Consider the following 54,460-nt stretch of genomic DNA (forward strand, 5'->3'; position numbering starts at 1 on the left):
TTGATACATCAAATGTGACTGAGGAGTCAGATGAGGAACAACCATTTAAAGAACTGTCATGGGGAAGAAAAGCTTTTGAGAAGCCACCGGCTGATCATAATAGAGCTGGTGATGAAAATATGCTTTGCCTAGATGAACCACCGACTCCGTACGAATATTTGTCACGCTACATGCCCAAAAGCGTATTTTTGAGCTGTCTGCAACGAACTATGCATAGAAGCTGGAAAACAAGCTGCCAGACAAAGCTTCACTTTTGTCTCATACTACCACCCCGGGGTCTTGATGTCTTCATTTGAGCACACGTTTCTAGATTTTACATCAAACTAAATACACGTTTTTTTATATATTTGGGTTAATTATGCGGCAAAGAAGCCCAGAGATGTGACTAAAATATATAGGTGCAAATAAAATATTCCAGGCTCGAAAGGTGTAAAGACTATGTGTGGTGTTGTAGCTGCTATGAGAAATGCTGTGTCACTCTACGACGATCGTCAAGTTGGTCACTGGTGTGATACGTTTTCAACACACATGGTTTTTTGCTGTTTGATCGCAGTATACCAACCCCTCGCTGACTAGGCTGTGCATTTATTATTATTTTCAGACGCTGGTGACCGGTTTTGTTGGGAGCGAGCCTATGCTTTTACATACGAAATGAATGAACGATTACATGGACCGGCCGGCCGCAATTTCTTCACACAATTGCCTACAGAGGTTGCGTCACGCCTCAAGGAAACGTGGTGCAGCCCAAACAAGTGGCTGACCCACTGCGGAAAGGAATATTTAAAATGCACTCTGCCATCTGTTTAGTTGGCGACCATGATGATGATGGTCTCCAACACAGTGGCGCACACCCGTTTAGGGGAATTCGTGAAGTCTTGGGCGGCGCAGGCAAAATGCATTTTTAAAAAAAGCTTTCGGAATCTAAATAAATAAAAGAAGCAAAGGAGTGTGACTAAACAGTCTGACGGGGATCAATTAGGTTCTGTGCTTGAATTTAAAGAATAATTAAATAAGGCATGCCGATTCAAGGAGATAGAGGAAGAAACGTCTAAAAGAACAATAAGCTTAACAATGCGCTTGACAACGGGAGTCATAAAGGAAATATTTTATGAACAAGCGTGTAGCCCTTCTGGTGTTTTCGCTGCTGATCACTACGTGCGGCTGCGCGTGCGCTGGTTCGTTTGATTCCTCGCCATCGTTCACCACCATTCGCACACAATTCCGTTTAAGTGCCAGACCACTGGTTAATCGCATCGTCATCACTTGAGTGCCGAAGAAGATAGTCAAAAAGTCCGGTCCGGCCCACCAATGTTTCCCTACACAAATCAAAAGCCGCTCCGCAGCGGAAGCTCCGCTGATCGAAATTCGCCGCGAATGCGTCGCATCTACCCTGCGAGGAGCCCACTGGGCCGCGCCCGGGGCTACTCCCCGACAAGCTTCCCTCGGAGACCCCCGGGCAGGGGCTCGGCACGGAGCATCCGCAGCCCCTCCAGAAACCAGGGCGGGTACCGAAGGCCCGGTGAGTGGTGTGCACGCACAAACACTGTTCTTTACGATCGAGGGCAACGCTCGTCACGAAAGCGTTTCTTCCCGGGTGCGACCGTACACCTCTCCAGCTTGGATGTGACACGGTCCTAAGCAGACGGTGGGGAAAAAAAAAACTGCGCAATACGAATGTCTTATTTTCGAACTCCGGTCTCAGGTACGTTCGCGACTTGGTCAAATCCTTGCGTCTGCGCAAGGCTGGCGTCGCTTACTATTGAACAGGCTTCTCTAATTGTGACTATACCACTGGAATGACTGAGAAAGTAAGTCTGACGCGGTCTGACTGAATCTGTACTTTGGATCTGGAGACACGCGCAAAATAAATAGGCGACGTTAGGATCGCTTACCATTGCCTTCTGCCCCTACAGGCGAGGCGGACCTAGGAAATTCAGAAGACTAATTAACTAAAATTTGTTGATCGGCATCAAGCTGTCATATAAACAACTGCCCCCTCGAGGGCAGTTGTCTGTCTGCCTTTCTGTCTGTCTGTCTTCTTACGTCGACTCAGTGTGTCGGAACGGAACGAAAATAAGCGAAAAAAAAAACAATATTTTTGACTCAAACGAAAACATAACCGAAACGTTATTTATTATTTTGTTTGGGAGTGAAACCGAAATATCCTTTATCGCTTTTCGGTTCAATAGGAAAGTCGGCAATCCGAAACAACCGACGTCAGGCAACGACAGCGTTTGCGCGTATCTCAGACAAGGGATAGTGCGAGCGATAGCCGGTCGATCGCTCCACTAATCTAAGCCTACCGCTGTGTACACTAGCAGATTGGCATCGTAGCAAAAACCCAGGGCACGGGCGCTGAACAGCTTATCGTTTCGTTTTCTAGGGTACAACGCTTTGTTACCGAAGTTTTATCGTTTGTTTTGTTGGAACAGCGGTCTCGCATTTCGGCGAGTACACTTGATCACGTGTTGTTTCTCAGGTCATGCACAGTGCCTTGACTCTGAATTATGAATTCTGAGATCATGCTCAGTGCTTTGACGCAAGGCAGTGAGCATAATCTCAGGATTCATGATTCAATTATTGAAAACAATAAATACTATGTTTTTTGTTGCTCTGCATCGAAAATATTTAATGCAAACAAAAACCGTTATAAACCGTTATGGATTATTTTTTAGAGCTATAGCTCCACTACTCCAGGTACAAACCCAGAAAACACCTGATTCCATAAATCTGACCTTCAAGCTCAGCCAAGGTGACACTGGGACTTGCGTTCATGCATGTAATGACAGCAATGAGATAGAATGCTTGTCATGACAGGCATGTCGTGACATATATGGTATGAATGACATGATGACATGAGTGATATGACTTAAATGTCATCACGTGAATGACATGCATGTCATGACATGAATGTCATGAATTGCATGACATGCCATGTACCTCATGACGTGACATTAATGGCAAGACAAGCATGAGCTCATGCCATGTCATTCTTGTCATGTCATGCCCTCATGTCTCGTCACACCTATGCTGATACATATCCAGGTAAAAAAAATTCCGCAGAGACACCGAAGACTGCTTACGTGTCGTAATGCGAAAGCATTATAGTCCCTTTGGTGAAGAAAACGAGTAACAGTGCTGAACAACGGGATGTGACTGAGACTGAGTATGTCCGTCTTAGTCAGGACCCGTCGTTAAGCTCGCTATCTTCCGACATGTACCAACCAGCACAGGTTAGCACGTTATTGCAGTCTCTTCGGTGAGATGTTTTCATTTTGTCCGCTCATTCTACACACTCATGACGTGGTGCCCCCCTCATCCCCATTGGTTGCGTCGTCACGTGCCCGGTCATGTGACTAGGCCGCACCTTCAGTCAGCCAGATGGCTGCGACGTGACGTGTGCAATTACGCATGTACTATAGGCACACATTTAGTCAACCACAACCGTGGAGTGGCGTCGGGGAAGCGTGCTCGTCTCGCACCCCAGTGGCCCGGGCTCGATTCCCGCCCTGGCCGAAATGTACCAAATTTTCTTTACAACGTCATTAATTTACTTCGTTTACATCAACCTCCGTGAGAAATTTGACGTCGATCCGTGCTCTTTGCGCCATCGGCCATTTTTGGTACCATCGTTCGGTCACACCGCAAACGACACCGCCGGATTTTCTCGTAATAAGGCATATAATGCTTTCGCCTTAAAAAGGCGAGGCGAATCCGTTGGTGCTGCCGTACTCCTACAACTCAAAATTCCGCGCTCCTGTCTTTCTTGGCTTGTAGGAAGGTGGTGTCACTGTCGCGGTGCTGTACATATTAATGCGCGAGCTTACACTGGGAGCCGTTATTTATTGCACTCGTCGTCCTACGACAACTGGACCTCACCATCGCCGCAAACCAACGCTACTCGGGTCATCGAGGCTGCGGTCCCGAAATAGGGCGTCCTCGCATGGACGCACCCATACTTTACCTCTTTTAGTTCTCACATTTCCCTCCTCCCTATTCCTCGTCCTCATCAAATTATACCATTGTATAAAGCAATGGAGAATAACTCAGTAACTTGCGATTCGCTGATGATATTGCCTTGCTTAGTAACTCAGGGGACCAATCGCAATGCATGCTCATTGACCTGGAGAGGCAAAGCAGAAGGGTGGGTCTAAAAATTAATCTGCAGAAAAGCAGACGGAATGCGAAGACGCTCGTCCGTGCGATCATTTGGCACACTGAACCTCGTCAATTTATTTTTTTATTTATTTGCGTCGTTAGGAGGAAGCTAGGCAAAACATGGCGAACGCAGAAGCGGTACCACCGATGCCTTTTCCCGTCGTTTCGGTGCCCGGATGCGACCGAGTAGAGCTGCTGCTCCCAATTCTTGTGCCTCGTATCCACAATTACCAGTAATTTCCTCTATGCTGTCCGTGTTGTTATTGTTTGTTGGCTTCTTATATGATTAATAAAAAATCGAGCCCTTCGGTTTTCTTTCTTCTCGTATATATATATATATATATATATATATATATATATATATATATATATATATATATATATATATATATATATATATATATATATATCAAGGAGAAGGGAAGCAGAGCGGCTCGATCACGACCAAATAAAGCCAGCAGGCAATGAAACCAAGTTGACATGTAGAAAATAACGAAGAAAAGGGAAAATGAAAGCGGACCAAAAGATAACTGTCACTCGAGAAGAACGAACCCATAACCTTCCCATTACGTATATATCAGGCACGTACCAGGGAGGGAAGGGGGAGGAGGGAGAAGCGCCCTCCTTCCTCGAAATTAGGCGGCATATCCCCCCCCCTCCCCGCCCACGCCACCACTCCTCACACACATTCCTAAATGGTTGCCAAATCAATGTGGAGACTTGACACCTATTCGGCGGTCAACATTTTTCTGCCTTTTTCACTCCTTTTGGATGGCGGTAGTTATCGGCATCTTCTGGGGTGTGAAGGCCAGTTTTCTCATGGATTCGGTGCCCAGCGATTAACTCGAGATGCGTTCAGTTGTCAGGGGAGGGATTCGGTTGGTGATCAGCTAGTCACCATGCTCGTGGAACGAGTCGCGGCCGGAGAAAACGCCAGTTGCGTTCAACTTTTCCTTTTGCTTCATTATTTCCTCGAGAGACGGCTCGCCACGACGCTGGCAGATCCTCGAAACTATATACCCGTGATATGGGTTAGATAAGGTGGAACGTAAAATCATGCGAAACAGCGCCCATCATCAGAACCTGCTATAACCCTTAAACCTATAAGCAATATGTCTGTCACCCGTCACCTCCCTAATTGTACAGCACTTCTCGTGCAAAATTGGCAACCGGAAACAAGAGTCGCAAGGAGTTGAGAAATTAAGCGATCTACTAGGGGAGAGAGAGAGCCAAGGCAACAGCCAAACCGAAAGGAAAAGTGAAAAATAACAAATTTAACCGTTGTTTGTGCGAGTATTTATGGATCAACTTCTTTTCATTTAAAAAGGAAGTAGAGAAAACGCCGCCAGAAGTGGAGAACAATTCCGTGTGTTTTGAATAACGCTTCTGTAGTTATCGGTCGAGTCGCCTGACGTAGCCACTTCTGTGATGTGCTTATGTGGGTGTTTTTCTAACCTTCCGCGGTGGGCGCACTACATTTACAACCGCAGCTTCCGGTGCTATACGCGGTTGTACGTACGGGACCGGCGGCCCCGCATCGTTACGCAACCACCCATATAATAATACGAGGCGATTTTGGCACTTAACTTGGTAGAACAGTAAACGAGGGATCCAAAAGAACTGTGATTGTTCCGCAAATATATTTCTCTATAATTCTTCCAGAGCCAATTCAAAAAGCGCTACTATAGTCGGATACAACTTAAGTCTGCAGTGAAGCCCAGCCCATGTCCTTATAACCGCCATCCACTGTTCCATCATCATCATCATCATCATCATCATCATCATCATCATCATCATCATCATCATCATCATCTTTTATGTCCACTGCAGGACGAACGCCTGTCCCTGCGACCTCCAATTACCCCTGTCCTGCGCCAACCGATTCCAACTAGCACCCGCAAATTTCCTCATTTCGTCGCACCACCTTAGCCTTCTGCCGTCCTCTATCTGTGCTTCACTTGTCTTGGTACCAATTCTGTCATCCTAATGGTCCAACGGTTATCTAACCTGCGCATTACATGACCTGCCCAGTGCCATTTTTTTCTCTTAATGTCTATTACAATATCGTCTATACCCGTTTGCTTTCTGATCCAAACCGCTCTATTTCTGTCTCTTAAAGTTATGCCTATAGCATTCTTCGTTCCATCGCTCATTGCGCGGTCCTTAACTTGTTGTTCTCAAGCTTCTTTGTCAGTCTCCGCGAGGCTGCAAATAATTCGTACTTCAAACTTTTCCTGTTACCCAAATAGAGCGGTAACCACAAAAACAAAATTATTAGCGCGCATTTTTATACGTTTTTCCTCGCCTATTATAGTGGAAAGGTGAAAGCCTAATTCTTTATTGAACTGAAATAAAATGCTTGCTTCGCTGCAACTATTTATTGTCAAGGTTCACTTCAGATGACAGTGAAGTTTCATGAGTAAAACGGGTTCAGCAGTGAAATGAACTGTACAGCAGACTTTTGAAGAGTGAAATCTTCAGACTCCATACACTGTCCGTGTCTGTTGCACACCTCATTGCTTCCGTCAATGAAAAGACCCTCCAAGAAAAGCAGACGCTCCGACGACGCCATTTTGAAAAGGTCGCATGACGACGATGTTGTTTGCTTTTGTGATTGGCTGGCAGAGTAACACAACCCCGCGCGGTCCGTGTGTATTGGCTGCCAACTGCAGTTCTTTTTTAAGTTGTATTCTACTGTAGTAATCTTTATTTTACACTTTCGCTTGTTTACTTGTTCTTGGCAGTGTTCCTGCGCTTATTTACTGCGCTAGTCCATTTGACGTGGTTGCTTGTTTGCCAAGTAAAGGAGAGGTGTATCTCACAGGTGTACCTGTGAGATAGACGTTATTTCATTTCTCTTTTGAGGGTTTAGCGTCGTTACGGCGAATGGTGGGCGTTACTCACATTCCTACTAGTAAAGGTAACCCCCTCATTTGCATAAAAATGTTACCTTGGTTTACCCGCCCCCCCCAAAAAAAATCCTTGTTACCTGGCGCATATATATATATATATATATATATATATATATATATATATATATATATATATATATGCTTTTTTTTAACCATTCGCATATCTATGTATACCACAACGAGTGCAAGCCCACTGAGCGCGCCACGTTGTCTCGTGCAAGGCGGGAGCCCTCCGTCCCCCACCGAAGCTTCCAAGCGCAGCGGGGCCTCCTCGCCTGCGGTCGCGCCCGTGCACCAGGTCCCGAGACGCACCGACACCGGAGCGGCTGCCGCTGCCAGCGGACCCTCAAAGGCGACGGGGGAAAGCGACGCGGAGTCAGCGGCGGGCTCCCCTGGAACAAGCGGCCAGACGACACCGGCTGCTGCCCAAGACACCCCGACCGGTTCCGACGGCCGTGAGCATGGTACAAAGACCACCGGTGAGACAAGCTGCATCATTTACGTTCAGTCGCGATTCAAATACTGCGTTGTTCCTCGGTATCTTCTTTTCTTTTTTTATGCGAAAGCGTCAAATGACCCATTGAGTGAAAATGCCGGTGTCTGTATTCGGTAGCAGCAAAACGGCGCCTAATGTTCCATTGGCTGCAACGCCACGTCACTAGCGCGCCTCAACAAATTTCTTATTGGCTGGCCCGCCACGTCACAACGGCGCCTAGAGCGGGCAAAAGGGATCACCTGCTAACACAGTAGCGCGCCAGGTGTTGCGTGAGGGGAGAGGACTTCAACGCGACGCCACGTCACCCTCGCTCTCGGAAGCTAGCACGCCGTGCCCGAGCCAGCACCGCAGGCTGCTGCTGTTTGCTGGCTCGGGCAGCACGTACCGCTCAAAAACTCGAAGGACCGCTCAGCGGCTTTTAATTGTACATGAATGCTTTCGCATTCACGACTCATAAGAAACACTTAGGTGTCCTCGGACTTCTTTCTTTTTTTCTTCAAACTTTATTTTATTTTTATTTTTAAATTGTATGCAGCATATATAGTAGAATTTCTCTTGTTTAGGTAGATTACAAGAGGCAGACATAATTTGGATGACATATCGGACAATCGGACAAATACGGACCGAGGGGCCGAATTCATAAAGCTTTTGGTTCGCAAGTCATTTTTGCCATGGCCGACCGCCTTCATGAATAACGTGTCCAGGATCAGCATTGAACAAAATTTTCTATTGGGAACAATTCTAGCGTAAGAGGCTTTGTGAGCACAGGGCCCTGGTCGCGCTGTTGTAACGATGAATTCAATTAGTATGTTTCGCGTGATTAGGGCTGACTTATTTGTAAATAGGTCCAACGTGATTATACAGTTACTTATGCCGAAACAACATACATGTTCCATGGCACTGCCCGGCATCATCGTCGTCGTTGTCGTCGTCGTCGTCGGCGGCGGCAGCAGCAATGGTAGTCGATTTTAATTCCAGTGTAGGCCGAGGGCCTCTCCGAACGATATACGCCTGCAAATTTTCTACTCTTACCACAACACTTTCTCCTCTGATGTGCTCACTGTATTTCTTTTCCCTTGGTACGTATTCGGTTATACATTAACAGATCATCACGTTTGCCTGGTCTAGGCATTGTATGAACTGTTCAATACATATTCAGGTTAACCTCAACTACAACATCAGCTACACCGTTTTGCTATCGATCCACCCCATACTGCTCTATTCCCGTCACTAAACGCTACACCTACAATTTTCCACGCCATCACTCGTTGAGCCGTCCATAGCTTCATCTCAAGTTCAGTTCTAATCAGTCAAACTTTTCAGCCCAGGCATATAAAGGGTGTCCCAGCTAACGTTAGCCAAACATGCATAAAGAAAAAATAATATTAAAAAAACCATGGTACAAAATACAATTATCTACCTACCGGACACCGTAGGTCATATAGCCGTATCTTGCACCATAATTCTTTAACTTTTTTTTGCTCTGAACAAGTTGGCTAACGTTTGCTGGGACACATGGTATACGAGTGTCTCTCGGCATACGAATGACCTAACTCTCTCCTTACCAGTCCCAAAGAAATCAATCAACTTGTTCAACAGTTTTTAGACATGTTGTTAAACATTTCCGTTCGAATTCTTCCACCACCAACGCCATGCACCGTATGAAATGACCACTGCTCTTGAACTATTGGTCAAATTTGACAATTTTCGGCAGATTCGAGAGTCTGGAAAAATAAAACTTCCACTGGAGCTACATATATACATATATAATGACAGCAGCATTGAAGACACAGAAGCATAAGTTTGGCTGTATAATATTCCGATCTGACGCCTTGGCTGTCTTAACGATGTCTCAAACATCGGTGGATACAAATAATGATTGTATGTTATCTTGATAGTTGTGTCCGACTAATAGCAGATGCAACGTTATTTTTCCCAAAGTATGTATTTCATTCCGTCGGGCATGCTATCTATAGCCGGCGTGTTTGCACGGTCAGTATGTAATCGATGGCGCTGGAAGATGGGTTCACGTACAATGTGTAGTTTTTGAATATTCGCAAAAAAAATATTTTGATAGTTTCAGCCGTTTGATACGAAAAGTGACTCACTCAATGCAGCCAAGTGTTAAGTGGTACATAACAAGGCGGCTGGCTCACAACGGCACCTGCTCCAGGACTCAGTCCGTGGACTCCAAGACAAAACAGCTTTTGTTTCCCTTTCTTTCTTTCTTTCTTTCTTTCTTTCTTTCTTTCTTTCTTTCTTTCTTTCTCCCTCTTTCTTTCTTTCATTCTTTCTCTAACTTTCGACTTCTTGCTCAACCTCATTCGATGCCGCGCCCATTCACGAATCAGCCTTCCAGAATATATATGACCTCCGTTTGATAATACCGATGCCTCTTTCTCCATCTGACGACTCGCTATAAATTTCGACCACACCCGAGCAACCAAACCTTCTGTGCGAGAGCAGTATAATAAATGAAGCCCAATTAGTATGCAAATGCTACGTCGCGAGCAAACGTTTGATTTCTTACACGCCACCTCGACGGTGCACGAGACGAGACCGAAGGAAAACCCTCGGCGTTGGTCAGCGCCAAATGAAAGCATTCGACGGCAACACTCGCTGGCCGTTCCGCTCGGACCAGTGAACGCGCAGCAGCCTCCCGACGCCACCGTGCACGTGGTGAACGAGTCGGAATGAGCGCGAAACGTTGGGTTAATTTCTAACAAACCTTTTTCGGTCGGTAATTGTTTAATTTGTACAGTGTCACTTGTTCCCGACCAGACACCTTACACCTTACACACACACACACACACACACACACACACACACACACACACACACACACACACACACATATATATATATATATATATATATATATATATATATATATATATATAAGTGTATTTATATATATATATATATATATATAAAGTGTATTTCCGGCGTAAAAGAAGCCCGATATATACATGAAATTGTTGCAGTGCTGCCAGGTGTAATTGGCAAACACGTGGTCGATAACGGTGTAAAAAGATCCAGGAATGCATCGAGTGTCATATGCGACTATAGCGTACCACATGTCCCAAGTGCACGTATTGGCCTCGAGCTCCACCACTGGAAAAGCTGGCGCCACCGTCGGCGTGACGTGCTAGGAGGGATCACGTGGACATAGCGGCCGCGTCGGCTGCTTCGGGCGCGCCGAAGCGAGCTGAAAACGAGTTTAAATTTTCTACTACGCTGCGGTCCTCATTTAGTGGCAAAATTTTCCCGCTTCGAGTGTCTCCTTTACGATGATTGAAAGCACTACAATAGGCAGTGGCTGCCTTTGAAGGCGCGCAACATGGTAGGCTACTGCTCGGTGCCGCAGGGCCGGACGCACGTAACGGAGGCCGGTGTCAGCCTTATTCACACGTAGCCGCAGGACAAGGAGCTGTGTGAAGCCTGACTCGCGAAACATAAAACCAGCAAACAGTCATCGGCTACAACTCGGGTATGCAGCAAGCACAGACGCGAGGAAGATTTCTGCTACGGCGCCCGGGCTGCGATGTTCTGAAAACGCGCACTGAGTCGCTCGCCCGAGTCCGCTGCCCGACTAATGTCATGACGGTTTGGTCTATGAACTTGTCGATGCTATAGATACTGGCAAGTTCAGTGGAGTGGAAAGGCAGCGGTAAGAAGCACATTTAAAAAAAAGCATGGCATATGGTCATGTTTGTGTTATGAATTAATGCACTGGATTACAAAAAAGGAGCAGCGGGAAATTGCACGCTGAGAGCACCGATAAACATACAGTGCGACGCAACTCGAAAAATAGCATTGAAAAGTCAAGGAAGTTAGAGGAAAAAAAGATTGAATCATCGCAATGGCACATCACAGTCCCCGTAGGCGTCGAAGCCTCTACAGTGAAATTATTTTTGAACAGCTCTGATAGGGCCCACGCAACAATGGTTGCTTGTATACTGCCAATACTCATATTCTGCGGCCTAAAGCTCATGGCACGGTGCGAAAACGCGCGCGCGGAGAAAGCGAAACAGTACGCGGACAAGCATGCAGACGCGCAGTCGGTCGCTGCGAATCTGCGCGATCGCTGCATTGAGGCTTCATTCTATTACGCTCCATTTAGTTATACAAACACTATAAGAACATATTTCACATAGTTTGCTGTCAGCGGTCACCTACATTTCACGCAAGAAGCCGGTTCGGGAGACTCTATCGCGGCGACCGCGCGCAGTGGCGTTCACTGTACGTATTCGGTAAAGAGATAGCGTCTGTGAACGACTGTGTGCTGTCAGTTTGCCCAAGATTATTATTTAGACAGTAAGAAACTTCTCTCGTTTCGAAACTACTTACAGAAATGTCCGGGAGAGCTCGCGCGTGGTGTTTTCAGTGAGCGCTGACAGCAAAACCTATGAGGAGCGCGCCACGTGATCCCTCATACTACGCCAGCGAGGCGCTTCCGATAGATGGCGACTCCGTAACTCCTCGCCGCCAATACCGCACCAACCCCGTACGTCAACTGCACTACGCATGCACTCTGGCTTTATCAGGTTCGGCTTCACCGGCCGACAAGGGGGCTGCTGCACTGCCCACAGATCCGAGCACCTGCAGCTCCAGTCCGGAGGCCGGCCACGGCCACGGCCGAGGGCGCTACGCGGCGTGCGCCAAGCGCCGGCGCATCGTGATCGGCAACCTGGTGGACTTCGAGCGCCGCATCAGCCGGGTGCCGTTCATGCAGACCGCCAGGGCCGCCAGCCTGCCGGTATCGTAAAACGGGGAACCATGTCGTCGCTTTGCCTCTGGCTCGTCGCTGTAAACTGAGAGCGCTAAAAATTGACGTGCCGGAACACCGCAACTCAACGTGCGCACGTTTTTTTTCTTTTTTTAATGCGCGAGCGTTCTATGTGGTTACCTTCCTCGGAAATCTGTCCGTCCGTCCGTCCGTCCGTCCGTCCGCCTGTTTGCAACGCGAGACACGATGCGCTGGATAGGTATACGTAGAGTCATATGGGGGCATAGAATGCCTTACGACTACGCGTGACGGCGAGTACTGAAGAGGTGTTACACGAGTAATTACCGTTAATAAAATACTAATATTAATTACGACGAAATTAGTTAGGCCTAAATACGACTTCCTAAGTTAATGAAGGCTAAGGAATCATTGTGGAAATCACGATGAAATTAAAAAGAAATTAAATTATTGGGCTTTACGCGCCAAAACCGCGATCTGATTACGAGGCACGCCGTAGTGGTCGACTCTGGAACTTTGGACCACCTGGGGTTCTTCAACGTGCACCTAAATCTAAGTACACGGGTGTTTCCGCATTTTGCCCCCATCTAAATGCGATGAAATTAAGCGTAATGACGAATAATCTAGGGTAATTAAATATAGTAAGGCCAATTAAGATACATTGATGTTAAAGTAATTCGCCTAATCAAGATTAATTAAGCGTACTTAAGATAACGTAAGGCTAATTTCACTTGAATTACATTAAATTGACTAAGGCTAAGCAGGATTACTTAAGAAGAATTAAAATTACTTAATCTAACTATGGTAAATTGCGATTACATTGCTTAATATGAATCAAGATTAATAATGGCAATGATTAATATTTAGCATTACATTACTTAACCCTAATTCAGATTAGTTACACGATTAAATTAATTTCATTCAATAAGATTAGTTCCGACTAATTAGGTTTACCAATTCGGTAACTGCAACAGGTGATTGCAATACTTGCAGCACATTGCGTCATCCACGACGAAGGGAGCTGTGGTGTGTGTAACTCGGCCACTCAATCAATCATTCTTTAAGGAAAAAAACAGTCAAAAACACAAAGGACAAGAGGAGAGGTTCACACCACAACGACTGGTGTGAACCAGTCGGTGTGAACCTCTCCTCTTGTCCTTTGTGTTTTTGACTGGTTTTTTTCCTTCAAGTATGTATCAACTGGCCCAGGTTTCAACCATTCTGCAAATCAATCATTCGTTGCACGAGTGCAAGATGAGCGACTGGAAACAATGCTTACGCACTGTCTGACAAGTCCCACTAGGGAGTTTCTCCAGTGATTTCTTGCGCTTTTCGATGTAGCCATGCAGTAACAAAGAGAACAAACATCCCCTCATATGCATCATCGAGTACATAACCGAGGAACGCGCATGTACTCCAAACATCCGACTTTTAATTGATAAGCTACGAGGTTCCTCAACACATGGCAATGAGCTGAGTTTGACGCATTGTGTAAATCCAGTCATGACCGCCCAGTTACTTGAGATTGAAGAAATCTGAAGATATTTGCGAGTATCATTACCATAATTATCCGTGAGAATCCAAAAGTGCGCTTGCGTACGCACACAAGCACACACGTACACACTTTATACAAATAAATGAATGAATAAATGAATTTAAGAAGTTAAATTATGGGGTTTTACGTGCCAAAAACCATGACATCATTATGAGACACGTCGTAGAGAGAGACTCCGGAATAATTTAGACCAGCTGGAGTTCTTTAACGTGCACCTAAATCTAAGGATACGGGTGTTTTCGCATTTCGCCCCCATCGAAATACGGCCGCCGTAGCCGGGATTCGATCCCGCGACTTCGTGCTTAGCAGCCCAACACCATAGTCACTAAGCAACCGCGGCGGGTCAAATAAATAAATAAATAAAATAAATAAATAAATAAATAAATAAGATATAATACGCCTGAAAACCGAACATTTTCAAAATGTTGCAGAAATGTGCTATATATAAATATTCAGTGGCGATGTAGCGGTAGATGCGAGAGAGATGCGTTACCATTACGTCGCACCTCTTTAAGGTCCCGGACCCATGAATTAAACCGTGTTCATCACATTGCCAAATGTTATACAGGAGCTCACTCGGCACACGTCCTGCCTCTTCGAGGAACGATGTGCAACTGACGATGGTCTGAAGCAGACCACCGTATGTTGCAGGTGTCGAAGGTACGTATGTATGTCAAAGGTATAGGAAATTTGATGGCCCTTTTCGATACTGGCTCGAAGTGCACAGCGTTACTTCGACGGCACTCCACCCCTGGACGGAGAGCTCGGGGGAAGCACTCCGCCAGCAGGTGTCGTGGACCTGCAGATCCGTACTGATGCGAGAGAGTTGCCGTCTTTGACGACCTTTCCTGCCGACATGATCTTGAGAGCTGGTTACCTACTGTCAGACGACGCGCAGCTCATAAACGAATGCGTGTCGACAAGATCAGGCTGGTTGGACGAACGTTTGTGGTCGGGAGAGACAATGTAGGTATCACTTGGATGTTTGTGAAGCAACACCGAAAGCACAAGTTCACCCGGTGGATTATAAAGCTATAAGAATATAACTAGAGCGCGCGACACCACCCTGGGATTCTAAATCAAGTTGCTGACGCTCTGTCACGAGCGTCAAAATTGCTGACGCTCAGTCAAGCCCACCTGGCTCCATACTGCAGAAAAAAGACACTGGGTGATGTGGACTAGGACAAACATCTCAGGGCGGCCGCTTATGCAGTCGACACTTGCTTGCATAGTTTCACGCGCGATTGCAGAGTTTCCCTACGAGATTGCTTACGGACAGCTACACAACCTGACAGCGATGCTCGGCTGGGAAACGCCCATCAAAGTCGGCTTACCTATGCCGAGAGAAACGGCCTGCCAGAAGATCAGGGCAGAAGCATGCAAGAGCGTTCAGCCAGCACAAAAGACACAAAAATGCTATTTAGATCGCCAGCATCCTGCGGCACTACGGTATCAGGTCGGCAACGAGGTCTGGGTATAGAAAGGCGCACAGACGCCAGGTCAGAAACTTGAAGGACCCTTCATCATCACCGAACACCTCGGTGACACTTGGCGCGTAGACCACCCAGAAGATGAAGGAGACCACGACCAACGGCGAAAGAACCATTTTGCTGTCTACACATCACGACTTGAGAAGAGGATTCGTCGCGCTCTAGAATGAGAAGACAGTTATGTGTGCTGTGATTCGCACCTGTCTACCATGCAGTGTGGCCGAGTGTAAAGTGTAAAGAAAGAAGCGGAGGAACTGAACTGGATAGGAACACAGAGGAAGGAGAAAGAGGAAGTAGAAGTAAACGAGGTTTTCCAGGGGTCAGGAGGCTTTACTTCTCTCTCACTGTATTAAATAAACCACGTGACCCGCTTCCCACATTTCACACATATAAACTTTTTACAATTCGACACTCCTAATGCTAAAACATTAACAGTCGTGGTCCGGCCAGTTCAGGATCTGGAGCAATTCTTGGAGCAGGAAAAATGGCGTTCCGTAGCAGTTTAGTAGCAGCCACACCAGCATTTTGGAGCAGTTTCAGAGCAGAAAAACTGGTCTTTTTGAAACATTTGGAGTAGTACAGCAGTAATCTGTAGCCATTTGGCGAAGCTTGTTACTACTGTGCAATGAGTAAGTGCTGCCCAAGGGTGAAATAAGACACAAAGCCAACAGCAACCAACTAAGCTTGCTTCCCACGGATGGTATACCATGTACGGTATGTTGCAGGCATAATCATTTGGGTAGGCAAAGAACTTAATTTTGTAAATATATAAATGAAATTTTGTAGCCCTAACGAGAGCAAAGATATGCGCCTAGGCACAAGACAGACATAAAAGTACAAATGAGCTAGAACAGGTTGCGCCATCAGGCACAAGGCAAAAAGTGATGGTAAATATCTTATGTGCATTCCAAATCACAGCTGTGCTTTGACATGCTTTACCACGCTAGACAAAATTTGTATTACGCCCGATAAAAGCGCTAGAAGCTAGACAAGAGACTATGCAACGGCGGTGGAGAACAACGTTTGTACCCTCCCGCACGCTCACTTTTGTTGTGAGGTGGTTTGTCGGCTTCCCGTGTGGCCTCTGCGAATAGATACGAGTCTATTCGGCGAAAAACCGTAACTTTTGTCACCGATATCCGACCCACCTTTCGAAGCACTACCTTTTACTGCTCTCAAGAACTCAAATTGCCACAAGCACGTCCGAAATAGATCTGGAGGCCTGCCGGTGCAATTATTATGCGTATCGGTGCTCGTACTGTGACAGGAGACGGCGGGTGCACGCGTGTAAAATTAAGGAATACTTACTGTGTCCCGTGACAATTGCCTCTTCACACTCCTGGTATGTGAATTAGGAAGGAACAGCGCCAACTAAGACGATCACGAGAGGAAGAACGACACAGCACAAGCACCAGGACACAGGCATTTGTCCTTTGTTGTTCTCCTTCTCGTGATCGTTTTAGTTGGCGCTGTTCCTTCCCAATTCAAGTAGGCACCATCTAGCCTAAATGAATGTTGTCCTCCTAATATGCTTCACCGCAATACTTTGTGTATGCTTCACTGCGTAACACTGCTATACTGAGGTGAAGCTAACGTTCGAAAACCGGCATTTTATTTTTCTATTTTTTTTTATTTACATACCTACTTTGTTCATTGGGCATTACAGTAGGGAGGACAGATAATCAATACATAATACAAGATTGCACACTCTTAAAAGGTTAAACACTTCAGACCATGGGTACAATACTAATCATACATGTGCTACATTCTGAGGGAGCGCATGAGGCAGCACTAAGAACAAGTTTCGCCCAGGTAACAAGATATGCTCATTAACACAGCACGCTGGCTAACATCGCAAAACATAAACATCAAAGGAAGTTTCAAATGGCTAGTGCATTTTTATCTACAAACATATGCCTGGAGAGCAGTGGGGAATGTGACATCAGAAGAAACTTCAATTAGTTCAGGAAGCAGTAGGTTCCATTCGTGTATTGTACGGGGAAAAGAGCAGTTTTGGTATGTTGTTGTGCGCACGCATATTTCTTTTATCTTAAGTAAGTGGTCGCGGCGCCCGGATATGTATGTTGGTGGTTGTAGATAAGTCTCTTTATTTAGTGGTGTGCGATTGAAGACGGTATCTCGAAGGAAAGAGAGGCGGGAAACAACACGGCGTAGTGAAAGATCTTCCAAACATATGTGCCGTTTTATTTCTGTGATGCTGCTTGGAAATGAGTAAATGCCGGTTATGAAACGGGCCGCACGTTTCTGTGTCGCTTCTAAGCTATTGACAAGAATTTGTGTATGCGGGTCCCACACAACAGACGCGTATTCGAGAATCGGGCGAACGTTGCTTAGGTTGCTTAGGGATTATGCAATGCGTCATGCTTTCCAAGCTTCGAAGCCATTGACAAGCATTACAAAGGCGGAGTCGGCGCCAGTGCTAAAAGCGGCGAATTTTTTTAATGAAAAACACGGCACCGAACAGCAAGAAGCTTGGTAGCGAACGTCGAAGTAGCTGGGTATAGCGTTGCCGCGGTGGTGCCTACGGCTGCCAGCGGATCTGCGTGCGAGAGCGCCTCTTCGAGCGGCAAGATAATCAAAATGGTGGTGGTGGTGGCTTCGATCAATGCCGTTTCGGACCTGAGGTCATGGCAAAAAGTCTGGAAAATCGGATGGCGAAAGGTGTTTGCGTCCGAAATTTCAGAATTTCTTATACACTTACTCTATGGGGCACCGTGGCGGTACCACGAAGGCGTCTGAATGATCGGGCATGTCCGAAAAATCGGCCGTCCGGAATGACGGTCGTTGACTGTAGCTGCATAACTCTACTGAAAACATTCCATTTCCGTAAAAACGCGAAAATACCGCACTTTTACGCAGTTGGTGCAAATGGCACTTGAGTGGGCGCAGCGAAAAGCAGACATGTCTAATTGCCTAACGTGTCTAACGTAGGAGGCCTCGTGCAAATTTGGCGATGTCGTATACGACACGATTACAACAGCGCTGACTTGCCAGTTCTTTAGTTCTTTCTGAACGAAAGTGTGTGGCGGAATACATGTAGAAGACAATGTAAACTAATCAAAAATAGCGTGTGAAAGATAGAAAGAACAAGAAAATAAAAAAAACATAAGAACAACAACTGAACAGGTGCGTTATGTATATGTTCCTCCTATCACGGAACTAACATATTCCAAGTTCATAAAATTCACTTTCCTGGTTTCTAAATGAACCGCATATGTTTACTAGGAAACCATATATTCTTCTTTACTGAAAAATACATATCCCTTCCTTCCGAACGGAACAAATACACCGGATGGAAGTCGGCGCTCTCGTCGTCTTTCTCATTGTCACGCTTTCCGCGCGGTCTCGGTCGCACAGTCAAGGAAAAGGGAATCGATCATACTGTGCGAGATGCATGCTATCAGAAACCATTTTACATTGGTTTAAAGAAAAAAAGAATGTTCCGCTCGTCCTGTCCACTCCTTCGTCACGTCCTGTCTCAAGTCATGGTTCCTTTCCTCCTGAAACATCCTGGACCAACCGGCCCAAAGTTCCCCCCTCGTGAACTTATTTTAGATTGGGTCTGGCCACAATTTCTAACAGTTGTTCGAAATGGCAATGTATAGACACCGCGCGCTGCATCGTCGCATCCAGACGGATCACGGGCGCCATGACGTAAAGCTGTTCCAAACTGCTTCTATTCCATTTATGCAATCAGTCACGATTGGTCAAAAAAAAATTTTTATGGCTGCCCCCGCTTTGCCTTTCTGGCACGCGATGTCACAAAACCGCGAAAAGTCACCACGTGAAAGTTGATGCATAATTAGAACGAACAAATGAAAAATAACTATTTGTGATTCCACAACTTTTTTCGGCGTTAGCACTCGGCTATTGGTCAAAAGTTTTCAGGCTGCGCCCACTTCGCCTTGCTGTCACGCGACGTCACAAAACCGCGAAAGTACTTCCGCCTACCGATCGCTCTGGTACTGGTTACTCGGAGCTGTCGGGGAGAACGGGTTTATTTGCGCATAATAGAAAATTTGGTAGTATAACTTTGTTGAGCGCTTTCGGCACGTATATGACATCACTCTGTCAACTCTTCTTCACTGAGGACCCGTTTTAGCGGCATTTTAAACTTTCCGTTGCATGCACGCCGCCGCAATTTTCGACCAGCCACTGCAAGCTAAGCAAGGGGAAGCAGACAAATCCCAGACGCCGACACCACCCTCCTCATCCGGTTATCTACTTTCACTGCGCTAGCTCGGCGCCACCAAAACCCTTTCCTGCTCTGCGTGCTCCTCGCCTCTTGTCAGCCATATAGATAAGAAAAACAATGATATTCGCTTTGAAATCAAACAAAAGTGACCTCCTGTAAAATACGAGATCATTTTATTGGACGGTTCAAACAACTCTGCGGGTCACCACCCAATGTTTACGTCGACGGTTACGTAAGTTTGTCGTCAGGAGATTGGAATAAAAACAGATTGGAGTAGCGTTACGTTATAGGGCCCCATGGTCCGTATTCACAGAAAAGTTCTTACGCAGTAATCGGTCATAAGTGGGAACGCCAGCCAATCATGATATTGGGCATGTTAATAGCGAAGGCAGCCAGCCAATTCAAACAGCACTTACAAAGGAAAAGCTTTGTGAATGCGGCCCCATATGTGCACGTTGTAGGGGATAGAAATATACCGCTGATTTCTGTAACGACTGTCACTGACTATCAAAAATCGATGATTCAAGACAAAGGGATAATTTTACTGACCAAGCTTCGCAGCAGCGCGGATATCAAAATGTGCGCTAGAATGTCCAATACAATCGCTATTTATCAACGTTATCAGTCATTGAATACTCAAAAGATACCGTTTCGCCCGAAATATTGTGCCTTGCTTTCATTTCGAAAAAGAAGTAAAATTTGCAACCAAATGCATTGCTTTCCCAGCTAGCATGCATCCGCCCCGTGGAAAAACGCAACGCAGGATAGCGTTAACTGGAGGAGCGACGCATTTCACGGCATATTTCTTCGAGTCCATATTTTTTTAAACAAGTGCTAAAAAACAGATTCTAGCCTAAGGTACCGTTCGCGTACTGGCTGGCTTCAATTATGCAATTACAACATGCCTCATAAAGACATTAATTAAAATGTGAAATAGTGAAATTTTGTTAATTCTAAGTCTACTGCCAATCAGCGCACTAATTTTCATGTCTGCCAGTGCTATAAGAAACTTTATCAGCAAAAGTTACTATTTTGTTTGTAGACCCCTATTTTTAATATTAAGAGGCATTCGTCGCAGAAGCAAGCGATAGATCAAAGCGGCTTTCCTGCAAGTGAGCTAAATGCAAGCCAGGTAAACCAGCTTTACAGGTGTGACGTTATTTCCGAGCTTGCTTTATTACGCCATACTAGACCAAAGAGCGAGCGGTGGCCTCGGTTATCACATATTCGAAAGGTGAAACGCACCACCTGGTTCTTTGTCGATCATCCACGTGTGGCGCGAAAAATTGGACCATTTAGTAATTACAGTCACATAAAGCTATGGAAAGCATAGGGGGAAAGTCCAACTGTTAATTTAAATTTAAATGTTGAAATAATAAAGAAAACGGGAAATGAAAGTGGGCAAAATGACAACTTGCCGAAGGTGGAAGCCATACCCATACCTTCAGCATCACGCCGCATAGAGCGCTTCACCAATTAAGCTATACCGCGGCGGCCGTCCTCCTGTTCACGTTCTTCATGGCTGTGCGTATCTCAGTACTACGCGTGTACATCTAGCCGTGCACGAATAGTTGTCAGCGTCACTCACGATCACGGCAGCGGATGTGGAACATCCTTCCAACCGCAGGCGTCGCGCATCGTGCGTGGACTTAGAGGCAGGCAAACTGGCCAATAAGCCCTCGTATGCTACCTCACGGCTGCCAAAGTGCTAAGGAAGTTTAAAAAGTCCCGCCCTGTTGTTAAATCAACTTTCATTAATTAAATTGTGGGGTATTTAGTGCCAAAACCACCATATGATTATGAGGCACGCCGTATATAGTGGGGGACTGTGGATTGCGTTTGACCACCTGGGTTTCCTTAACATGCACCCAATGCACGGTATACACGGGCGTTTTTTTGCATTTCGCACCCATCGGAATGCGACCGCCGTGGCTGGGATTGATCCCCCAGAGCAACACCAAAACCACTGCCCCCTACGGTGGGTCCACGCAGTTTTCGCATGCACCTATAGGAAAGCTAAACTGAAAATATGCCCTTTCTCTTTGTCCGCTTCGAACAGATATTCCCAATCACCTGGAGCATTTGTATAGCCCACTTAGACGCGCAACGTAAAACAAGCGACCAACGAATTGCGCCGCCAACTGCAAAGACTAATAAAAATATTTGTCAACTAAATTTTTATCAACCAAATTAGCATACACATTCACATCGCACACTTGAGGTTTACCACTTCCCAAGGCCATTACGTTTGGTAACATTCTCGTTACCTTGACTGAGCGTCAAAGTATCCGTTGCTAGAACCTGCAAGGCCATCGGAGGTCCCCCTCCGCAAAAGTTGCTGCAGCCGAAACGAAACAAGACGTGAATGCGTCGTACTTGTGCGCGTGAGGAACAGGGGATAGTTATAACACGCGTTGAAATTAGCTTCCCTGCTGGTATCTTTACAGAGTTCAATCCCACGTTTCGTGCCTCTGAAGGAAGTAGCCGGAACTCGAAAGAGAGAGAGAGAGAGAACGTTTATTCCTACAACTACGGTGTCTGATAAGCTCATGTCAGCTGCAGTGCGTCAGGATACGGCTCCATGCACTGATGTTAGCGCGTTTTTCCCAAACGTCTCTTCCCGCCCCTCCGCACTCACACACACTTTCGTTTATTTATTTAAGCGCCCCTGTTCCCGTCCCTGTTCTGAGGATAGCATGTCCAAAAAAATAATTGTTGCGCAAACGTAGGCTAAGCGTCTCGTATTCGAACAATTGCTGTCTATGTCTGTGCCGATGTCGCGGCGAAGTCTTCTTGAAAGCGCTGCACCTCGAACCGCCTCCGAATGAAGCGAGGACAGCATTTTACGGGACGACGATGGCAGAACGGCAGGTGCGCAGACGGAGAGTCCAAAGACGCTGTGTAAAGTCCCAGCGTAAGCACGTGCTTTACAAAGGTGCGTGGTGACAGCGAGCAGCAAATCACCCAGCTGGGCATAACTTTCTTTTTTATTACGTTTGAAAAAAAGAAACAGGTTATTAATATTGTTTGATTTTACACTTTGGTCATGACGAGCATGAAAAAAGGCGCAATAATATTCGAGAAATTCATTTACCAGGTCGACGGCATCTTCGTTGAGAAAACTTGGCACTCGTGTTGCCGAGGTGAGGCATGTGGAGCGCTTTTTGTCGACGGATGTGGAAGGACCTGGAAAGAAGTAATAGTGTCAGTGCTAACGTTCGCAGATGTCATTCTGTGCTTAAAATCAGTCGTCTTGTCGGCGTTGGAAGTTAGCCAAATATCGGTACGCCGGTTGGCCTACGGTAAAACGACAAATGAGGCAGTGTAGGTAGACACGGGTCGGGCTTGTATTGAAGTCAGAGAAGCACAGAGCAAGATTAGTTTCGAAGACTCGGTAACATAGGTGAAAATAAATGGGCGGCTAAAGCGCAGAAGTGTCTGTACCTCAAAAGCGCGTTCACAGAATGGAGGAAGCGCTGAAGAAAGTTGGCAACCAGGTGCAGAGTAATTGAAAGTGTAAATAGACAATCAGGGGTCATCAAAAATAAAGTGTGAGAAACAGACACTAAATTGGATGCTGTTATAACTGCAGTGTTCTTATCATTTCTCAGTTGAAGTCTGCAGCTACACGTGCCAATCTGGTTGCCTATCTTATGTTTTCTTACTTCATTTCCCTTCCCCTCCTTCCTTAACCTGTCTTTATATTCCGACGTGCACTGCAAATAAACGCCCATTCTTCAGCTTGTCAGCGTGTGTCTGCCTCGCCTGCGTCAAGCGCAGTGTCCGCCTTTACGATGTAACAGACGCAAAGCGTGGAAACAAAGAATATCATGGAGATTTACAAGGGCTAAAAAGAATTTAGAAATTGAAGATCTGTGCGTTAATACAAAGAGCAGTGCCTTTCTATTTGAGGCCTGAGCAGCTTTCCCAAAGACAAAAACATACCGAAGCAAATAGTCGCAACATGTGGTGGCACGTGTGTGCTGGAGAAAAAATCCGGGTGCAACTCAGCACATCCTAATAAAATGTGAAGCTATTCACTCAGCGAGACCTGCAGGAAACGTCAACCTTCCAGAAGTGCTGGAATTTAAGGTGGCTGGAAGCATTGAACGGTCAGCAGTCGAGATAAACAAGAGAGGTTTAGAGTATTGGTAGAAGAAAAAAAAACGGGGAAGGAATTGATAGGACCGGATTCGTTACAGGCATAGGTAACTATACAAGGTAGATATAGCAATGCCTCCCTGAAATGCCCCCCCCCCCCCTCTGCTAAAATGCCCTTGTAGCGCTGCAGGTACTCGCATGAATAAATGTAGAGGTTAGAAAAAATTAAATTATGGGGTTTAACGTGCCAAAACCACTTTCTGATTATGAGGCACGCCGTAGTGGAGGACTCCGGAAATTTCGACCACCCGGGGTTCTTTAACGTGCACCTAAATCTAAGTACACAGGTGTTTTCGCATTTCGCCCCCATCGAAATGCGGCCGCCGCGGCCGGGATTCGATCCCGCGACCTCCGTGCTCAGCAACCCAATACCATAGTCACTGAGCAACCACGGCGGGTAGAGGTTAGAAGGAAGAGTGAAAAAAATAAGGAGACATACAAAATGCTACACTGATAGATATCTAAAGATTAATTGATTAACTCAAGCAAGCTAGATGATTATTTGTCTTGGCCGCGCTTCGAAGGGGATGCCAATAGATCATCATCGTCAAAATATTTTGAGAGAAAACCACATTAGGAACATTTAACAGTAGAATTTCTTGGCAGAATGAACAACATCAGATATTGCACGATAAATATAGTGAAAGGCTAGTGTGACAAAGCTAGCACAATAAAAGTTTTTTTTGTGCTTGTATAGCCCAAATAAGAAATAAATATATCTGCATGAGAACGAACTGCGGTCAAGAGGGAGAGTGTACAAAACTGCATAGTGATCACGTCAACTTTGATAAACCTAGGTTTGTTGACAAGGAAAATTAGTCTGTGGGATGTACCCCTATTAAGGCGGGTATATCTTGCTGCTGCATCATCATCATCATCAGCCTTGTTACGCCCACTGCAGGGCAAAGGCCTCTCCTATATTTCTCCAACAACCCCGGTCATGTACTAATTGTGGCCATGCCGTCCCTGCAAATTTCTTAATCTCATCCGCCCACCTAACTTTCTGCCGTCCCCTGCTACGCTTCCCTTCCCTTGGAATCCAGTCCGTAACCCTTAATGACCATCGGTTATCTTCCCTCCTCATTACATGTCCTGCCCATGCCCATTTCTTTTTCTTGATTTCAACTAAGATGTCATTAACTCGCGTTTGTTCCCTCACCCAATCTGCTCTTTTCTTATCCCTTAACGTTACACCTATCATTCTTCTTTCCATAGCTCGTTGTGTCGTCCTCAATTTGAGTAGAACCCTTTTCGTAAGCCTCCAGGTTTCTGCCCCGTAGGTGAGTAGTGGTAAGACGCAGCTATTATATACTTTTCTCTTGAGGGATAATGGCAACCTGCTGTTCATGATCTGAGAATGGCTGCCAAACGCACCCCAGCCCATTCTTATTCTTCTGATTATTTCAGTCTCATGATCCGGATCCGCAGTCACTACCTGCCCTAAGTAGATGTATTCCCTTACGACTTCCAGTGCCTCGCTGCCTATTGTAAACTGCTGTTCTCTTCCGAGACTGTTAAACATTACTTTAGTTTTCTGCAGATTAATTTTTAGACCCACTCTTCTGCTTTGCCTCTCCAGGTCAGTGAGCTGCTGCAACCTAGGGCCAAATTCCCGAAGTCTCGAAGCGCGCGAGGAGATATACAGTAATCTGACCTCAATCCCAAGGTTTATAAATGAATAGTTGCTGACAAAAACCAAACGAGTTCTGAAAAAGGCAGGAGCGACCCTGTAGCTGACCTCTCCACTTTAGGTTGCCTTCCAGCAGCCCATCGAATGCTAATGCACTTGATACGTTCAAGAACCCCCGTTATGTTACCGAACAACGGGCTTCCCCGAAAGCAGGGGTTCCCAAACTTTTGGCCTTGTGGAACCCAATCTGCCTTTCCAGTGTGCTCCCCCCCCCCCCCCCCCAACACGCACGCATGCACGCACGCGCACTTTTTCCCCACCGATATACTTATACGCGGGCTCCCGATCATAGCCACGATGAAACAATTGAACGGCTTAAAAATGAGAACAGAAGAAGGGCACAAATTACGACATAATTTAAACAGGGTAATCAATCATTGTGCTCCTTAGTGCCGATATACAGCTCCGTGCCTTTACCGCAGATGTGCCCTGCATCATGTAGTTACAATACGCCGAAGACCATTGTCATACGTTAACAAGTCGACACGCCGTTAGATTCGAAAGTTGCTTTCAGCTTACAGGACACAAAAGTTCAATCACATTCAGAACAAGCTGCGCGCACGAATGAATTGCGTCTAGCGCGGACACTATGGGCCCCCGAATCGCACAGCAATGCGTCTTGAGCGCCGCTGCCGCGATGTTCTTTTTCGCAAGGACTACCGAAGTGTGGATGTGGAGGTTTTAAAACTTAAGCTTTAAAAATCCACCGAAGGAGGAATGGAGTCGGATTCGTTTTGGCCGCTCGGGGAACCATAAAATGCCGTTCGCGGAATCCATGGGTTCCAGGGAACCCAGTTTTGATATCCCTGCCCTGAAACATCACATATGCAAGAAGTTGACGTCCTTTTTGCTTCTTCACTTTCGCAGCTCACGCTGTCTCCCAGGGGGCGGCGACACACAAAGGACCGAGACAACGGCACCCTGATCGCCACCGCCGCAACAATGACCGTGCTGCTCGCGCTGGTCGTGCTGCTCTTTTTCCTTATACCCTCAAAATCTCGCCCACCCGAACAGATTCAAGGACGCGAGGCGTTGTGCCGCACTGTGGGTTGCCGCTACTACGCCGAGATTTTGGCGGGCGCGGTAAACGCCACGATAAGCCCGTGCGACGACTTCGAGGGTTACGCCTGCTCCAGCTGGGCCCCTTTCGCGCACCCTTACAGCTATGGCATGGCTTCCATGAGCAGCGCTATGGGCGCCTGGTACGAGGGCTTCCGCAACATCTTTCTCGACGGGTCCCGTCAGCAGCGGTTCGGCAGGAAGGTGTACGCCGCGTTCGCATCTTGCATGTTGACCACTCCCGAGGACTCGACGAGGGGAATCAGCGAACTGAAGGCTTTCATGGGCCAGCTAAGGATCCCGTGGCCGGACGCACCGCTGGCAGGTGTCGATCCCTTGGGCGTGATCCTGGACTTGTCGCTCAACTGGCGCCTAGACATCTGGCTCAGTGCGGCGCTTCGCCGATGTCCGCACGGCTGTGCGGCGAGCGGCGGCAGGCACATCCTGCTCGATGCCACTAGCTTCTTCACCGTCCGTGTGAACATGCAGCGGGATCTGTCTGCTCTGAAATCTTACATGACGTACTGGAACAGATTTAGTAATGCCTTCTTTGCTCCTGGCTATCCGGACCGCTCCGAGGAGCACATCAACCGGATAGCAATGGTGGAAAGGAACGTCTTTGATCGGTTCCTGCTTGTCGGCAAGAAAATTGCCGTTCAACCGGTGCAATTCGAGCTCGGCAGCATACATCACGTGACGCCGAACATACGGGAATCACGCTGGATTGATCAACTCAGCAGTAATGTGAAAAGTTTGGGCGATTTTCACCGTAATGACAGCGTGACCGTCTGGGACAGAGATCTGCTTTACGCTGTGAATGAAATGTTCGCCAATTACACGAGAGAAGAGCTGCTGGAGCACATATCTTGGACTTTTGTGCAGAACTTTGGCCCACTCGCAGATAGAGAGCTGCTCGTGAAGCAGTATGGAGACAGGAGGACAGCGGCTGCGCACCGGCACATCTTCTGCGCCACGCAGGTTGAAATTGCTTACCAGTGGCTGTTCACGTCAACGTACGCTAAGGACCACTTCACTACCAAAACAAGAAAGGGCATCGACACTCTCCTGGCCAGCGTGACGCAAGCGGCTGTCGATAAGATTTACAGCGTGGTCTGGGCCGATGATGCTTCGAAGCAGGCACTCGTCGATCACGTCCGAAACGTCACGGTGGTGCTATGGCCAGGGAAGAGTTTGTTAACCGACGCATCAATATACAAGTTGGAAGAATTCCTGTTTGTGGACGAAAACAACCTTTTTGTTCAGCAGTGGATTTGGGCCATGAAGAAATGGCGCAGCCTCCGCGATGATCCCACGTACAGTGAAAGTGATAACAGTCCGCGCAACTACGCGCTTCCGTATTTCAAGTACACGCACGTACTCAACAGGGTGTCGATCTCTCTGGCCGCGTTGTCCAGGCCGTGGTACTACGCCGACGGCACCAACGCGATGGCGTACGGCACTGTAGGCTTCTCCTTCGCACGCGAACTGGCGAGGTCCTTCGACCCGTTCACAGTGCCGCTCGACATGCGAGGACAGGCGGCGCTGTTCCGGCCGCCGAATGCTTGGGCGGTGGCGTCGAGGCGCCGCGCTTCGTGCCTCAGCCCCTTCTACGGCACGCCCTTTCCCGAGATACCGGCGTTGGAGTTCGCGTACCAAGCGTTCAAGGAGTCGGTCGCCAGCATAAATGACAGCGAACGGAGGGTCTCGAGCTCGATCAGCGACGAACAGCTGTTCTTCCTCTCCGCCTGTTTCACGATGTGCAACCTCCCCGAGACGATGGACTCTTACCGCTTGCACTGCAACAAGGCGGTGTCGAACTTCGCCCCCTTTGCGCACGCCTTCGGCTGTCGGAATGGAACACAAATGAGTCCTCCCATTAAGTGCTCCTATTTGGACTGCTCGGCGTCAACCTTTTGCTCGCATTTTTAGGTTCTGCCGCCCACCCGCTTTTTTTTTTCTTTTCTTGTGCAACATCCATCGGTGTCGCTCACTTCCGGAGCAAATTACAGATGGATTCACGGCGAGCTCAAGTTGCGTCGATCGTTCCTTGCGCGATTTCGATTAAGTGAATGGTTAGCGTTCGGGCTACATTAGCATTGCCGTGTTTCTGAAGTCGTCGACGAAATCGTTTTTGCACACTCGCAATACTGACAAAGTTCATGCACCTTTTGTTTTCTTTCTCTCGGATGAACCAGGAGGGGCCGCCGCATGTATTATAATTTGCACTTTTTTTGTTCCCTATTTACACACAGTGAGCTTTACAAATGTCGTCAGTCTTCGAGTGCCAACATCTTACTTTTGTGCGCGTGCGTGTGTGCGTGTGCGTGTTGAGCTATCAATTCAGGAGTAACTCAGCTCTATCTTAGTTTCTTTATTCCAGTGGCAGGCATTAATATTTTTCCTCATTTCATGGAAATGCCGTAATGAGCTATTAATTGCGCGAACAAAACCTTTTCCACTGAACTGCACGAAATGTATGCGAATGGGCTGAAGCGAAATGGAATTAGTTAGATATCTATTAATTGGACTTGTTGCAGAAGAAAAACGATCCAGGTGCGTTGTTCACAATGACAGATGACAGAAGCGGGGCACGACCAGGGACGTTCCGTTAAAAAAAAAAAAGAAGGAAACTTTCCCTTGGAAAAAAATAAATATCACCCGAACTTGGGGATAAAAATGAAGGAACTTGTCTCTCTAAGGCCGCGCTATTTATTCTTTCGATTCCATGAATCGTAACTATCGTCGAGCAATACGTTCGCCCTTCTTCGGGAAATTTGCGGTCAATATCTCAGTGTAAAGGTAAAAAAAAAAATCGGAGCCTTTCCGCTATGTGAAGATGGAAGACCAGCGAAGCTGAAGCTGTATTGCTCAAAAGTTCTGTATGCTGGTTATGCTATATTAGTTGAATAAAGGCAAGAACATAACTTCGTTGTTTGTTTCGTCTTTTTTATTATTTATTTATTTTATTTTATTTAGATTTCTAGTTTTTCTTTCTTTATATACATATACACTGATTTGGACACGCATCGTCATGGACTAGCGTTTGCGCAACAGCGTTCATCGCTCCGGCGCATTGTTTTTGCCAATATCATAACTTATTTGTTTGTTTCTTTTTTTTCTTTTCTTTTTCTTCTTTTTTAACACGGATAGGACATTAGGCAATATAATAACAAAAGTTTGGTGGCGCAACCCACCGCCCCGTTCCAAAGGGGACGCTCATAGCATCCATCCATCCATCCATCCATCCATCCATCCGTCCATCCATCCATCCATCCATCCATCCATCCATCCATCCATCCATCCATCCATCCATCCATCCATCCATCCATCCATCCATCCATCCATCCATCCATTCTTTTAAGCTCATGGTGCATGCCTTTTTAATCAAAAGAGAATCTACATAATTTAACTTCACTCATAACTCGTACTCATGCATTGATTTGGCCATTGGCTCTACCTCACTAATTCATGACCTGAAATGGGAGGTAATAAAAAATCCACTAGGGAGTGACTACTTCCCCATAATACTTAACTAGCAACATGACTGTTTACCATGTATGACTCGGTGGAAGCTAGGAACGGCTGACTGGAAACAGCTTAATGAATCAACTTAACACGAGATTTCATCTGTGATCTTAGTATAGATGACGCAGTACGGCATTTTGCAGCTTTTATTATCGACGCAGCAGAAAAATCGATTTCTCAAACAAATGATCGTTCAAGTAAGCGACGTGTTCCATGGCGGAATGAAGCGTGCATACAGGTACGCGTAAGAAGCAAAACAAGACATTGGACATACTGCGTCGATCGCCAACTGCAGAAAATCTCGTAGAATTTAAACACATCAAATCGCAAGAAAGGCAGACGAGGCGACATGTAAGGAGAACGAGCTGGGAGAGATTTCTTTCAAACATAAATTACTACACGCAGCAAGCGAAAGTTTGGAATGGGCTCGGAAGGCTTAACGGGTAGCAAACCCAGCCATTACCCTTCGTCGATGATCAAGTAAATACCTTGAAAGAGCAGGCAGACGCCCTTGGCGAGCACTTTGACGTGGCAAAACCATTGACTGCACCCTCACGTACACGCATGCACTAGGTCACACTAATGTTCCTGTATGGGGAACCAGCGCTGGCCAGGAGGCGCTACGACATTTTTCATGCGTTACTAAAATATGCTGAAACCGTCCGATAGGGAGGCTACGAAGATGGCACGACATATTTAGCGATAAGAAACGTGCGCCTGTACCAATGTTTGTCTAGCCCGATGCGGCCAGCCAAGTTCTGTCCATGGCCATGCGCGCTGCGTAGAGCGCATGCGCTGCTACGTCCTAGCACGTCAGTTCCCTGCCGTTTGAGGAGCCGTGAAAAGTGTGACTCAAGACAATCGGTGAATTTGCTGACACGAAATCACTGCGTGTGCTACTGGAAACTGTGTCTACCGCTCGCTAGGCTGTGTGTTACGGCGCTGCTGTCGGCACGCGAAGCTTCAGCGCTGGTTGCCCATATGCTCCCGCAGGGAGCAGAGTTGCGCATAGCTTTTCCGGTGCCGCTCGCACCGCTATTCGCCGAGCGCTATCACGGGTACAAAAATGACGTCAAATGTTCAACTGCGCCGCTGCGAAGCCAACTTTACGGGCGCGGTGCCGACTCGTTTCTGCCGGTGCCATCGAAATTGCAATCAGTGGACCGTCGAGCGTGCGTTGCACCGATCGGCTCCGTGTTGCAGGTACGGTGTTCAGTAATATTAAGGTAACGACTTTGGTGAAGTGGTACGAAACACATCATTTTGAAACTTGTATTCCACTATGACGGGGTGCAGCGCACCAAACTGCACGAATTGCATGGAAGGTAGCAAAGATTATTACGCGGTGCCGTGCGGACGGACGAGACCGGCCAGCTCCGAAAGGGACCAGGATATGCGAGCTGCGTTCGCCTTGTTTAGAGAGGTGAGCTCGGATTGTTTACACTAAAGCAGCATTTATCTCGAGTAACACTCCTGTACACGCTAAAATGCGTACGTCTGGCATGAGAGGGCGCAATTTTTGGAGTATATGTGCAGCGCGACACAGACGCGGGACAAAGAATGTACGACAAGTCCGCGTCGCGCTGCACATATACGCCAAGAATGTTAACTTACCAACTCGCCCAATTCGCTGTGTCGCTTGTACGATTGTTCTGACTATGCGGCTCTATAATAGTGTGTGCAAAACAGAGTAAATACTAGCAGGTACGATTTGCCCGCTGCATACTGGCTTTTCTCTTTTTTTTTTGTCAGCGTTATGATTTTTCATGTAAGGTCGATTAATGTGCTCATGTTCATTGTTTTGTAGTATGCGAAAACATCGTGCGCTCCGGCTGATGAGACAGCTGTGATAGTTTCAACATTTACCGCCCGCAATATGTTGCTTGTTCGATCAGCCTTAGTCGACATGAGGAATGTGTAATTATTTTTGCACGTTTATTAAGCGCTGTGTTATAGTAAATTAACCTGAGTAGTAAGAAGAGATAAAGAAAAATGTGTTGTCATATTACAGTCTGTAATGTACGATTAATTACTTTGCAAGTTTGCCATCTTAAGTGATTATAGTGCTATAAAAATAACCCGTTGTTACTCTTAATAACTTGTTGCCTTTCCAGTGGCTTTGAATTCTGCCCAAAAGGCTCCAAGAACCAGCACTCATCCCCTGCTGCCACAGCCATTGCTCATCCATTCCCTTGTACGAAATAAATTTGATCTAGAAGCTTATGCATCTTGAATCTTTTTCCACTCGCAGATTTGCTGCTACGAAGCAGCTGTTAAGTTTGCGGTATGAATCGTAAAAGTAACCTTTGCATAACATGTGCGCATGTATTAGAAATGCGTTTAAATCTACGTGTCTGTACCGCATATATCGAAAACGTGCAGCAGCTGTTAATGACGGCTAGTCGATGAATGACGGTCACAGTTAACGGTCACTGACATAAGTGCAGGCACCATAGTTCTCTTGGCCACGATCATTATTCGTCTGGTTTTGGCAGCCAAAATGTGCTCACATAATTGTCCACCACATGTGTGCGAAGTTTTCTCTAAACACCATTTAAAACATTTGTTGCCTTCCGACATCCGCGAGAAAACTTCATATGCACGCTGAAAAACATTGCACCACTTTTTGTTGCAAGGTCATGTGCGTTTGCATGCGAACTTTTGAGCTGTTCGAGCCACGGGCGCAGTCAGGCTTTCATTTAGAGGGATCGAGGGGGTCCTACCCCTTATATGGACGTTCGTGCGTGTGTTTGCACATGTGAGTGTATATATGTACATACAAACTAAAAATATCGGGGGGTTCGTACCCCTCCGGTTACGCCAATCGTTCGAGCGTAGCCTGCATTAAAAAGTGTCACCTTGCTCAGCGCTTTCGAATGATTGCCGCGTGTTGCTCGCGACGAGCCGACAAAAAAGCAATCGGAACACCGCGCGGCATTTGCTTCCTGCGCGCTCGAGGATTTGCTTCACTGCAGAGCTGGAACACAGCGGCGGCCCTAGGCGCAACTCTGCTCCCTGCGGGAGCATATGCAAGTGCGCTTGGTCACACGTTTACTCAGCCAGCTGGCTGCGACGTGACGTCGACGCAGGCACTAGGCACACACTTACTCAATCAGAACAGTGGAGTCGCCGTGGCGTCCGGGAAGCGTGCTCGTGGCGAAATTTACCTAATATTCTTTCCAAAGGCATTAATTTACTTTGTTTACAAAGACCTCCCTGAGAAATTTGACGTGAATCCGAGTACGTTTTGATGTGGCTTTACTTTTTGCCGTCGACCATTTTTGGTACCATCATTCAGTCACGCCGCCGACTACAACGCCAGATTTGCGCGTAATGGGGCATATGATGCTTTCGTATTAATCATTGAACGATATTCGTTTCTATGCATTATTTATGCAGGTGAACAAGGTATCTTAATATGCTGGGTTCTCGGCCTCGGAGGAATCGAAGGGAATATGGGGTCCTATAACGTAAAACTATTCCACTATGTTTTTATTCCAATCTCCTGACGTCAAATTTGCGTAACCACCAACGCGAGCATCGGGTGGTGACCCGCAGGGTTGTCTCAACACACCAACCAAACGCCCTCCTCGTTTATAGGCGGTCACTTTTGTTTGCTTTAAAAACGAATAACATATCGCGTACAGTGAGCGGCTTGTCTTATCGAATTGGTTGACAAGAGGCGAGGAGCACGCTCAAGGGGAGAGGGATTCGATGGGGCCGAGCCAGTGCACTCAAAATCAATAACCGGATGAAGAGGGTGGCGCCGGCGTCTGCGATTGGTCCGGTTTCCCTTACTTAGCTTGAAGTGGCTGGTCGAAAATCTCGGCGGCATGCAACGGAAGGTTAAGAATGCCGCTGAAACGGATCCTCAGCAAAGAAGAGTTGGCAGAGCGAGGTCGTAAACGTGCCGAAAGCGCTCGAAAACGTTACACGGCCACGCAAAAAGTTTTATTGTACGCAAATAAACTGATGCTTTCCGACATATGCGAGTACCCAGTGCCTGAGCGATCGGCGGCAGCCATCTTTTATTCCTTTCGGAACGGGGCAGCCTGCGGCTATTCAGAAAAAAATTCAATTTTTTTCGGCATATTAATGCATCTTTAATGCGTGCACGTCACTTTGACGCGCCGAGTTTTCGCGGTTTTGTGAGGTCGCGTGACAGGCAGGTGAAATGGGAGCAGCCCAAAAACTTTTGACCAATAGCCGAAGGCTAATGGCGAAGAGGCGTCGAATCAGAAATAACTATTTTTCTTTTGTTCGGTCCAATGATGCATAATCAGTATGTATACGCATCATATCAGATGGGAAACCATCGCGGTTTTCGTGACGTCGCCTGACAGGCAGGCGAAGTGGGGGTGATTCAAAAAAGTTTTCGACCAATCGCGGAGGGCTGTTTGCAGAATCGGAATAGAAAAGTTTGGAATAGCTTTACGTTGTAGCACCCATGCTTGCCGATGAACTCGCCACGCCAACAGCAAAACGCTCCTATAGCTGTCACAGCCATACCATTCATGCGGAGAAAACTAAGAAGCTGTTGCCAATACCTTCGCGATGCTGAAGCGTCTAATAAGCTTCAACTAATGAAACCACATTTAGGCATTTGTCCACAACTAAATCACGGGAAGCCGATGTCTTCTTAACTCAGTTGAGAATAGCACACACGTACGGCACACACAACTACCTGTTGATGAACCCTCCGGTCTGCGGTAAACGCAGCAAGAAGTTGACCATCCACCCCGTCTTGCTTGAGTGCCGGGAAGAAAAATTGGAAAGGAAAAAACACTTCCCTTTATAGCTTACAGACAACATATCCCTTTTCATCCAGCGATGTTTCTCAGTGAGGAACCGTTATTCAACACGAAGTCAGTTTTATATTTTTTCAATGAAATCCGCCTACTACATGTTTTCAGCCCAAAGAATTCGTTTGCGCGGCCTCTCTTGAGAGGCCGCTGTTGCGATGACTGTGCTTCGTACAGCACACGCCTCCAGGCCGTTACTTTAGAAGGGCCCTGATGACGCAGTAGTGCTATTGTCACTAACACATTTTAGTATACCAACTCTTTGTAGCATATATTTCATTTTAGTCCAACGTATCGTTGTACTCACTATGTATCATTACTATCATTTTATTTAGGCGTATATTTTACGCACTTTACAGCAAATGTTTTAGGCCACTGAATACAGCCGCGTCACATGTATCCTTTTTCATTGACCATGCCATCGACTACATCGTACCATTCATTTTTTTAGAGCGCCGGGCGCCCGTTCTTGCGGCGAGCGTCGGCGTTTTCTCTCGTAACCGAGCGAACGAAAACAGCGAAGGATGAAAGCGAACGCAGAGCGCAGCTGGAGATGAAACACGGCAATAGCGAAGAGAGCGCGAGGAAGAAAGCGGAGGAGGAGGGTATGGCGAAAAAAGATCGTAGTGCCGCGTAAGACGGACTTTGCGGCGACGATGGCTACGAGATAGCGTCAGAGTAGCGCGCGTCGTCTGTATGGAAACAAAGCGCTGCACGAGCGGAGGTCTCGGCTGCTGTGAATCGTGCCCACGCATCACCCACGCGCTGCCTCTCACGAGACATCCCGATTAGCGAGGCAGTCGCGCCACACTTTGCTCCGTTTGCAACATGCCACACAATACAGATTGTCCGTGCCAGCCAATATATCGCAAAACCAAAAGGCGTAAGGAGCTGCGCTGAAATTACGCATTAGGGAGTATCGTAATCGTCGATGAATTTTTTCTACGCTCATTGGCCTTCCCTTGGCCTTGCGCCACAATATCCCATTGATCACAATCACCAATTTTCATATTTCGATACAAAAAAGCAAAGTGCCGATTATAATAACTGCGTTATACAGTCAAACCTCGATATAACGAACACGCATATAACGAATTATTGAATATATCGAACTCTTCCGAAATATTTTTGTCAAACACATGTATTTTTAACTTCCTTTAGCGAACGCGGTTTGGCATAAAACGGATATAACGAACTTCGCGACGCCAAGCCCTACCTCCCTTTACTAGTAGGCGGCAGGCTTCGTTGCACTACAGCTGTGTTGTGCGGCGCAGCAAACGTTCAGGACTACCTCGCAGGCACTGACAGCTCCACAGATGCCACGTCGTCATCGAGAGTTAACAGCCAAAGAAATCGTCCGCATCTCACAACCGCTGACAGCGCCGCTTCAGCAGCGGCGTGATCGAATGTTGCTTTTGCGTTTTAGTGTTAGTAGTGGCGTGGCCATCGTAGCGTTGTGTGGAGGCTCTTTCGGTGGTCGTGTCGAGTGCGGTGCGCGGGTGTGTGTAGTGCTGTGATGGCGATGAATGTGAAAAAAAGAGTGGCACTGACGTTAAAGACCATGCTCGAGATTATTCAACGTGCAGTGCTATTGAGGGCAGTGGGTTTGCCCTTGTTGAGTGTTTGCAAACTGTGGAACAGGGCGTGATACGGTATGCGATCAACACAAAGAAGCAGGCCGCGATAACGCAGTTTTTTGTGCGTAAATAAATGAACGTGACCCAAGTAAGCATCGCTCGTGTTGCTGTGCCTTCTCTGATTGAATTTTGCTCCTGTTGCATGTATACTTTACGAAATTTTATATTACGAATTATGGATATAGCGAACTAATTTCCGAATTTTTAACTGTTCGTTATAACGAGGTTTCACTGTATCGTGGTTTAACTATGGTTACGGTTGGCGTGTAACACCATGGGCTAAAAGGATGCTCTAAGACCATGCCTAATCGAAACGGAGGAAGGATCCCTAATTTGTTATGGTTGTCTCGAGTGGTTGCCGGTCTGGCAGGTGCCCCGCAGTGCTTACAGGACCCTTTGTGTGTGTGTGACTCTGGGGGAGAACCCTTATCACAAACTGTGCGACGCTAGGGGAGCACCCTTTCCGCGAACTGTCCGACTCTAGGGAAGACCCTTTCCGCGAACCAAACAGTACCCGCGGGTTGCCGCCAGATCTAGGAGGCATGCATGTGCAACGTCGCCTGGAAAAAGGATCAGCCGCCCATCCCCGACCAGACTCAGTGCATGTCACGTGACGTTGGCGTAAGCAAGATCCCGCCTACGATTTTATCGGGCCTACTTAAGCGGCCCGCAAAGCACTTTTTAATGAATTCATTCTCTTAATTTCTTCCACATCCTTTACCCACCATTGAATAAACAGTGCAGACCCGCCGTGGTTGCTCAGTGGCTATGGTGTTAGGCTGCTGAGCACGAGGTCGCGGGATCGAATCCCGGCCACGGCGGCCGCATTTCGATGGGGGCGAAATGCGAAAACACCCGTGTACTTAGATTTAGGTGCACGTTAAAGAACCCCAGGTGGTCGAAATTTCCGGAGTCCCCCACTACGGCGTGCCTCATAATCAGAAAGTGGTTTTGGCAAGTAAAACCCCATAATTTTCTAATAAACAGTGCAAGTTTCGCACTAGAAATCGCCATGGTCTACCGGACACCTGCAGCCTGCCGACAACGCTACGCTGCCCAATAGTAACGCCGGTCGAGGTTCGAGAAACAGGAGTAGCAATACTATTCGCATGCATTGATTTAGTTGAATTCTGGGGTTTTACGTGCCATAATCAAATCGTGATGATTTGATTATGAGGAACACCGTAGTGGGGGACTCCGGATTAATTGTGACCACCACGGAATCTTTAACGGACCCCCAATGCACGGGACACCGACGTTTTTGCATTTCGCCCCCATCAAAATGCGACCGCCGCGGCCGTGATTTGCTGCCGTGACCTCGTGTTTAGCAGCGCAACACCATAGCCGCTAAGCCTACGCGGCGGGTTCGCTTTCATTGAATAGACAGAGAGGGACAGAGAGATTCTTTGATGTACAGTGATGAGATTTGCCTAGTGGCATGCGTTGGAAATGCGGCCAGATGCTCCAACGCCTCACCATCGACACAGCAGGTCATACACATGATTTGTAGAATAACAAACAGACACCAAGGCATGAAAGAGAACAACACCGTCCGCCTCGTTCAAGCCTTCATCCTCTCTATAGCTGACGTATGCGGCACCGTATGTAGTACTGACGAAAACCAACAAAGACAAACTAAACACATTCATTCGAAAAGCCACAAAGCAAGCCAATGGTCTCCCTGTGAGCACGTCCACACACAGCCTTCTCCGTATGGGTCTCTATAGAACGGTTGAGGAACTAATAGAAGGCCACCTCTACACTCAGAAAATGCGCCTGGATATGACCCAAACAGGACAGAAGGTTCTTAAACAAATCAAGTGGAACTCCCCTACAGATGCTAAACCACCCAGACAACTTCCAGAAGATTGGCAACGTCACGTTATGATCCATCTCTTACCAAAAAATATGCACCCTGACCACCGCCAAGGCCGTCGCGAAGCAAGAGCCAAGGCCCAGGGCAGGACTTACGAGCCTAGGAGGTGGTCTACACAGATGCAGCCGCATACCGTGGCAGAAAAGCCAAAGCCGTCGTGGTGACGACAAAGACGGATCTCCTCGTCAGCGCCAACATACCAAATGTCAGCGCCACCATAACAGATGCAACAACACAAGGAGCAGAGGAGCTAGCCGTGGCATTAGCCCTCCACAGACTATGGCAACAGTCATTATAATTGATTCTCAAGAAGTGTGCAGGAGCTTTACGTCGGGAGGCTGGGTGGCATCAACGACTCGATGCATACTAAAAGCCAAGCTGCCAGAAATAAATGTTAAAATATTGTAGACACCCGCTCACGCATTCCTGGAGGGCAAGGAACTCACCCACTCCAAGGCCCGAGAACTTGCCGACCAGGCCCCGGAGGACACACAAGAGCTTACTAGACTGCCAACATGCAAAGAAATCACTCAACACTACACACTCAACCGCAGAACACTCCCACCACCGCATCCACAGCTCACGAAGACTCAAGAGACTGCACTCAAATTGTTGCAAACCAACGCGTTCCTGCACCCCAGGAGGCTTCATCTCATGTTCCCTACTCAATATGACAAACAATGCAAATACTGCGAACAGCTAGGAACCCTCCGGCACATTGTCATAAATTGTAAACAAAATGCAGTCTTGCCTCCTCTACCCTCTACCCACCACCCCCAAGAGCAGTGGGAAACGCTGCTGTCCAGCGCCAGCCTTTCGGACCAGATCATGTTGGTTGAGAGGGCGGTCGCAGCCAAGACGGCGCATGGATTCCTGTGAAGTGGGAACCACTTCTGCAAATCAAGCCATCTTTAGGCTCAGTGAAGATGATCTCTCTCTCTCTCTCTCTCTTTCACGCATGCCTAGAATACTGTACCAGATGATACGGACGGCGCATGACATTTGTACAGACGCAGAATGTGCATGGACACAATGTAAAAAGTACACATAAGGGAAGTGTCACCAAGACCAGTGTACTGGAGGACCAATTAATATGAGCACTTTTGTTCCGTACACGTAAACTAAGGTACTGCTCGAAAGTACAAGTACGTTGTGCAACTAAAGGTACAGCCAATCATCTACGTTGAAAATGGACTTGAAAATGAAGTGTGATGCAAAGCACCTGCAAAAGCATATGGCGTGTCTTAGGTCATTGGTGTGCCTACTCTAATTTGAACCAGTAGTAGTTTTTTTAAAGTAAACCAAGCTGAATATTGTATACATGCATCATGATCTGACATGTGAAATCACACTTGGGGTCAAACCTGCGGGAGCACTCGCATCATATCGCACCACGTGTGATGGCACCGCACAATGACACAGACGAGAACTTACCTGTTTACTTTAGAGAAAAAATTACGGAAACTTCTGGTGATTGCCATGCATATTTCCAACAAGTACTGGTCAGCTTGAATGTTGCCCACATCACAATGAGCCAGAAACCACTAGTGACCACGCAATTAGGTATGTCTAGGAGACAATTAACACGTCATTGTTTACAAGTTACCAATAAGGTTTTCCAATAAAATTTGCAAGTTATCAAAGTAGGACACCACGGCTGTTTATTATTTGTTCATAGTTTCCCCATTGAATTGTTGAGCATTAAGCGGATGGGTTAATTTCTCTGGCTATTTCAAGGAAAATTGGGATTGGTTTTTTTTATGTTCATAGATACGGACAGCCAGGCGATGGTGCGCAAATTGCGTGCGCCTTTCAACGGCCCCATTGGCACAATAATTGCAGAGACCAGCAGACGGCTGCGCGCGGCTCACGGTGTTGACACGCGTGTGGGGTAGGTCCCCGGCCACTGTGGTTTACTGGGCAACGAAACGGCGCAGCGACGCAGCAACTTTAGTGTCCCATGACAGCAGCGCAACGATAAGCTGCTTTGAACAACGAAGGAGGCGCCGAGAGTTTTAGACCTCATAGTAGGAGATAGTTCAATTTCACAGCCCGAGTCCTCTCCCACCACCAAGAAACTGGCGTCCCTCGGTGATGTAATCTTCCTTCGTGTAATTGTCGTGTACTTCGCGATTACTAATACTGCTTCGCCTTTTCGGCGAAACTGCAGCCCCTCTCTGTCTTTTTTATTTGTCTTTTTCCGTGAGTCCAAGTATAAGCGCTGCTACGCAAGAATGCTGTTGATTCTGATTCGAGTGAATCCGGCTTGGCCTCATTTCGGTTACTTAGTTAATTATACAGGGTGCCTCAACTATCATGCACGAAGACTTAAAGAAAGAACAGTTGCGCTACTCGAAGAAAACCTAGTGCATATTGTTTCCAGTACAGTGCAGTAGCCACCAGTAATTCTTTCGTTTCTGAAATTTAATTCGACAATTGCAATTAGTTAGCTATCTCGAGAACTGCTGTCCTAATTAGCAAAGTGTCAATGAGGCATTTGTAGGCAGCCCCAATTGACATCTAACTACTGTGTTTTCACCGACGTACTAATTGCGTGCAACTTTTTTCCGACTGGGAAAAACCTCACGAAATTTGAAAAATACCACGTGACTGCGCTCCAACCCGCATCATAAAGCAGCGCCATCAAATAAGCTAATTGAAATCAACTGCATTGACTGTCGCAAACCCGAAGAAACATCGGATCACCTTGATAATGGTATGGAAGGAGCACCAACAGCAGGTTTCGCGGCTTTGCAGCTAGCTATTCCTTCTTCTCTACGTCATTGTTATTATCCGTCTCTCAAGGCCAACTGATCCCATTGATAACAAAAGCCCGTTGATAATGCGGCGGAAGCGCCACTCCGACCCCGCACGAAACCCGAAAAGCAACGTAATAGGCATAGAATGTATGAAAATCCCGGCTTTGCTAGCACCGCATCGAAAGAGTGCGCGCGAAGCTATATATCGCGCCAGAAAGTTGCTTCGGACCAAAGCCAAATTAATGTGACCGCTTTATTTTTCATGAAAGTGCATACGTGCTGCAAAAAATAGGTTCATGGCATAAAATAAAAGCAAAATGAACAGACCGGGAAGCGATTCACGCGTTGAGAAAAGCCAAAACGAATGCGTTCAAGAAAGTAAATAACTATTTCTGAATGAGCCGAATTGGAAATCGGGACACCTGCATCAGATTTCAGTGCGTCCTTACTATCTATGAATTCGGAAGCGCCGTTGAAGACCACCTGCTGCCTAGAGGACGTGTTTGAATAGGACTCCTTCTGCAGCTACGCGGTATTGCGTCTGCTTCATCACGTCTCCACTGGCTTTCTTGATGACCGACGCTGGAATTCTACGGCTGGCATCCGTTATCCTCGCCTTGAGGATAACGGATAACGTTATCCTCCGTCTTGATAATGTAATCAAGACCTTTCACATAACCGCGAAGAAAGAAATCGAGTGGAGTGAGGTCAGGTGACCTAGCCGGCAAATTTACAGGCCCGTGCCTTCCAATCTATTGCGCATGAAAAGTTGCCAGCCAGTTTCGTGCTCGGCTGCTGCTGTGTGCTGGTGCCCCACCTTGCTGATACCACAGAAGTGGAAGACGTGACAGTGGGACAGAGTGACAGAGGACAGGTCGAGGCTAGTAAAAAAAAAAAAACCTCGAATGATGTCGGTTACAAAACTCTGGCAATGACACGTTAGATAGGGGGATGGGGTGGGGTGTGGCTTCAGTATCGCCGGAGGGGCTAAGCCCCCGCCCCCCTCGGAATACTCCGGAGGGGGCTCGGGCCCCGAAACCCCCCACCCGCCGTAGTCGGCGCCCATATCACCCTGTACAGCTTCATTTGTAGTCTTCCCGTGAGCGCCCAGTGCGAGGCGTCCCGCTGTCCTATGGTTGCCATCGAGTACGTATTATATCCCTAATTTCAAGCAAACAACCGCATTTTTAAATGTAAGTCCTGGACAATTACACCTTTCCACATACCCCGGTGCACCTCGTATGCCTATTGTAACTCCGTAGCACTCTGTGTTTCATTATGGCCGCATTTCGCTTCCCCACTGCTGTTATTAGTTTTTCCTTTTGTTTCCATATATCCATTGCCTTCGTTTATCCATACACCAAGGTATTTATATTCCTTTACCCAAGGTAGTTCTTGGCCGTGAATTGACACTGTCCACTGTTTTCATTGAATACCATAGCACCTGACTTTTAACGCTCATTTTCAGACCTAAATTCTTGCCTTTCTGTACAGAGATATCAGCCAGACGTTACAGATCACTTTGCACGTTAGCTAGCAACACAACATCGTCCGCATAAAACAAACCTGGACGCTGCTGCTCTCCTACTGTACCCGCCTGTTTGAATGAAAGATTAAACCCGATATTACTTTTCTCTAGCACCCTCTCCCTCCTCACCATGTACATCATAAACAGCAGTGGGGATAAAGGACACCCCTACCTCAGTCCCTTGTTGATTTCAACTTTCTCCTCGCTCCCCATCCCTTCCCATTCAACGCAAACGGTATTTTCTAGGTAAATCTCTCTGAAAAGCCGTATACAATAGTCGCCCAATCGCCCAAGCCTTCGCCTTCCAGAATATCCCACAAAATGTTGCGGTCTACGTTGTCATACGCTCCTATAATGTCTAAAAAGGCACATATAACGGTCTCCTTTCTACTCTGGACATTTCAATACACTGAACAAGGAGAAATAAGTTATCATCCAGGCGCCTACCTATTTTGAAGCCATTCTGAAGTTCTCCCAAAATGCCGTTACTCTCTGCCCATGCTTGAAGCTTTAATTTGATTGCCTGCATTGCTAGCCCGTATATTACCGATGTAATGGTCAACGGTCTATACGAGTGAATTCTGTCTTTCTCCCCCTTACCTTTATAAATTAAATTCATTCTACTTTGTCGCCAACTGTCTGGTATTCGTTTATCTTTTAAAGTTTTTTCCACTGCTTTCACCAGAGTTTCCTTACTTTTTGGTCCTAGCTCATTTATCAGCCTAACGGGAACCTCGTCTATAGCCCTGTGGCTGTGCGCTTAGGAATTTTCTCTTCCGCTTTCTTCCAGTTGGAATTTGTCAGCACCAGCTCCTTTTATATTTGGGTCTCTTTCATGCTCTTTTTTTCTTCAAATACAACCTCGTTATTGCCTTGGAAAGATTCGGCTGTTACTTTTCGGATGTAATTTATTGCCGCTTCTCCTTCCAGTCTGTTTTCATCTTCGTCTAGGATATGTTGCTGTATTTTTGTTGACTTCCTGCCTAACAATTTTATGTGGTTCCAAAATATTCTAGGTGCGGCCTTCTTTTTCTCACGTATTTCTGACAACCAAAGTTCACTTTCACCTTTTAATTTTGCTTGCACCAGTATTTCAACCATAGACTTTTTCTCCCGGATATTTCCCATTTACTGGTTACTTCATCCTGCGGCAACTGCGCCTTCTTTGCCTGCCTGTGCGCTCGAGATGATTTCTGTCGTTCTGCGACCGCTTCTCGTATCTCCATGTTCCACCAGTTTAAAAAAAATGAATTATGGGGTTTTACGTGCCAAAACCACTTTCTGATTATGAAGCACGCCGTAGTGGAGGACTCCGGAAATTTCGACCACCTGGGGTTCTTTAACGTGCACCTAAATCTAAGTACAAGGGTGTTTTCGCATTTCGCCCCCATCGGAATGCGGTCGCCATGGCTGGGATTCGATCCCGCGACCTCGTGCTCAGCAGCCTAACACCATAGCCACTGAGCAACCACAGCGGGTCACCAGTTTTTCGGTTTCTTTGTTCCTTTCCAACGAACATGTCGTTTCTCTTTCCGTATTTCTGTGGTTATTACGCTTAGAAGCTCACCATATTCCCACTCTTTACTTGGCCATTTGTCAATTTCTTTCTCGACTCTAGTGACTATATTTGCTATTTGTTCAGCCTTCAAATTTAGACTGGCCATTTTGCGCTCCTTGCTCTCTTTCCCAACTACGTCTCCCCTTTTTAATATGATGCGTTTATGGTCACTCCCTATGTTACTAAAACCTTCCTCATCGATGACCATTTCTCACAACTTATCATGAATTCCTTCTGTCATCAGACAGTAATCAATGGTCGATTGCGGTTTTCCCACTTCCCACGTGATCTGCCCTTCACACTTAGGCCCTGTATTCACGACGAGGTTATGTTGCTCACAAAGGTCTAGCATTGACTTCCCGTTATTGTCGGTATAGCCATCTAAATCCTGTATGTGGGCATTCATGTCACCTAATAGGACAATTTCAGCACAGTTCCCGAAACCCTTAAAAGGAAGCTTTAGCTCGGGCCCAACTCCGACGCGGCCTATTCAAATACATGTAAAACGCAAAAACGTTTTTCTGAGATAACCCTTGGACTAATTTTAATGAAGTTTGTTGCATTTGAGAGAGAAAGTTAAATTCTAGTGACTGTTGGAAGCGGAATTTCGATTTAGGTTATGGATCTTGTTAAAAGAATTTTCGAAAATTCGGAAGTTCGAAAAAAAATAGAAGAACGAAGTTTACAAATTTATAACTCTGCATCAAAAACAGATATCGCGGTTCTGTAAACGGCATCCATTAGACCATTGAAAGCGGACAAATTTCATATGTCATTTTATATCTTACGTGAATTTGTTACGTTGTTTACAAAGGTTCTGCAAAAGCTGTATTTCCAAATTACTAAATTTTTTTAGATTCATGTATAGCATATCAATTGTGTCCGCTTTAGATGTACTATTAGATGCAATTCAAAGAATTGTATTATCGTTTTTCGTTTTAGAGTTACAGAGTTGTAAACTTGATAGCTTCTTTTTTGAAAATTTGCGATATTTGTCAAATTTTAATAAAAGTGAAGGACCTAAATCGAAAATTCGAAGCCAACAGTCAGTAGATTTTAAGTTTTTCTTTTAAAAGCAACAAACCTCGTCAAATTTGGTGCAGTGGTTGCCGAGAAAAGTGAATTCTCCTTTTACATGTATTCTTCTCTGTGCAATTTTTTTCCGGTCCACAAATACGTAACGCCCAGCCAAATTTTTTTCCCACTCATTGTACCTGATAACCAAAGATGCTCTTGACTTTGTGAATTTACTCCTTTCCATTTGGCTCCCTGATGGATGAGCATTCCGACTCGCCCTCCCTTTCTTTCCGACTTAGTTCTGTTGCACCCTTCCCAAAAAAATTCTCAATAACTGGCGGCTCTTCTGAGTCTCTAAGGTGCGTTCCATATATACACCCCTATTTGTTCTCTATGTAACTGCTCCTCAATCTCTGCATACTTTTCCTTTTTTCTGCCACCCTGCATGTTTATGTAGCCTACTGCATGGCGAGCTCTTTTTCTTGATTTCCGCCTTTTTATGTTATCGACGTCGATGCTCTTCTGATGTTTCCCTCGGGGACCTTCCTCATTACTATCTGCTCTGGCCTCCTGAGCGCCCGCGGGCCCCCTAAAAAAGCAACATCACGGCCACCAAGTCGCCAGCCCACTTCTCGTGCCAGCCTGTTATTGAAGTGGACACCGTCTCGTTTAAAACCACCACAACTTCTCACTTCACTGTTTACTTCGACAACCTCGAAGCCTTTCTCTCAGCTCATTTTCCATATTGCCTCATTAGCCGTCACTACGGCTCTTTGTACGTGACTGTCACGTACAGGCACCTCCGGCACCGTGGACACATGATCTGCACCTGAGGGGATAGCTCGCGCAAGTCGTCCACCCCCTTCGCCAAGCGCTGGGCTAGTCCTGTCCCTTTCCTGTTTAGGACGTCATTTAGCCCACCTGCTACTATGACAAGGTTGCGCACGTGGGCATTTTCCGTGAGCTTTTCTTTTGCTCGCTCCATGACAGAACCCAGTGTCCGCCCTGGAAATGTACCTACCACCACTCTTTTGTCGCCTTTCACCCTCTCCACAATTGCTTTTGAGCACCCAGGCAGGTTTGATTTGCCGGCGATAATCACCCTTTCACTCTCTCCTACCTCACCATGCTTCCCTTTGTCCGTTTCCGCGTGATTTGGACTCCACAAGGGGCATTGTCCCCTGGACTCTTGCTTTTTCCGCGTGGCGGCCTGAAGGTAGGTGCCGCTCTTTCCAGCTAACCCTTCATCACGCTGCATGCATTCCACGTACTTCGCCGACGCTCCCTCACCTGTCGCGTCGGTGGTCTGCGTTCCATTGTCACGCACACTCTCGTTCACAATGGCGGCCCTGTTCGACTTTTCCTCGGCTGCTTCAAGTCTCTTTTCAACTACCTTCCGTGCATCACGCTCCCTGTTTAGCTCATTTTTGAGCCCTTGCACTTGTTTGAGAAGCTCTTCCTGGAAAGCCTCCATTTTCTGCAGCCTAGTATCGACATCACATTGTGCGCCGGTTGATTCGATGCCCTCTCCATTCTCATCTGTCTCCTCATCTGCCTTGAGGGACCCCCTGCGCACTGCTTGCTTTCCCGTCTTTCTCGCCATCTATTGCACGGCTTTTTGCAAATACTACAATACTATAATAATGCTACTAGTGATGCAGATGTCAGCGCCACCTATCGCTACAACCTGGAGATAGCTGCAACGATGGCATATGGCCTCTGAAATCCGAACATCTGGCAGGCCAACTAAAGCAGTAAAAAACGTGAGCTGCTTATCGTACGCTTACTATAGCGTATGTCTAATGGTATCTGCTACCTCTCCCTTCAACGCGTCTCCGAAACTTGAGATTACGCGACCTCCAGCACTAGGCGGGCGCGAAGACAACGTACAGTCGCGGACAGAATATTATGGACCACGAAATCTAAGAAAAAGCTGAATATCTCCGCAACCTCACAACGCAATCTGGTATTTGCATTTTGGACCTCGACTAGAATATGCTAACAACGTTGTCGTGGGCAGTTTTACTGGTTACTGCTACAGACTGCTCGGGAATTGAACGTTTTCGGAGATCCCGTGGTCCAGTTTATTCTGTCGGCGACTGTACATGCAGAAATCGACCACCTCGGCTCGCCGAACTTTAGCACCCATCGGAGATTACCTCTGTGATAGGGCGCATGGCCGGGCTAGAGGAGGAGACGCCGCTCACCTGTCCACCCAATAGGTCGCGCCTCATCACCGTACCGCGCCAGCGCAATCATCCCCCCCCCCCGCCTTGTGCGTGCTTTATCACGTGACCTCCAACATAGGGTGCGTATGAAGCCAACACCCTTCCTGGCTCACCCTCGCACCCGCAGCATACGGCGAAAATTCACTTGAGTGTGTCTATATAATTGCTATGGCAATAAAAAGTCGGAGTTTCGTGCGAAAGGAGAAGCATTGATAGCGATAGCAAAGTATTGCACAACTATACGAAGTTAGGGTAGTTTTATTGGCCGTATACAAATTGTACTGAACATTCGGTTACTAATTAATTGAAATTGACCAGCATGGTATCACGTGCACATAGGCAAACATGAACAGATCTCACTCGATGACCGCTAACGCTCGCCGCCACAACGCTGGCGTGATGAATAGAGGTTTCCCTCTCGCTTCACAATGCGTTGCCGGAACTCGATCGAGATTACGCGACCTCCCGCTCACCTAGCGCAGGAAGTAAGCGCACATGAAGCCACCATCCATGTCGGTTCGCCCTTACATTTTCACCCGACGCATATTGCCTCACGCATGCGCTCAGTCACGCTGACACCCATGCGCAGCCATGCGCAGCCACGGTCAGGCTACAGGGGGAGACGCGCTCGCACCCTGTCTCGCGCACGCGGGAAGACTTCGCGCATCAAGCTACCATACTTCGGCTCTCTTGGGTTCTCCCTTGCACTCAAAGTAGCGCGCGGGGCGCAATAGGTAAGACTTTATACCGAGCTTTACGGCGAGAAGGTATTTCATTTAGTACTAGCACCTGTACTCAGGCTTATCACTGTAATTGCCGCACGATCGAGGCAGGGATCAGAAACACCAAATCGGGCACTGATGCATCGCACGTTCGGAATACATAACTATACACGGCGTAGAGTGCGTCGCTACGAATGCGCGATACGCTGCGCCGACATCACGCTCGCCAATTACGATTTCGGCAATTAGATGGCTCGCGCCAGATTTCGGTAAAGCCCCTTCATAATTTGAAAGTAGCGACACTCTCCTCCTCGCGGCTCTTTCCTCCTCGGTTCTCCTCGCCCACCGGCTGAGCACGGCACGCTTTTTCTCCTGGACTCCGCGGGCGGGCCGCAGCATTCTACGGAGGTGTGTTATTTTGGGCCAGTTGGGCGCCCCAGTGGTATCGAAAATTTAGAGACATGCTGATAAAGACATCGATAATGCTGAAGGCGACGTTTATGAGGAGGTTGGTATTTTCTTGAAGCCGTATGAACAGGCTATACTGATGTAAAATGAGCTTTAAGGCGAGTTCTACACTCCAGACAATTTTTCTGTCACATGATGAGATGTTTTACTTTGTGCGTCTGATCTAGTATTGCTTGTGGCACATCCCTTTGTGTGTGGCTTATTAAGCGAAAGCCTTAGATCTCTGTTTCAAGGTCGCGTTGTGAGCTACTGGATATATCCCGTGACCGAAGGAAGGCCGGAAGCGAACCAGAACATGAGCAGCCGTGTATAAGAGATGATTACCGATTAACAAAGTGGTGGCGTAGAGGTAGAGCATCCGCCTCTCGTGCAAGAGGACCATGGTTTGAATCCCAGTGCCGCGCAACTTTCCACCGAATTAAAAAAAAATCTGCTAGTTGATAAAATTACATAAAACAGGCCTGGAGTGCTGCCTGATCCCGGTGACCAGAACCGGTAACGCACTCTCTCCCCAGAGCAGGATTGGCCACCCTGGTGCAGTACTTGGCCACAACCTCCTATATGAATACAACAATCAAACCCCGGCCACTCAGTCCCCAACAGCTGCGAAGCAACTAACCACGGCGGCGGTCAGACCTGTGACGCAGCACAGGTGCTGTGACGCAGCAGTAGGTACCGAATTCCCCCGCACAACAGAGGATGACGAACACGAAGAGTTTGCAGACTCGCTCGATAACATGCAGACTACTGCCACCGTTCCCTTAGTGAGCCCGCCTGACACCAGCACACCTAAAAACAAATTAATCATGACTACAGTCGGGCAAAAACAGTATAAAAACTCCGAAGCCATCTCCATAATAGAGTAGAATTGTAGAGGCTTTAAGAATAGACACAAGCGAGCCCACTTGCGCCTCTACCTTGAAACTCTGGAATATCTTGTCGCTGTGGTTGCATTACAGGAACTCGGCGCCCAAGCCAAAATTGCGGGATATATAACACCTTTTAAAGAGACCCGGCCACCTGTCTGTGGCGTGCACAAATCGTACACGGCGCAGGAGGTTGACCTCGACCTGAACATAGATTATTCGTATACTATGGTGTCCATACTACCTACACCCAGAACAGACCCATCGGTATACGTGCTTAACATCTACTGCCCCCCCCCCCCCCCCAAACACACAACGTTAACTTCGCGGACATCTTCAGTAGGGCACTAAAAACGGCTGGACAATAACCCCCCTGTGATCGTCGCGGATTTCAGTGCCCCGTGCAGGTTATTGGGTTACAAGAGAGAAGACGCCAGGGGACGCAAGTTAGCGGAACTTGTTCACCCTCGAAATCACCTTACATACAGACCTAATACCCCACCGGCACTGGAAACTAAGTCACCAGGGACACGCGTCCCGAGTTGACCATGACCAAACATATGCATACAAGATGTGGACATGCTTGGCAAGGTGCGCTCTAGTGACCATAGGATGGTAAGAACTCGAATTAGCCTAGACTTGAGGAAGGAACGGAAGAAACTGATACATAAGAAGCCGATCAATGAGTTAGCGGTAAGAGGGAAAATAGAGCAATTCCGGATCAAGCTACAGAACAGGTATTCGGCTTTAACTCAGTAAAATGACCTTAGTGTTGAAGCAATGAACGACAATCTTATGGGCATCCTTAAGGAGTGTGCATAGAAGTCGGTGGTAACTCCGTTAGACAGGATACCAGTAAGCTATCGCAGGAGACGAAAGATCAAATCAAGAAATGTCAATGTATGAAAGCCTCTAACCCTACAGCTAGAATAGAGCTGGCAGAACTTTCCAAGTTAATCAACAAGCGTAAGACAGCTGACATAAGGAAGTATAATATGGATAGGATTGAACAACCTCTCAGGAATGGAGGAAGCCTAAAAGCAGTGAAGAAGAAACTATGCATAGGCAAGAATCAGATATATGCGTTAAGAGACAAAGCCGGCAATATCATTACTAATATGGATGAGATAGTTCAAGTGGCTAAGGAGTTCTATAGAGGTTTATACAGTACCAGTGGCGCCCACGACGATAATGGAAGAGAGAATAGTCTAGAGGAATTTGAAATCCCACAAGTAACACCGGAAGAAGTAAAGTAAGCCTTGGGAGCTATGCAAATGGGGAAAGCAGCCAGGGAGTATCAGGTAACAGCAGATTTGTTGAAGGATGGTGGGCAGATTGTTCTGGAAAAACTGGCCACCCTGTATACGCAACGCCTCATGACTTCGAGCGTACCGGAATCTTGGAAGAACGCTAACATAATCCTAATCCATAAGAAAGGGGACGCCAAAGACTGGAAAAATTATAGACCGATCAGCTTACTGTCTGTTGCCTACAAAGTATGTTCTAAGGTAATCGCAAATAGAATCAGAAACAGCTTAGACTTCTGTCAACCAAAGGAATAGGCAGGATTCCGTAAAAGCTACTCAACAATAGACCGTATTCACACTATCAATCAGGTGATAGAGAAATGTGCGGAATACAACCAACCCTTATATATAGCTTTCATTGGTTACGAGAAAGCGTTTGATTCAGTCGAAACCTCAGCAGTCATGGAGTCATTATGGAATCAGCGTGTAAACGAGCCGTATGTAAAAATACTGAAAGATATCTATAGCGGCTCCACAGCCACCGTAGTCCTCCATAATGAAAGCTACAAAATCCCAATAAAGGAAGGCGTCAGCATGGGAGATACGATCTTTCCAATGCTATTCACAGCGTGTTTACAGGAGGTATTCAGAGACCTGGATTGGGAAGAATTGAGGATGAGAGTGAATGGGGAATACCTTAGTAACTTGATATTCGCTGATGATATTGTCTTGCTTAGTAACTCACAGGACCAACTGCAATGCATGCTCACTGACCTGGAACCAGCTGCAGTGGCCAAGAGTGGGTCCCAGTCCGCATCTTTGGTTGAAGTTGTGAGGTAGTGCGTACAGCAAAATAAGGAACTCAAAAATCGGGATCTGTCCGAACTTCTGCGAGTTTTGTTTGAAGTCCTGCGTTCATATGTTCAAGCGATGCAGGCTGGCACCTTGAAGAACTTTCTATAGCACGTCGCCCACAAGAATTGCAGCATAAAGTAATTTGCCGCAGGAAGTACCGCCCTTTACATACGAAGAGAGATTCCTCATGTGGGTTTGAATGTCACCGATCTTTGCACCGATAGTACTGATGTATCGGCTGTGAGCATACGGCTCGGCTTCCGAGCTCTTTCTGTTGCATCCGTATACGTGTCTCCGCGAAAGAAGGTAGCAATTGATTTGTTTCTCCAGCAGCTTTGTGACCGTTGCCCAGCGCCCCGAATTATCTGCGGTGACTTTAACGCCCATCACTCTGTCTGGGGTGACAGGAACACAGATTCCTGCGGACGCAAACTTGTAGAAGTTATCGACAGTTTGGACCTGTGCCTGGCCAATGACGGAAGTCCCACTTTCTTCCGGCCTCCAGCCTCAGCCACATCTATAGACCTAACCTTGCATTCACCTGACGTCCGTGTGAAGTGGTCAAATGCACCTGCCCGCATGGTAAGTGATCACTATCCAATTTTAGTGTTTACTGCCGACTTCCATATGCACGGCTCTGAAATTAGCCATTTTGTTAATTGGGACAAATACAGGGAGCAACTTGCATGTGTTTCTGGTGATGTGATAGACAAGATGGTTTCTGGTAAGATGGCTGCTACCACGGCGGTCAGGTTGCCTAATCATTTTCCGACTCCGGATTTAAAACTCAGGAACCTTTGCGCAGCGCGCAGAATGGCGGAGTGACAACTAATGCAGAATTAAGGACGACAGATCCTTCAAGACGACCTTGAATAAGCTTAACTCTACCATTCGACGCCATACGAATAAGCTCTGTAGGTCGCAGTGGGCGTCCTTCTGCGCTAGCTTGACCGTTTTCTCACCGATAACGAGAATTTGGCGAGTCATTGGCAGTCTTGCTGGTGATTCTCGTCCTAGTAAGCCTTTCGAAGCGCTTGCACTGTGCAAGCAGAAACCTCTCGCATGTGTGGCAAAGGAATTTGCAGATGCATTTGTAGGTGCAAGTTCAGGAATTCATCCCTGCGCTCTGCCTGCAACATCTACGTCTGTGATGGACGCCCCGTTCACACTTCGAGAGCTACAAACAGCACTCAGCAGCTTGCGGCTTCGATGTGCACCAGGTCCTGACGGCATTACCTACCAGATGATGCAGAACCTACCTCTGGAACACCGGAAGATGCTCCTAAGATATCTCAATCGAGTGTGGGAGACTGGCGACGTTCCTCCTTTATAGAAGGTGGCTTGTGTTGTCCCAGTGCTGAAGCCCGGCAAGGAAATGACAGACTTGGCCTCGTATCGTCCTGTATCACTGACGTCGTGTGTGGCTAAGCTCATGGAGAAGCTGGCAAGTAAGCGTTTATCTTGGTGGATCGAAGATAGAAGGGCTCTGCCAACATGCATGACTGGATTCCGCACAGGTTTAAGCGCGCAAGATAGCATATCTTGGACTTGATACACCGCCAAGGGCTTCAATCTACTCCGAGAAACTCAGTCCCACGAACTTGTACTGATTACGCAGCCAGGCACTCCTACAAGGATGGGAAACAGCGTTGCCCGGGACACCACGCCAGACCTCACGTTTGTCAACAACGAGACGGGGGTCACCTGGTGTAACCTGGACGAAACGCTAGGTAGTGATCACTATCTATTGTGTGTCACTGTTAACACAGCTAAAGTTCGACAGCCTCTAGGGGTCGCCAGGCTCACTGATTGGAAAAGGTACAGAGAACGACACCAGGCTGCATCCTCATTTCCAGCCACGGCCGCAGGTTGGACAGCTTTCCTCACGGAGGCCCATGCTGCCACCACGAGAGAGATCAAGATCACAACGGAAGCACCAGCAGTAGACAGCCATCTCGCCCACCTCTGGGAGGCCCACAGAAGCCTCACCAAACGCTGGAAGCGGCAGCGGCGTAATCGCAAACTTAGGCGCCGAATAGCCCTGCTGGCAAACGAAGCTAACACCTATGCGCAGGAGCTGAATAATCAAAATTGGCGCAGCTTCTGCGACTCTCTCAGAGGCACCCTCAGCACCAAGAAGACCTGGGCCATTCTTCGGTGCATGTTAGACCCAACTAGCACGCGCACCGAGACGTCTAACGTCACGCGGCGGCTGTTAGGAGAATACAAGGGCTCAGAACAAGAACTACTCGAGCACCTAAAACGCACCTACACCGGCGCTGCCCAGACATCTTCAAGCGTTATGAGAGAATACCAAGGACAGGATAACTCGAGCTTGGACGCCCCCATCACCTTCTCGGAGCTCTACGCAGCAGCACAAACCTTCAAGAAGAACACGGCTCCTGGACCCGACCAAATCACCAACGCAATGCTGCGCAACCTTAGTGACGTAGCCCTACAGCACTTAGTCGACTTCTTCAATGAACAGGTCTGGCGACCGGATGGGAGACTACCGCGAGAATGGAAGCAGGCAGACATCGTGCTTATACCAAAACCGGGCAAGCCGCGCGAGCTCAACCATCTCAGGCCCATATCGCTCACGTCTTGCATGGGCAAGCTCTTTGAACGAGTAATTCTAACCCGACTCGAAGCCCACATCGAACGAAACTCACTCTTCCCTGAATCCATGTTCGGTTTCCGCAGGCGAATCTGTGCACAGGACGTCTTTCTTCTATTAAGAGATGAGGTGCTCGATCCTCCTCCGGGCAGCATGGACAGAATCCTGCTAGCACTCGACGTCCATAAGGCATTTGATAACATCTCACACACTACAATACTAGACGGACTGCGAGATGTCGGGTGTGGAGAAAGGGTATTTCATTACGTTC

At 47.1% G+C, this 54,460-nt stretch overlaps 1 protein-coding gene across 1 annotated transcript; it reads left to right on the forward strand.

Annotated features, from left to right (window-relative positions):
* Positions 1-1,186: 1,186 nt before the first annotated feature.
* On the forward strand, positions 1,187-28,508 carry LOC139055333 (endothelin-converting enzyme 1-like). The gene is made up of 4 exons (XM_070532770.1): positions 1,187-1,519; positions 7,292-7,549; positions 12,114-12,325; positions 26,293-28,508. The coding sequence occupies exons 1-4, from the start codon at positions 1,309-1,311 to the stop codon at positions 28,411-28,413; spliced, it is 2,802 nt and encodes a 933-aa protein (XP_070388871.1). The 5' UTR covers positions 1,187-1,308; the 3' UTR covers positions 28,414-28,508.
* Positions 28,509-54,460: the final 25,952 nt, after the last annotated feature.

This window comes from Dermacentor albipictus, chromosome 1, assembly GCF_038994185.2.
Source record: "Dermacentor albipictus isolate Rhodes 1998 colony chromosome 1, USDA_Dalb.pri_finalv2, whole genome shotgun sequence".
NCBI lineage: Eukaryota > Metazoa > Arthropoda > Arachnida > Ixodida > Ixodidae > Dermacentor > Dermacentor albipictus.

Bases quoted from the DNA above. Each gene is read 5' to 3' on its own strand.
- LOC139055333 (XM_070532770.1), top strand. From the start codon at position 1,309: ATGTTTCCCTACACAAATCAAAAGCCGCTCCGCAGCGGAAGCTCCGCT. The intron at 1,520-7,291 runs GTGAGTGGTGTG...GTCTCGTGCAAG, and splicing joins GGGCGGGTACCGAAGGCCCG to GCGGGAGCCCTCCGTCCCCC. The intron at 12,326-26,292 runs GTATCGTAAAAC...TCACTTTCGCAG, and splicing joins CCAGGGCCGCCAGCCTGCCG to CTCACGCTGTCTCCCAGGGG.